At 39.5% G+C, this 72,089-nt stretch overlaps 2 long non-coding RNA genes and 1 other non-coding gene across 3 annotated transcripts; 1 reads left to right on the forward strand and 2 right to left on the reverse strand.

The window, feature by feature from the left end:
* The first annotated feature begins 12,766 nt into the window (after window positions 1-12,766).
* On the forward strand, window positions 12,767-12,847 carry TRNAL-CAA. Its single transcript has one exon. It is a non-coding gene; the product is annotated as a tRNA-Leu (tRNA).
* A 10,030-nt stretch (window positions 12,848-22,877) lies between these two features.
* LOC122053839 lies at window positions 22,878-23,807 on the reverse strand. The gene is made up of 3 exons (XR_006132392.1): window positions 23,312-23,807; window positions 23,128-23,218; window positions 22,878-22,934 (listed from the first exon to the last, which is right to left on the reverse strand). It is a non-coding gene; the product is annotated as an uncharacterized LOC122053839 (long non-coding RNA).
* A 7,494-nt stretch (window positions 23,808-31,301) lies between these two features.
* Window positions 31,302-32,226, reverse strand: LOC122053840. The gene is made up of 3 exons (XR_006132393.1): window positions 31,731-32,226; window positions 31,547-31,637; window positions 31,302-31,353 (listed from the first exon to the last, which is right to left on the reverse strand). It is a non-coding gene; the product is annotated as an uncharacterized LOC122053840 (long non-coding RNA).
* Between the last annotated feature and the right edge of the window lie 39,863 nt (window positions 32,227-72,089).

Here is a 72,089-nt window from a genome sequence, read left to right on the forward strand (position 1 = left end):
CATTGCCCACACAACGTCCGGGATAAGAAGAGGAATACGGTAGAAGATCAAGAGGTTATTTGCTTACAAAGAAAGGTATAACTAGTAATTGTTTTCCGCATCATACTAGTTTTCTTTGTATAGTTATTTTTGGAAATACCAAACATAAGAGGCATATGATTCTAGAGTTTTCGAATTTGTTTCGAATTTGTGTTTCTTTTGTTTTATATTTTGAATTTGTGATTCGATTGTTCTTTTTGGTTAAACCTAGAGTTATTTATGTAAATTAAATATTAGCTTTCCTTAAAAGGCTTTGACTAGGCGGTGGTGGTTGCTCCCATATCCAAGAAGGTCATGTGCCTCGCCATGCAATCCTGGAAGCCAATTTTGGAAATTAATATTTAATGGAATTAATAACATAGGTGGATTTGAATCAATAGTGTTAAATTCCGCTTGTGATTCAAATCTAAACCATTAAGAACATATAAGTTAAATTTGGAATCAATGATGTTAAGTTCCGTTTGCGATTCCTAATATAACTTCTAAAGAACACAATAGGTTATTTAAGGAAAGATTCCACACTTGTATAAAATTTTTGTACAATGGAACCGGTATGATTTTCCTAAGACTAACCAACAATTTGTATCAGAGCTAGGGGTTGCCTCTGTGTGTTTGGTTTTCAAATTAAGTTATGCACATGTCATACATAATTTAGGCAGGATAATAGTAAGATGTGCTAACTTTATGGTTGCAGGCTCCAACTATTATGGCTTATAGATGTTGTGTGTGATTGGACCCTTGGACATGTCAAGGGCATTATTTTGTGTGTGCATGATTGTATGTAACTAATACAGCAGGAGTTGTATTATCCCTAGGATTTTAGAATTTTATTTTCAATCTAGATTACATGTACATTCTCTCGTGGAATATAGGATCGATATATGTAAAATTTTATTTTTGTCGCGGATCGGATTCTTCCGAGGCGTGGTACTTTTGGAGCACCAGAGGCGCAGCGGAATAAGAAGCAAGATGGATGCGACAACTCGACCCGATGGCGGTGGCTAAAGATGGCAGCAGCTAGGGTTGGACCACATGGAGGACAGTAACAAGAAAAGGCCATAATAGTTGGAAAATAATTTCCATATTTATTGCTTTTATTTACTGTGATGTGTGTGTATGCATGTGATGTATGCTAGGATAACTTAAAATTCCTCACTTTAAATAACTAAGTGGGAGAGGAATTTATTTTAATAAATTCCACGGTCTCCATTACTGGTTTGTAAGTGATGTAAACAAACTTGCGCGTTGGCTCTGAGTGCCTTCCTCCATATCGGATGAGTTTGTTTGCGGATCACTAGATCAAACTTCCATTTAGGATGACTATAGGAAATTAATTAAGAGCGTGTGATCTTCCCCATCGGAAAGGGCATAATCTTATTAATGGACTTAGTATCAAGTAATGGTATACACTTAGGCACGTCTAATAGTATCCTCCCCATCGGAGTCACTGCTATTATTTGTGTGACCAAAGGAAAACCAACTATTAATTTGTCAAAAAGATAAGTTGACAAGATAATAAAATTAAAACCCCTCTTACAAATGTCGAGTTCTTGTATACGTCCACACTATCGTGGCATATAAAATTCATGGTGTATGAGGTAATTTTATTTGTCAAGATGACAAGAAAATAAAATTAATGGGAAAAACTCCTCTTACAAATGTTTGATTTTGTATACGTCCACACTATCGTGGCATACAAAATTCACGGTATTTGAGGTAATTTTATTTGTCATAAAGACTTATTGACAAGATAATTAATGGGTAAAACCCTTCTATTACAAATGTTTGAATTTGTATACGTCCACACTATCGTGGCATGCAAAATTCACGGTGTTTGCGGTGTTGGTGAATTTAAATGATATTGTTTTGAGGAATCAATATTATTTCAAATTCAAAGTTTTTAACCAAATATTTGATAGACCAACTATTAATTTTATTTATCATAAAGTTAGGATGACGAGATAATAAAATTAATGAATAAAATCTCCTCTTTGATTTTGTATACGTCCACACTATCATGACATACAAAATTCACGGGGATTTTAAGGTGTTGGTCTTGGCCAAATATTTTTGTGATTCTTAGGATTTAAAATATTTGTCAATCCCCTAGTTGTTATACTATAGAATAGACTTAGTAGTCCCAATTGTAATGATTGGAAATAGGACTTGGACATTTAGGCAGACTGTCATCTTAGAACTAAGAACAAAATAGGTGTATTTCATTCATTAGTTAATACATGATTAGTGGTGTTATCTGCCGGTACCTGATGTATAGATACGGGAGCCACTAATCATGTTTGCAATTCATTGCAGAGGTTCTAGGAAATCCGATAACTATATGAAGGGGAATTCACCGTCTACATGGGCACTGCTGCAAAAGTGGTAGCTGTTGCAGTGGGAGATGCTTATCCTCTGATAGGAATAAAATATGGATTTTAAGAAATTATCTTTACGTACCAAGTTTAGAAAGAATTTGATTTCGGTTTCTAAACTATCGAAGAATAGATATTCTATCTATTTTGATAACAAACTTGTTATCAAGAAAATAGGAAAGATATCTGTTCTGGTCCGTTGGTTGACAATTTATAAATCCAATAACTCCCACAATGCAATAAATGGAAATTAGTAACACATCTTCTAACTTTAATAAGAGAAAGGAACCTTCGGAAATGAACCAATCACATCCTTGACAGTCTAAGGCTAGGTTATATTAACTTGAGTAGGATTCAAAGGATAAAAAACCAATGAACTCTTAGGTTCATTGGTAGTGGAAATCTTTCCAATCCTGCGGCTCTTACTTGGAAGAAAAAATAACCAAGAAGCTTTTAAAGTCTAAGGGGTATAGAGCCGAGGATGTGTTGGAATTGGTTCATTCTGATTTGTGTGGTCCTATGACTATCCAGACAAGAGGTAGGTGCGAATATTTTGTCTATTTTATAGACAACTATTTGAAATATAGATACATTTACTTGATGCACCACAAGACTAAGTGCTTTGATTAGTTCAAAGAATACAAGGCTGATGCGGAGAAACGTCAAAGTAAAAGTATCAAGTCACTATGGTAATATCGTAGTGGCGAGTACCTCTTGGGAGAATTTAGGAGTCGCTTATCAGAAGAAGGGATTCAATCCCAACTAACTGCACCTGGTACACCCCAACAGAATGGTGTAGTGGAAAGAAGGTATAAGGCTCTTATGGAATAATTAGATTGATGATGAGTTATTTAGAAAATTACCAAATTCGTTTTAAGGATATACACTGGAAACGGAAGTGAACATAGTATCTTCTAAGTCAGAACTCTCTACTCCCATAGAATTGCAGAATGGGCGTAAGCCTAGTCTGAAACATATTCAGATTTGGGTGGTCTAGCACATGAGAGACACTGATAAGTTGGGCAGGAGTTCACTTGTTTGTGAGTTATCCTAGAGGAACGAAAAGAGATTTATAGTCCTTAAAATCGAAAGGTCATTGTTGGCACCAATGCCTGATTTTAGAAAATGACTATGAACCACAAGCCTATGAGTAAAAATTGTTCTTAAGAAAATTAAAGGACACGTCTAATCTAGTACCAACTGTACAAGATGAAATATCACAAGAAACTGCAACACATATCACAAATGATATACAATTGCAGAAAGTGCCTCGTCGTAGTGGGAGGGTTGTTAGGCAATCTAAAAGAATCATGTTTTGAGAGAGTCTTTGGACTTGACCCCTGGTGGACATGAATCTTATCCCTGGACATATGACGAAGCACTCCAAGATAAAGATGTAGCATCTTTGCATAGAGCAATAAATACATAATTAGAATATATGTATTCTAATAGAGTCTGGGAGCTTATAAAACTACCAGATGGTGTAAAAGCCATTAGGTGTAAAGAGGTCCACAATAGAAAAAGAGGGATAGACGGGAAGGTAGAAACTATCAAAGCAAGACTTGTTGAAAAAGGAAATTTTTTCACCGGTAGTCATGCTTAAGTCTATCCAGATTCTTTAATCTATTTAACAAGTGGATGTCAAGACAACTTTCCTTAATGGAAATCTTGAAGAAAACATCCATATATAGCAACCAGAAGGGTTCATTGCAAAGAGCAAAGAGCATCTTGTGTGTAAGCTCAATCAGTCTATGGACTGAAGTAAAGCTTCAAGGTCTTGGTACATCCGGTTTAATAAAGTAATCCAAATCTATGGATTTATTTTATAACCGAATGAGTTTGTGTATACAAGAAGTGTGATGGAAACGTGGTGGTATTTCTTGTACTATACGTAGATAACATTTTTGGTAGTTGGAAATAATATCAAAGTGTTGTCAGAAGTAAGGGAATGGTTGTCCAAACAATTCAATATGAAGGACTTAGGAGATTGCATATATTCTTGGGATCAAAGGGATCGCAAGAAAAGAATATATTTTACTTATCCCAATCTTCATATATCGAAAAATCCTTACTCGTTTTAAGCATGCAAAACTCCAAGAAAGGTTTCTTACCTTTTTAGCATGGAGTAACTTTATCTAAAGAGATGTCTCCGTAGACATCAAAGGAGATAGAGAACATGAAGGCAGTTCCTTATGCTTCGGCTGTCGGAAGCCTAATGTATGTTATGCACGAGATCAGAAATCTGTTTTGCCAAGGGCATAGTCAGCAGATATCAAAGTAACCCTGGACAAGGACATTGGACTGCATAAAGCATATATTGAAGTACCTTAGAGGCACTAGAGATTATATGCTAGCTTACAAGGCGGATAATTTGGTCCCTGTGGGTTGCACGGATTTTGATTTCCAATCGGATAGGGACAATAGTAAGTCAACCTCGGGGTTTTGTGTTTACTTTAAGAGGTGAAGTTATAACTATGGAAGAGTGATAAACATGGGTGCTTTTTCAGACTCCACCATAAAAGCTGAGTATATGGCAGCCTCTGAGGTAGCCATAAAAGCGGTATGGCTCAGATACTTCAAGATAGACTTAGATATGATTTCTGGTTTGCCCAAAATAATTTGGTGCAGTAGCAAACTCGAAGAAACTATAAGTCCATAAGCTAAGTAAACACAATAGAGTGCAAGTACTACCCAATACGAGAAATCGTATAACGAGGAGAAGTTATTGCCGCTTAGATTGCATCAAGTGATAACTTGGAAGATCTTTTCACTAAGGCCCTTAAGGCAAGAGCTTTTGATGAGTATGAGAATCAGATGTATGGCAGCAGATATGGCAGCTTAGTCTTTTAGTATAAGTGGGAGATTGTTAGAGTGTATACTAAAAGCCTAGATTTTGTATAAACATTTAGAAATAAAAGAATCACATTGGTCAAATGTCTACATTTATGATAAATGTAGTTGCTCAATTAATTTATATTGTAGATAATATGGTGTGTGGTGTCACACACAGAGGATCTTGTTATCAATACCTTATAAATTATAAATAGTAGCTCACGACCAAGATGGAAAGGAACAAACCATTGGAAGGTCGTAGTGTAATTAGGTATTAGTTTATCTTAACTATATAATTACACTAGTACACTTAGAGTGTATTGAGTAGGACCATTAGAGGTCGTTCCTTTTATACTGACTTTATAAAGGAACAAAGACCTCAGTTATTATGGAAGTGTATGCTCTTAATCCTAATATAATAACAAGCACATATATTTGATATTTATTTCTTTAATTTATCAATGGGTGAGATTTAGTTCGATAAATCAATAAGCCCGATAAATTGGGAAATGATATCACTTATAGTGTGTGTTGTTGATTATAGAAGGAAACTGTGTCCTAGTGATCTAGGTTGATAATGTCCTCAAGAGGAGCTCATAAGGATTGCCATGTTAAACCCTGCAGGTGGACTTAGTCCGACATGACGATACGGTTGAGTGGTACTACTCTTGGACTAAGATATTAATTAAATGAGTTGTCAGTAACTCACCTAATTAATGGACATCCGACATCTTAAACACAGGGAGACTAACACACTCATAATAAGAAGGAGCCCAAAATTTAATTTATGATTGGTGCGGTAGTTCAATAATAATTCTTTAGTAGTATGAATTATTATTGATGAAGTTAAGTTGTGTGTTCGGGGCGAACACGGGAAGCTTAATTTCATCGAGAGACCAAAACCAATTCCTCCTCTCGGTCCCTATCGTAGCCTCTTGTATATAGAGATTTATACCCACCTATACTCACCTTTCTACCCACTTTAACGTGGCCGGCCAAGCTAGCTTGAAGCCCAAGCTAGGGCCGACCAAAGCTATTGGTGGAGCCAATTATAGGTGGCCGGCCAAAGCTTGGGTCCCAAGCTTAGGTGGCCGGCCACTAGAAAATAAAAAGGAATTTTTATTAAAATTATTTCTTATGTGGATATCATGGTTTTAAAAGAGAGTTTGAAATTTAAATATTTCCTTTTATAGCTTTCTACAAAAGATAAAGAAAAGATTTGAAATCTTTCCTTATTTGTAGATTGAAAGGTGAATTTTAATTTTAAGAAAACTTTCCTTTTTTAACCATGTTCATGATTTAAAAGAGAGTTTAAAAATTAAATATCTCTTTTATAAGTTTCTACAAAAGATTAAGAAAAGATTTGATATCTTTCCTTATTTGTAGATTGAAAGGAGATTTTAATTTTTAGAGATAACTTTCCTTTTTGAAAATTATCCACATGTTTAAAAGAATGATTTTAATTTATAAAATTCCCTTTTTATAATCCACCATGAAGGGAAAAATTATTGAAGAAATTTTTATAAATTTCCGGAAACAAATTAGGAAGTTTAATTCTTGTGTTAATTAAAACTCTCCTTGTTTTGGGGATTAAAGTGGCCGGCCATAACAATTGTGAAAAGAATTTTAATTTTAATTAATTAAAAATTTCTTTTCATGGCAAAGTAATAAGGAAGTTTTTATTTAAATTTTCCTTATTTGTCATGACCAAAGATTATAAAAGATGGGTAGAGGTGCCTTCATGGGAGCTAACTCTATTCTTTTCTTCCTCTCTTTTCTCCTTGGTGTGGTCGGCCCTAGAGGTTCTCCTTCTCCTCTTCTCTTCTTCTTTAGTGGCCGGTTTCATCTTCTCTTGGAGCTCTTGTTGATGGTCGGTTCTAGTTAGGAGAAGAAGGAGAGAAAGGAGGTTTTGTTTCTAGCATCCCTTGGAGCTTGGTGGTGGTGGTCGGACCTCTATTTCTCTTGGAGAATTATGGTGGCCGAATCTTGCTTAGAGAAGAAGGTGGCTTAGGTGGATTCTCATATCGGTAGATCGTTGCCCACACAACGTCCGGGATAAGAAGAGGAATACGGTAGAAGATCAAGAGCTTATTTGCTTACAAAGAAAGGTATAACTAGTAATTATTTTCCGCATCATACTAGTTTTCTTTGTATAGTTATTTTTGGAAATACCAAACACAATAGGCATATGATTCTAGAGTTTTCGGATTTGTTTCGAATTTGTGTTTCTTTTGTTTTATTTTTCGAATTTGTGATTCGATTGTTGTTTTTGGTTAAACCTAGAGTTATTTATGGAAATTAAATATTAGCTTTCCTTAAAAGGCTTTGTCTAGGCGGTGGTGGTTGCTCCCATATCCAAGAAAGTCATGTGCCTCGCCATGCAGTCCTGGAAGCCAATTTTAGAAATTAATATTTAATGGAATTAATAACATAGGTGGATTTGAATCAATAGTGTTAAGTTCCGCTTGCGATTCAAATCTAAACCATTAAGAACAGTTAAGTTAAATTTGGAATCAATCATGTTAAGTTCCTTTTGCGATTCCTAATTTAACTTCTAAAAAACACAATATGTTATTTAAGGAAAGGTTCGACACTTGTACAAAATTTTTGTACAGTGGAACCGGTACGATTTTCCTAGGACTAACCAACATGAGTTCGGGTTTAGGGGTTCAGGTTGAATTCGGCTTCGGGTCGGGTTCAGGTTGGATTAAAAAAAATTTTCAACCCGACCTGACCCACCCAAATTAACACCCTTAATCCATATTTTAAGTTGTGGATGCTATATTTATTGTCTCTTGATTGTACCTCTCTTATAATAGAGTAGATCTCTAGATTTAGGATGTAGGAAGTAGTTATGTTGTGATGTTGATGAACTTGCATTTAGACATTTTCCTATGTAATGATGTGTTTACTACTTATTGTATGTGTTATGCCTTTTATCTGTATGACAAAATGTGTGAATGGTGTAAACATGTAGATATGAGAGGTTTGTCTCTATGTTAAGGTTGCTACTAGACTGGATAACTGGGGAATCCTTAGTGATAGAGGATACACATTCAACCAGACATATTATGCCCTCAGTGACAGAGGGTATCGATACTTACCCACTTTCTAGAATCAAAAGATCTTAACATAGAAACTAATTTTTATTAGAGCATTCTAATTGAAGTAGATACTCCAATACTACCGTTAGGAAGTGACTGTGTAATTTAGGAACGTATCACTGGGGGGGTCCTAGTAACAGGGATTCTCTATTAACCAGACTTTCTATGTTACCTCTCTACTTAATGCCATTAGAACTTAGGTATACTCTCTGGTACAACCTACGTCAGGGTTGTCCTAGTCTTTAGTTAAAATCCCTACACGAATGCAAACATGGAGTTAGGTAGATGAACAATGTATAGGGACATTAACTAGCATTGTATCAAAATCGAATTCTTAACATCTACTATCCATCCTCTTCCAAGATCACCTCTTATTCATTCTCTCTCTCCTTCTCCTTAATCTTTCTCTCACTCTCTATTTTCCAACCAACCTTTCATTTCTCTAAGGAATTCGCTGTGCGAAGTTAACTAGTGCTTAAGCAACAGTCCCTATAGAATCGATATTTTTATTACTGATAACGTAGTCATGCACTTGTGACTTTGTAACAAGTTTTTGGTGTCGTTGCCAGGAACTGTTTCCAATTAATATTAGTTGATTAGCATATGAGTTACTCTAGATGTTTTTCTTTTTTTTTCTTTTTTTTTTCTTTCTTGTTTTCATTATGCACTTTCCTTCTTGTTTTTAAATTTTGCATTTATTTTTTTAAAAAAAAATCAATACAAAAATTGGTTGAGTGCCTTGATATTTTATATCTCTTATATCCATTTGCTATGTGATGATTACTCACCGTGTCTTGTGATTCAGTGTTATTGTTTGAAGTGAGACAAAAAAAAAAAATCTTTAGCCACGGATAAGTACCTTTCTTGGCAACCAGGAGGCTTTAATATAAGAGATAATTTGGATAACAAGCAAATTCTGAACATCTGCAAAGTATGTGATAGTCTAACCCATTCGAGTGTCATACGCCACCTTTTCTAAAATAAAGTTGGCCCTTCCACGAAACCAATTGATGATATTTGCACGGTTTGTGGTAGTTCATCTCATTCTGCTATTATGTGACTTTTTTCAAATGACTGCTACCTCTTTCTTGAAACTTCATAATTATATATATATATATATATATATAAATGATTATGCACTAAAATCAAAGAAACTTTAGAGATCAAAGAAGGAACTATCCACCTCTATTGTAAATTGTTCTAACAATCTTCCAGTCAAGGTTTACCTCAAAATCGAATCCTACAAATATAGGATATGAAATAATACTAAGAACTAGTTTAATCGAACAATAAAGTCAAATCGACTTATCAACCTATCGATTTATTCAATTATTATTTCTTTAAATCCCTCTTAGTAAATCACTGATCCCATTAGCCATTAGTTAATCACCTAATTAACTAATAAATTAAATCAACCAATTAACACTACAATTAATTAGTTAGTAAAATAACTACCTAATCAATCAGTTAATTAAATCAAACCATTTAAACAAAGTGTTAATTAGATCCATTAATTAATCTTTCTAATTCCTCAACTTATACCAATTCAAATTAAAATCATTGATTAACTATTAAGTGATCACTTAATTCATCAGTTAAATAATCAATCTATTAATCATTCGCATTAAACTCTAGTAAATCAATTAAACTTATTTGCACTCAGTTTGATTTAGTAATTGATTCATTAATCACAGGGTTGAATAGTCAGACCTTTTCTTCTTTTACTTTTTTCCCCTCGGCAACACAAGGGAAAGTAGTGGCGGTGGCAGCTCTCATCGGAGAACAAAGGATAGGCTACTGGCTGGCTTGGAGCACTTTTTGTGGCGACAACTGCTCACGACCGACAGTGAGGGTGCGAGTACGGGTAGATGGTGGCGTCGTGCACTGCTTGGACAGATGGTGGCGATCAGTCACAAGCAAGGCGGTGGTTGAGACGATAGCTCGGGTGCAGGCCCGGTTGAGGCCCTCCGACGATGAGGCATGTGACGACCGATGCGGCAACGGACGAAAAAGCTACGTGTGTCACACATGTGCTGGAGGAAGGAATCGGCAAATCTGGGGTTGCCAGAGTTTGGGTACGCTTTGAGCTGGCTGTGGCGACAAGGCACGCGATGAATGCGGGAAGAAACTACGGCTGCTGCTTGGACTAAACGATGAGCGGTGACCACAACGAAGTTGTCGAGGAAGGGAAGGGATGCGCGAGACCCAGGAATTGAACTTATGTTTCTAGAATTTAATCAATCAACTCCTATTTCAAGGTATTCATTCCAAATAGGGTTTTCCTTCTACCAATTTATCTCCTTAAAATACTTAAAAATTATGAAAAAATGCAGAAAAAAATCTAATATATACTTCTTTATATGAATTTATTTATTAATATTAATTATTTTTCCATATCTTTATATATAAATTTTATTAAATCAAATTTTAAATTATTTTAATCTTTCCCTCCAAGATATTAAATATATATTTTATTATATATATATATATATATATATATATATATATATATATATATATATATATATATATATATATCTATAAATTTTATTAAATCAAATTTTAAATTATTTTAATCTTTCCCTCCAAGATATTAAATATATATTTTATTATATATATATATATATATATCTTTATCTATAAATTTTATTAAATCAAATTTTAAATTATTTTAATCTTTCCCTCCAAGATATTAAATATATATTTTATTATATATATATATATATATATATATATTTTATTAAATCAAATTTTAAATTATTTTAATCTTTCCCTCAAAAATATTAAATATATATTTTATTATATATATATATATATATATATATATATATATATATATCTATAAATTTTATTAAATCAAATTTTAAATTATTTTAATCTTTCCCTCCAAGATATTAAATATATATTTTATTATATATATATATATATATATTATTTTTATTAAATCAAAATATAAATTTTTATAATCTTTCCCTCCAAGATATTAAATATATATTTTATTATATATATATATATATCTATAAATTTTATTAAATCAAAATTTAAATTATTTTAATCTTTCCCTCCAAGATATTAAATATATATTTTATTATATATATATATATATCTATAAATTTTATTAAATCAAATTTTAAATTATTTTAATCTTTCCCTCCAAGATATTAAATATATATTTTATTATATATATATATATATATCTATAAATTTTATTAAATCAAATTTAAAATTATTTTAATCTTTCCCTCCAAGATATTAAATATATATTTTATTATATTATATATATATATATATATATATATATATATATATATATATATATATATATAATATAATATAATAAAATATATATTTAATATTATGGAGAGAGAGATATATATATATATATATATATATATATATATATATATATATATATATATATATATATATATATATATTGGTTATATTACACCATCGATATGGTGCTATTTTTTAAAACTAGCACTACTTTAATATTGGTTTTTCGATCGTGTTAGTCTTTAACAATCAGTATCAACATCTGACTTTTAACTTGGTGCTATTTTTTAAAGACAAGCACCACATCAATGGCTAATGTATTAAAGTTGTGATATTAGTTTTTAAAAATGAGTATTAATGGTTGTTGCATACAATTAAAGGAGAGAGAATTTTAAGTTTTTAGAATTTATTACTTAAGTAAATTTAATCAATCAACTCCCATTTTAAATAAGTATTCATTCCCAAACAGACTTTCCTTCTACCAAAAATTATGAAAAAATTCAAAAAAATTCTAGTAAATCATATATACTCTTTTATATGAATTTATTTATTAATATTAATTATTTTATCCATATTTGTATTTATAAAATTTATTAGATCAAAATTTTCAAATCGTTTTAGTCTTTCCCTCCAAATTATTATATATATATAAATTTTTTAAAAACAAGCACCACTAGAGTATTGGTCTTTAGATTGTGTTAGTCTTTAAAAATCAGTACCAACATTTGATTTTTAACCTAGTACTAGTTTTTAAAGACAAGCATCATGTCAGTGGCTAGTGTATTTAAGTTGTGATATTGGTTTATAAAAATCAACACTACAGTGGTTGTTATATACAATTAAAGTAGAGAGAATTTTATTTAATTTAAGAGAAAAGAGAGGAAAGTTGTTGCATGCAGATAAGAGAAATTAAAAAAATTTACTCAAATTCACGGTAGGTGCTCACGTAAGATATCGCTCATATAAAAGTGTGTAGGATATATATATGTTACCCGGGCCTATATGAAGCAATTTGATGTCTGACCCGGGCCTATATGACATGACCGATCGATAGAAATACTCCAACACTCCACCTTTGTCATATATTCCATATATCACATTAGATAGTTATCATATTCATGGAATACGATTCATTTTCAAGATGCCTTGATGGTGAAATGGTAGACACGCGAGACTCAAAATCTCGTGCTAAAGAGCGTGGAGGTTCGAGTCCTCTTCAAGGCATAATATTGAGAATGCTCATTCAATGAGCAATTCAATAACAGATTTCGAATCTAATCAATATTGATATACCGATTTGTTGATACGAAGTATTCCGGCAATCCCCACGATCCGAGTGTACATACGTTATGTCACACACTTGGTGCACACCTCAATTTTTTTTTATTTTTAATATTATAATCCAATCTTTAAACCATAAAAGTAAAATCTTATTGGTATAATCAGAAACTTAAAAATAATATAAAAAAGAAAAAAACCTGCTCTTGTCATGTCACGGACGAGTCCGCAGTACAAATATATATATAATTTTAATATGCCACTCACCTTACGCCGCATATCCCGTGAGTATCTAAAATACTATTTTAATTTGAAAAGTATTTTATGTTTAATATTATAATACAATATCTAAACTCTAAAGGTGAAATCATAAATAACTTATCCGCATGTTAAAAAAATAAATAAAAAATAAAATAACATATGTACTCTGCATAGTTGTGCACTGTGACACACGGCGTGGTGCGCAGGTTAAGGGTGATGTGTTCGTGAATACTTCGTAAAGGATAAAAAAATGAATTAGTGTACACGGTAGAACATGACATTTGGGAAAATAACATATAAAAGAGAGGATAAAAAAATAGATTGTTTCTAATTAGGATAATTTTTTTTTTTTGAATTTGATGAATTATTAGATATCCTATTTAAATGAAGGAGGATATTAAACGACTACCTATACTTGATATTCGACTTGAATACCTGATTAGATATATATTAAAAAATTTTCTTAAAATCTATTAATTTTTTATTGATATTAGGAATAAGTTATATGGATGTTTAATATATCTTTTTAATTAAATATATATATTTTTTATATGTTTATTAAATGATGAATAGTTAAATTGAAAGAAAAAAATTATTAATATAGAAAATATTTTAATGAACATGAGTATGACAATCAATATTCTATATCAGAATATAAAATTCAATTTAAATCCGAGCTATTCCTATCCTTATTTTTATTGGATGATTCCATCCTTATAAATTCATCCAACGTGCTCTCGCCGTCTCTCTTGGCGTCCATGAATAACTGAATTCGTCTTTTATTGAGTACGTTATCGTACTCATCACACACCTCGTGCCACATTAATGCCCACCAGAATCAAGCCAGGGGCGCCTCATTCGATCAAGCAACAACTCATATCCTTTTATAATGCTGTCAAATTAAAAAGATTATTAATCTGTGACGGAACGGATCTACTTGTTAAAAATTCAGGGGAGAGCCAGTCTGCCATCTATGGATTAGAAAATTTTCAATTTAATACAATCCAAAGTAGATTATAAGTTAGATTGGCCAGTCCACGAATCATAAACAAATTTAAAATATATATATATAAAGTATTAAAAAAATAAATTTAGATTGTGGATTAGATGGCCAAGCACACAGCCTATTAAATTATTTTATTTTATTTTTATTTTTTAAAAAAATCTCAATCTATAAGTTAACCCAAGCTTATCACATGTCAGTCCGTTTGGGCTAGTGATTTGCATATGTTAATCTGTTTGAATCCGTATTAAAATAGATTCGATAATTAAAATTGAGGACTCTACATTTAAATCACTTCGCTATTTAGAAAATAAAAAAGATTAATCATTGTTCATGTCAAACTTAACAAAAAAATAATAATGTTTACAAATACAAACAATTTTTATAGACACTCATGTAGATAAAGGACATAGCATGATGTCCTGCTCTACATGGTATAAAAAATACAGATGCTCTACATGGTATAAAAAATAATTACAGTGATGAGATGCTCCTCATAGTCTCATAGTCTGTTTCTAATGCTTCGTTAAAGATGACGACGGAAAAAAAAATTATGGTGAAAAACAATCTTTGGAGAAAGAAAAGAGAAAGAGTGAAAATCTCTTCCTTTTACATGTTTATATATTTTGATAAAAGAAAGATAGGTTACAACATAATTTTATAAATAAAAAAGAATATATTCATCATTATTGGGTATATAGTATAATTTTATGAATTAAAAAGGATACATACATCAATTTTTTGGTATATGGTGATCCAATGATGAGGAGGGGCCCCGGTCAGCAGGATGGTCAATGACATGGTGGAGGTCAAAGTCAAGTTGGTCAATGCCCTGGTATTATCGTTCGATCGGGCAATCACCTTTTCCGACCGGGAGGAAGAATCGCCGAGCCTACATGAAGCAGATGCTAGCACAGCTCGACCATGTACCGAGCTTCCGGCGCTCAAACAAACAAGGTATGTGTCGAGCGACCAGCCCACTTGGACTCATATCGGCAAAACAATGACGACAGAGCAGACTACATTCAGACATAGTTTCTCCATTCTGCATAGCAGCGAAGCCTGGACAGTGGGATGTTGGTCGAGCGGCCATTCCGCTCGGCGCGAGAACAAGATCGCCCGGACAGCTAATAGCTGGTCGAGCGGCTCTTCCGCTCGGCCTGTAACAAACAAAAGGAGGATCAGAGGATATCTTTCTGGGAACCTGTGCCGTCGACAGACAGCATGCTTGGCGGCATGATTAGGCAGAAGATCGTACGGCGGAAGCTTCCGCTTTCTTGTCAGAGATATTCTCGGGTCGTTAAGGTATGGTGTCAGGGGCACTTTTCTGACACGTCTCTTCATGGTATGCTTCAAGAAGCATGATGCCTCGGGGAGCGTGCATGCACTCCCCATGAGTCCTATATAAAGACTCCTAAGCTTCGATAGATGTATGCATAATCTCTATTGTAGCTACAGTTACCCTGCCATTTTGGTTCCTCATTTCTTCTACATCGTCGATGGTTGACTTGAGCGTAGGAGGGCCATCGCCAAGGAACCCTAGGGTTGTAAACAAGCCGACCCGAGCCGAGCTTTGGGGTGTTCAAGCTTATTTGATAAGGTAATCAAGCCGAGCCGAGCTTAAAATTAACCAAGCTTTTGAAATGAGTGTTTAACCTTGGCTTGATTTATTTTTTATGAGCTTGAGCTTGTTTGAAGCTTGGCTTGAGTTTGGTTCATTTAGGTGTTATCAAGCTCTCAATTCAAGCTTGTCTTGAGCTTGGTTCGAGCTTGGCTTGAGCTTGGTTAGAGTTTGGTTAGTTTAGATGTTATCAAGCTCTCAATTTAAGCTTGTTTGATTGTTTGAAACTTTTAGTTGTTTGATTGATTATTGAGCTTGATAATTTAAATTTATTTATTTTATTTTATTTTAGTGTTTATTTAGCACATTGAAAAGAGTTTTATTAATGAATATGGTTCATGAATATTATTCACGAACGTTGTTTATGAACATTGTTTACGAACGTTGTTCACGATTAACAAGCTGAACACATATGTGTTCAAGCTTGTTTGTTTAGCTTAACGAGTTATTCAAACTTGTTTATTTAATTAATCTTATGTATATTGAACGAACATAAACAAGCTCTTACCAAGCCGAACACCAAGCTTGTTCATGAACGCTTGGTTCATTTACAACCCTAGGGAACCCTTCCCTGGCTCGGCACTGACGCTGTTGTGGTTGCAAGTTTCACTGACGAGGAGTCCACCAACGGTCAGTAGGAGCGTCACGCCCCCAGCATCCATAGCCTCGACTCTCGGACAGGATCAAATTTGACGTCATTTGTGGGAACACACTTGCATCCGAGCTGAGAAGATGGTGTTGGGACCTTGACGTCCGCTAGAGGGGGGTGAATAGCATCTCACCCAAATCGATCGCTTCCTATAATATTAGTGCACAGCGGAAATACAAAAACAAATACTAACAAGAGAAAGCAAACCTAACACGTTGATTTAAGGTGGTTCAAAGATAAAGATCCTACTCCACGGCTGTCCGTAAGGTGGACAATCCCGATCCGTCGGTGGATGACTCCCCGGAAAACCTCCGGTTAGCTCAAGCTCCTTGTCGATGGAGAAACCTTGCCACAAACACTTGAATACAGGCACACACGATCACACCAAGGCTTGGGAGACTCTAATAGGCTTTAACCAAGTCTATTTCGTCAACTATGTCCAAGCACCTCGAGCTCTATTAAATAGAGCTCGAGAGGAAAACACTAAGCTATTTTCCAGCTACCAGTCGACTGGTGTATGCACCAGTCGACTGGTCCTTGAAGCCGATCGTTACCCAACGTTCGACTACCAGTCGACTGCTACAGTATACCAGTTGACTATTACAGTGTACCAGTCGACTGCTACAATGTACCAGTCGACTGCTACAGTACTACTACAATGTCACAACAGTACTGCTACAGTGTCGCTGTAGTACTGCTACAGTAAATCCTAAAACACATAGAATTTTGCCCTGAGTATAATCACTCAACACTCGTCCTCGCTCGACCAACCTAGACCTAGCCTTCTAGCCTCCTCCATCAGCCTCGCATCCCTCGGATGTCTCCCCATCCTTCACGTCTTGCCTTCTGGAGCTTCCTTCGACCTTGTCCATATTGTCGGGTCTTCCTTTGCCAAGAGGCTCCTCACCTCTGGGGCTTCATCCATTGCCAAGTCACACTTAGACTTACGTTGCCAAGACTACATGCTTGGACTTACATCACCAAGACTCATCCTTGGACTTTCCTCCTTTGCCAAGATCACACTTGGACTTTCCTTGTTGTACCTGTATCCTGCACACTCACAATGCATATCAAATACAACAATAAACCTAACTTAAACTTTTGCCCAAACATCAAAACTTAGGGCACCTAGATTGCTCCAACAATCTCTCCCTTTTTGATGTTTGACAACCTGTTTAAGTTAGGGAAACATAAATACAATACATATGCAAATAAATATACAAATCAACTCATGCATAAATAATGGAACCTAAATCCCTAGGCTCCCCTTTCACCTAAGCTCCCCCTTGAGCTATGATTTCCCGCAAAGGTAAACTTCTCCCCCTTTGCCTAAACAATCGCTCCTCCTTCACCTAAGCTCCCCCTCGAGTTAGGATTTCTTGTAAAGGTGTATAGGTTTCCCACTTAAACCTAGACTTCTCCCCCTTTGCCATACATCAAAAAGAGCTCCAATAATATCCCAATTGTTGAAAACATGTCATCCAAATTGACCCTAAACTCATGTATTTATCCCCCATGGATCTCATGCATTTAAATGAGTTGACACGGTCAAGAAAAATGTTGAAAAACACTGTTAGGCTGTATCAGTCGACTGAACTAGGTACCAGTCGACTGCCCCCTTCGACAGAACCTTACAGAAGCATTATGTGGTCAAAATCTACTGTTACCAGTCGACTGGTATCGGCACCAGTCGACTGGTATCGACAAAATGACCTTACAGAAACATTTTGTGCTCAAAAACACTGTTACCAGTCGACTGACACCATATTTCTACAAAAATCAGCCTTTTCAGGCCAACTTCATAAATGCACCAGAAATTCCCTAGACCTCCAAAAATCTCCAAATTTTGTGGAGAGGTCTATTGTACCCTTGTCTACTTGGAAAAAATATATATATATAAATATATTTATCACAGATCCCAAGATTGACACAAAATTCAAAACTAGCTAAATAGTTCAATTGAATATTGACCTAAAGTCCTAGTTTTGGCTTCCTCTTGATGTATCTGCCCATACTAAATCACAATACTTCCCTAGCATGGGTTTATATGACATCTATACATCAAAAACTAATTTTTATGCAATATGACTCCCAATGTCATATTTTCATGCATGAAACATATCCCAATTGTGCCAACCCACTAGGTTAGAGACTTAAGTCTGTCTCTTAACCACTTGGCACATTTGATAACCCATCTATCATGGGTCCCAAAAGCTCTTCCTATCCTTAGGAATCTTAACCTTAGTCACCTCCCTTGGTGACTCATCCACTATAGCTAGGTCACTTCGATGCACCTCGGGTGACACTTGGCCTACTAAACTCACCTTCTTAACCTTAGACACCTTGTCTTTGATTAATTTCTTCTTGTCCTTAATCTTGGACACCTCATTCTTGCTATAATTATATGCTACCCTAGCATATTCATTCTTATTGGCCTTGGATGACTCTCCCTTGTCCTTAGTAACACCTCTCATACCAATGTCATGTGCTACCTTAACCCTTGACCTCCTTTTGGTCTTGGAAAAGATTTTTATATTTTCAAAGAGTAACTCCCCCTAAAAATATGGTCAAACTTCTATCATTGCACCAACAATGACTTGGGGTTCCTAAATAATTAGGAAAACCAAAACTCAAAGTTTTGAGGTTCAAAATTCAATAATGAAACTAAACCTCAACTGAAACTTCACTTTGGTTTTTCTTAACCAATCCATACTTGTTTTCATCATGAAAACTCATGTAAACATTATTTAGGATATACTTTATCAGGGAAAAATAGTTTTCTATGAAGATATTTCCTATTTTCAAAGATTGACACAAATTTGAAAACTCTTGAAAACTTCAATGTTTTCTCCTAATTTGTGTCTAACTTTTTAATGATAATTACTATCAAAAGATAGTCTTCACCAAGGTTTTTCAAAAACATTTTGAAATCATTTTCAAAACCAATATCCAACCACATTCTTTGAGCTCAATGCACATGACTTGTACATTAGCTTTCCCAATGATTGGAAGACACATAACTATGTGTTTTGATGAACCTAAAACTCAACAAGATGCACTATATCAACATCTTGAGTTTTGTTCACCATCTTAACATCTCACTTGTATCTAACGTGTATTAAAACACATACAAGTCACCTTATAGTTCTTTGTGAGATGTATATTTGGTCTTGCCCCTAAACTAGGGGATCATGCATCTCTATCTAGGCATTGTAAAAATCATGATCATCCATCTAGGATGTCACTTGATATGATCCCTCTTGTTAGGACACTTCCATACATAGTAAATGCCTTTTGTCCTTAATTACAAGGAAATTGACATATTGCATGATGATTAATGGCATACATCAAAATAAGCAATTTTCAAAAGCAAAGCATGCTATAGCTACATGATGTATGTATGACATAACATGATATTTTTATATTTTTCATAATAAAATATGAATGCTAAATATGATGTCATGGCATATGATGGGCAAACAATCATGGCAAGTTAGCATAAATAAAATTTACCTAGATTACCTATCTAAGTATTCTTAGCCCTAGCTAACTCAAAATTTAACCCTAGATTGCCCAATTTCATCAAGAAAATGCCAAACCCCAACTTGACATTTCTTTAATTTCTTTCTAAATTTGTGCCATTTTAAATTAAACAAATTCCTCAAAGTATGAGACATTTTACTCTTTCCAAGAGTAAATGAAATAAAATTAAGACTTAGATTTGCCTTTAATCTTTTAAGAAAATGTCAAAACCCCAACTTGACATTTCTTATCCTTTTCTAAATGTGTCAATTTAAATTAAGTTCAAAACCTCAATGTTTTACTCTTCCAAAGAGTAAACATCTTACATTAGGACCTAGATTTTCCTTTAATTACCCTAAGAAGATACCAAAACCCCAATTTGGTATTTCTTATGTTTTTCACATTGTGCCAATTTAATTCAAACATAATTCCTTAAGATTTGGCACATGTTACTCTTTGCAAGAGTGAAAATTTGGATTAAGGTTTACATCTCCCTTAATTCCATAAGAAAATATCGAATTTTAAATTTGGCATTACTTTTGGTTCTCTCAAGTGTGTCAATTTAAATTAAATTCAACTCCTCATATTTTGACACGTATTACTCCTCTTAAGGATTAAACGTTTAGATTGAGACTTAAGTTTGCTCTTAATTCTTCAAGATCATACTAATATCTCAACTCGACATTTCTTATCCTTTTTCCAAGTGTACCAACTTACATTAAATATGATTCCTCAAGATTTGGCACAACTTACTCTATCAAGGAGTAATTACATTTAATTAAAGCATGGATTTTCTCTTAATTCATTAAGAAAGTATCAAAGTTCTAACTTGATTTTTCTTATACTTTTCTTAAGTGTGCCAATTTAGATTAAGTTCAACTCTTCAAATTTTGGCGCATGTATTACTCTTTCAAAGAGTAACCCCATAATCCTTTTCATTTTCAAAAGTTAATAATAACCTTGAAAATGCTCTCAAGTGTCAACTTTAATAAGGTTGGGTTAACTACCCTTCCAATTTGAGTTGACACTCTCTAAACCTATCTAGGGTATAGAGAATATGCTCCTAGGAACCCAAAACCTATTGGTGCTTCTTGGATGCTCTAGGTACTCACTAGGGATGACTTCCATAGATACCTTCCTAAGGACCTTTCTAGGCTTCTTAGAAGCCTTGGTCACTTCTACTAGGTCATTTCTATGAATAACTTCCCTTGTAACCTTCTTTGTGACTTTGTTAGACTTCTTAGAATTCTTAGTCACATTGGTCTTGCCAAAAGTACTTTTAGGGATTCCTTCCCTAATATCTTTGACTTGACCTCTAAACCTAGGGTTGGTCCCATAACTATATGGAACCCAATGAAAGGAAGTCACATCCTTCTTGGCTTTAGGTTTGTATCCCAAACCTCTATTGTCACGCCCCCAGAAGAGTCCCTGTCCGAGAAAATTTCGGCAGCATCTCCCCTGTACGGCGGACAATCAAAATTTTCTACAAGCACTAAATACTCAGCCACAGGCGGCTGGAATAATAACAGTAATAAAAATCAATCACCACGCAGTTTATATATATATATTCAGCCTCTGGCTGACACAACCACGCAGTAATAATACTCTGACTCGAAATCAACCCTACACAACTACACTCGTAAAGCCCAAATCCGATTTTTCTTACCTCTTCTGCCGTCCAGGCAGGCATGTAGTAGAGTAAATCCAAATCATATGAAAAGTCCATCCAACGGAAAGATTCCATACAATATCCATATGTAAGTCCAAAACAAAACTAAAATAAAGTCTGATAGCGAAAAGCTAAAATGAAACAACTCAAAAAAACCAGCAGCGGAGTAGCACTACGTGCAGTGGGGACTAGCGACTGGAACTCCCTCCTGACAGCATCAACCTGAAAATAACAACAATGGAAGCGGGGTGAGTCCAACACTCAGCAGGTACAGTTGATATGCAAAGTAAAGAAACAACACCTAGCACTAATCATGCGTACAGTCTCCTGATAAGAAAGATAAGAATGCATATGAAATAAACAGGAGAATACTGTACTAACCAGATCCTGAGTATAAGGTCAAACAGTCCGAGGGATAAGGAATCCTGTATGCATGTCAAACATAGGTATCCAAACAATATGCAGCATATAAATGCAGTAAACACAAACACAAGCAATAAATGCATCATGCATATGATGCCAATGATGCGTCCTGGTCACCCCTGACGCCAGTCGATCATCTTATACAAAAGTGAGGCCGAGTGGGTAGGGCTGTGACAACCGTGCACTCTGTCGTCACTACTCCTGATGAGTGACCGAGTGGACGGGATGCTGTCGGAGTACACCTATCCTCCTACCCAAAATCATAGATGGGGGAGCGCAATGCTCTCAACTCCCGGTACTCAAAGACGGGGAGGAATCCCTGCCGGATAACACGTTGTGTCACACTACCCATGAGCGGACCAACGGTGCCTAACAGAGTCCCTGCTGCAACACACTCATCCTGAATCGACCACTAACCCATGAGTGGTGGTGTGTGCAGATCCATGTAACTGGCGATGTGCTCAACAATAATGGAGCGGACTATCGCACAGCATGCAATCATGCAAATGATGCATGGCAATAACCATATAAACATCCTGACCTAATCCATATATATAGAAAAGTGCACCCTAGGTCAACGAATCATATCGAATCAAAGGTACACAGAAGGTATAAAAACCTAGGTCCTGAACATGGTCAAGCATGGCATATCACTACCCCTATAAGCATGTACAAACAGGTAAAATATACCTGAGATGCAAAACCAATCAATCAATCAAGCATGTAAGATTTGGGTAGTGATTAACCGAAACAGATAAGAAACACAATTAATGCAACATGTTAATTTAATTACTAAGCATATCAAATGACATAAGTCAAAAGTACCCGCCTCCGAAAATAGAAAGGTCCGATCTGACTCCGAGATACTCGTCTCGCGTCAAAGTCCTGTGTTAAATCGCACAGTTTAGCTAATTCAATTTTAAACAAATAGCTAAACTAATTCCTAATCCACTGACCAGTTAGGGTTAGTTACATTAACCCCAATTACACCGTTATACAACTTATAAACCTAAATCAATAATTATTGCTAACACAACTAGCAATAATCTAACACAAAGATCGAAACCATAAACCTTACCTCAAATCAACCGCTGCTAGACCAAGCTGCTGCCGGAAAACAAAACTCTACTGCTAGCAAAGATTAATTGCTGCTGTAAATCAAAGGGTCGCTGCCAACAAACCTAATGATCAAATAATTATCAATTAATTATGTGTCAATTTATCCTTCACTCACATAAATATTAAATCACCAAATTCCTTACCCTAATACTGCTGGATCAAGGTTTGTGGCTAAAGTTACTGCCGGATCCAGTGATTGCAGCAAGGTGGGGGTCAAAATCTCCACTCAAATACTCCTAACCACATTGGCAGGTTACTCTCTGGTGAAGAGTGTCACTGATTGGAAACCGTAGCCTACTCCAGTGAGTGGGGAAATCGGCCGGAAACTACGGCAGAAGATGCCGCGGCAGTGGCACTGTGCAAAGGCTAGGGCACAGCTCTCCGGGAAGATGGCGCCTCCAAGGTCAGCAGAAACACAGTGGAGGAGAGGAAGAAAGAAGCTCGGTGCGTCGCCGGCGGCTAGGGCTTCGGCAGCAGAGGAATTAAGGCCTCGGCGGCGGATGTTGCGGCGCCGATTAGAGCAGGGAGAGGAGAAGAGAAGAAGTCCTCGGCGTCGACTGTGGTGGCGGCACCGGCGCTAGGGCATGGAAGAGGAAGGCGTCGGGCGGCAGTGAGGAGAGGCGCCGGCGAGTAGGGCAAGATGCGGCGGCGGCGGCCGACGCTAGGGCACAGAGAGCCCTTGTGGCCGACGCTCGGCGTCGGCTGGGGCGGCAGAGGAGAGGAGGAGAAGGAGAAGAAGTGGCCGGCGTTTTTGTGCTCTCGGAGAGGAGGAACCGCCGGCCGGCGGTTAGGGCAGGGAGGAAGAAGGAATGCGGCGTCGGGATGGGCTCGGTTGCACGAGGGAGAGAAACGGAGGGATTAAGGAAAATAAAGAAAAATATAAAGAAAAAGAAAAGTAAAAAGGAAAAGAAAAATAAAACTTTTCCTTACTAAAACTGGGTAGCCTAAACAGGCTTTTCCGGGCCCCATCTTGATCCCCGTTAACTCATCCGTACGAACTCCGAAAAATTCCCGAAAAATTTCTAAAAATTCCGAAAAATTCCCTTATTAATATTTGCCTATTTTTCCGGTATTTTACATTCTCCCCCACTTATAAAAATTTGGTCCCCAAATTTCGTTATCTACCATCAGCAAATACTAACAACAGATATAGAGTATAAATACTGAACGGTAAACTAAATCACATACCTCAAGTGAAAAGATGGGGATATCGAGCTCGGATAGTGTCCTCGAGCTCCCAAGTAGCCTCCTCGTCCGAATGATGCTGCCATCCGACTTTAACCAGCCGGATAGTCTTGTTCCGCAACTGACGCTCTTTCCGGTCGAGAATCCGTACCGGAACCTCCTCATACGTAATGTCAGGCTGAACTGGAACTGGGATATCTGCCAGCACATGCGTCGGATCGGGTACATATCTCCTCAGCATGGATACATGAAATACATCGTGCACGCCTGACAGGGACGGTGGTAGTGCCAGTCGGTAAGCTACTGCTCCGATCCTCTCCAAGATCTCGAAGGGACCAATGTACCGCGGAGCTAGCTTACCTCTGAGGCCAAATCTCTTCACCCCTTTCGTGGGTGAAACTCGCAGAAATACATGGTCGCCAACAGAGAACTCTAGTGGTCTGCGTCTCCGATCAGCATAACTCTTCTGGCGGTCCTGCGCCTCTGACATCCTCCGTCTGATAGTACGGACCAACTCTGCATCCTGCTGAACTCTATGAGGTCCCAACAACTGAGCCTCTCCAACCTCATCCCAAAGGACGGGTGTCCGACAAGGTCTACCATACAACGCCTCAAACGGTGCCATCTGGATAGCCGAATGGAAGCTGTTGTTGTAGGCAAACTCTACCAACGGCAGATGGTCCTCCCAACTGCCTCCGAAATCCATAACACATGACCTCAGCAGGTCCTCTAAAGTCTGAATGGTCCGCTCTGACTGTCCATCTGTCTGTGGATGGAAAGCTGTACTGAAACGGAGCTGTGTGCCCAAGGCCTGCTGCAGACTCTGCCAGAAACGAGACGTAAACCGTGGATCTCTATCCGAAATGATACTCAATGGAACACCATGTAGCCTGATAATCTCTCGACAATACAAATCTGCTAATCGATCCAGGGAATCAGTCCTCTGAATCGCTAAGAAATGCGCAGATTTGGTTAATCGATCAACGATTACCCAAATCGCGTCATGGCCTCGTCGTGTCCTCGACAAACCTACCACAAAGTCCATGGTAATGTGATCCCACTTCCACTCAGGAATAGGAATCCGCTGAAGTAACCCTGCAGGTCTCAGGTGCTCAGCCTTCACCTGCTGACAAACAAGACACCTAGCTACGAAATCCGCGATGTCTTTCTTCATGCCGTTCCACCAATAGGAACGCCTCAAGTCTCGATACATACGGGTTCCGCCTGGATGGATCACAAATCGAGAACGATGTGCCTCCTGTAGTAGCTCCTGTAAGACCGGATGAGACTGAGGTACGCATAATCTGCCTCGGAAGTATATAACACCCTCCTCGTCTCGTGTGAACTCGGTCTGCTGCCCAGAAGCTATCTGACTGCTAATGAACTGCAAATGCTGATCACCAGCCTGTGCCTCTCGGATCCTCGTCCTGATCGACGACTGAGCAACCATGGTAACAAGAATACCCTGCTCTGTCGGTCCCTGCTCCTCAAGATCTAACTCCGAGAAACTCTGAATCAAGTCCGTGACTGAAGTCCGGTGGCAAGCCAAAGTCCCTCTGGACTTCCTGCTGAGCGCATCTGCAACCACATTAGCTTTCCCAGGGTGGTAGCTAATGGTACAATCGTAGTCCTTCAGGAACTCCATCCATCTCCTCTGTCGAAGATTAAGCTCCTTCTGAGTAAAAATATATTTGAGACTCTTATGATCAGTGAGAATCTCAAATGTGATACCATATAAATGATGACGCCAAAGCTTCAGAGCAAAGATGATGGCAGCTAACTCCAAGTCATGAACTGGGTAGTTCTTCTCATGCTCCTTCAGCTGTCGAGAAGCATAAGAGACTACTCTGCCGTGCTGCATCAGAACAGCACCCAAACCCTGTAGAGACGCGTCGGTGTAAAGTACAAATCCATCCTCTCCAGAAGGTAAAACCAAAACTGGAGCCGACACTAATCTCCGCTTCAGCTCCTGGAAGCTGGTCTCGCAATCCTCGGACCATATGAACTTCACGCCTTTCCGGGTAAGACGTGTCAGTGGCATAGCAATACGCGAGAAGCCCTCGACAAAACGTCGGTAATATCCGGCCAATCCCAGAAAACTGCGGATCTCCTGAACTGACTTCGGCTGCTCCCAACCGGTGACAGCCTCGATCTTCTGAGGATCAACTGAAATACCTCTGCTAGAAACCACGTGTCCCAGAAAACCAACTGAGGATAACCAGAATGCACACTTGCTGAACTTCGCGTACAGCTGATGTCGTCGAAGAATCTCTAAGACTGTGCGAAGATGCTGTGCATGCTCCTCCTCGGAACAAGAGTAGACCAATATGTCATCAATGAAAACGATAACAAACTGATCCAGATACTCCAGAAAGATGCGGTTCATCAAGTCCATAAACACCACTGGAGCATTGGTAAGCCCAAATGGCATTATCAAAAACTCATAATGACCGTATCTGGTACGGAAAGCTGTCTTCTGAATATCTGAGTCTCTAACTCTCAGCTGATGATATCCGGATCGCAGATCAATCTTAGAATACACTGATGTACCTCTGAGCTGATCAAACAAATCCTCGATCCGTGGTAATGGATATTTATTTCTGATGGTAACTGCATTCAGCTGCCTGTAGTCAATACACAACCTCATAGTACCATCCTTTTTCTTGACAAATAGAACTGGAGAACCCCATGGTGAAACACTAGGGCGAATGAATCCCCTGTCTAAAAGCTCCTGGAGTTGAACCTTCAGCTCGTTCAACTCTTTTGGTGCCATACGATACGGAGCTTTCGATGTCGGTGCGATTCCCAGAATCAGCTCAATAGCGAACTCCACTGGCCTTCTGGGAGGCAAACCTGGCAGCTCATCTACAGAAACGTCGGAGAGCTGCAAACTACTACTGTCGTCTGTATCGATCAACGACAACAGAAAACCATGACAGCCGTGAGACAGCAGCTTCTGCGCCTGAATCGCCGAAATAATCGAGATGCCGTCGTCTCTAATGCCAGTGAAACTCCACGAGGGTTGGTTCGGAGGCCGGAAGGTGACCACCCTCGTCTGGCAATCAACGGTAGCATGATAAACTGATAGCCAATCCATGCCAAGAATAATATCGAACTCGACCATCTCCAATACTAGAAGATCTACCGTAAGAATCATGTTGCCAAAGTCTAACGGGCAACCTCTGATCTCCTGGGTGATGTCTAAAGTATCACCAGACGGTAGGGAGACAGTCAATCGTCGCAACCTAACAGTAGGTAATCTACCAATCTCCCGCATAAAGGTACGGGATATAAAAGAATGCGAACTACCAGTATCAATCAAAATATCAGCAGTAAATGCATAAATAGAAATCGTACCGAGGAAAACGGATCCGTCAGCCCGCTGAGCATCCTCTCTGGTAATCGCATGAACACGACCAGTCTCTGGCGGAGGAGGAGGTGGTAATGCTGCCGGTGAGGGCGCCCGGGACTATGTGCGATAAGGCGAGAGGATGGTGACGTCATCGGTACCGGGTCAGAATCGAGTCGACATCGCCCGAGTCGGATAATAAGGTCCTGGAGCAAAACTGGGTGCTGAAGCCGAGTACTCTGCCCAAGCATGCCAGCCGCGAGGGCGCTCCTGCAGTGAAGATTGGGCTTCGCCTCCTCGATATGCCTGTCGACTAGACTGCCCTCGACGACCCTCCGGCCGTGCTTGAGCCTTCACCGACAATCTCGGCTCTGGTGCCCCGGCAGCTTGCAATAAAAGCAAATGGCGTCCCGAGAGCAAGTGGGTGAGGTGATCTCTGGATCCACATCTGAAACAATGAGTATCACGGAAGGTGGTTGCGGTTCTCACGAGAAAATCGGGAGCCTCAAGAAGACCGATTTACGAGGCTCACGAGGCGCCCGGAAGAACTCGACTGGTATGCGCGACTACTTTGAGGCATCTGCCGCTGAGTCTGCTGGACTGCCTCGATGTCGACCAGTATGCTTTCTTTTCTGTCCGGATATGCCGCTCGAGCTAACTCTATCATCAAAGCTCGATTCAATGCATCGAGTAGGATGTAATCCCTAATCCAAGAAGTCAGTACATGCAGATAACCGTCCCAATCTATAAAGCGCATCATGCGAGTTCTCCTCCGCAACTAACTCGGACAAAACCGAGGAATTCAGTATTATACTCGGTCATCGAGCGATTATTCTGCCTCAGACTCATAAAATCCTGTCGGCGAGACATCCGATAGGACAGTGGAAAAAAACGGCTCTCAAAAGCCTCTCTGAACCTGGTCCATGTGACGTTGCGCTCACCAATAATAGAACGTTGAGTAACCCACCAGGCATTAGCTTCATCCCGTAAATGGTAAGCAGCCAGCTCTGCTTTCTCCCACTCGGAGCAAGCCATATAGAAGAAAGTCTGCTCCATAGTCTCTATCCATGACAGAGCCATACTCGGATCGAGATCTCCGCGGAAAAGAGTGAAACGAGTCTTCATCGACTCGGCCAGTGCTGGAATCCTAGCTCGTGCAGCGACAACTGCAGGAACTGGCGGAAACACTGGAGCTGATACTACAGGTGGTACCGCGGAATAAACCGGAGGAGGAACTCCCGGTGCTGCTGTATATACCGGAGCATAAGCCGTCGGTGGTACTGTCTGGGGAACAAAAGTGGTGGCAACTGGAGGTACGGTAGGAAAAGGTACCGGATGTGGAGCAGCTGCTGCTACTGTAGGCACTGGGGGTACATGTGTCACTGGTGTCGGGTACACTGTAGGTCCATGTGGCGGTGGTACTGAATACGCCGTAGGCTGCGCTGGAGCAGATGTCGGGTACACCAATGGTACCCCTGATGGTACTGTAAACAGGGTAGGCGTGGATACCGTCGGTGTGGCCAAAGTAGGTATCTCTACAGGAGCTATCGGGATTTGAGAGCCCGATGCTCCCGCTGCATCCTGAGTCTGTCCCTGACTGACAGGCTCACTAACAGTGGGCATCTCTGGCATATCCAGAGATCCCGTGGTCCTCGCACGTGGTCGTCCAGCACCACGTCTCGCAGCAATACGAGTAGATCGTCTCATATCTGTTAAATTAAATTACAGATATCAATACCAATATAACCAACATAAAATAACAACATACCTATTTGCTGTCTGGAGATGTTCCGTCGCTGTCCAGTCCCCAATTTGACCTCAAAATTCCGAAACATAACCATATCGAAAATCCAAATAAATCCGAAACATAACCATATCGAAAATCCGATAATGCCCAGTTTGACTCGCAAACCTGGCTAACCCAAATATCCTGAATACCAACAACCGGTATCCGATAAATCTCCAGAACACCAAAAGCAGGTATCATAACCCGCTCTGATACCAAATAAATTGGTATCAGATAAATTCCGAAAATCCAAAAATACGAAACAAAAGATCGTAAAACTGTGCTCTGATACCACTAAATTGTCACGCCCCCAGAAGAGTCCCTGTCCGAGAAAATTTCGGCAGCATCTCCCCTGTACGGCGGACAATCAAAAATTTCTACAAGCACTAAATACTCAGCCACAGGCGGCTGGAATCATAACAATAAATAAAATCAATCACCACGCAGTTTATATATATATATTCAGCCTCTGGCTGACACAACCACGCAGTAATAATACTCTGACTCGAAATCAACCCTACTCAACTACACTCGTAAAGCCCAAATCCGATTTTTCTTACCTCTTCTGCCGTCCAGGCAGGCATGTAGTAGAGTAAATCCAAATCATACGAAAAGTCCATCCAACGGAAAGATTCCATACAATATCCATATGTAAGTCCAAAACAAAACTAAAATAAAGTCTGATAGCGAAAAGCTAAAATGAAACAACTCAAAAACCAGCAGCGGAGTAGCACTACGTGCAGTGGGGACTAGCGACTGGAACTCCCTCCTGACAGCATCAACCTGAAAATAACAACAATGGAGGCGGGGTGAGTCCAACACTCAGCAGGTACAGTTGATATGCAAAGTAAAGAAACAACACCTAGTACTAATCATGCGTACAGTCTCGATAAGAAAGATAAAAATGCATCTGAAGTAACAGGAGAGAAACTGTACTAACCAGGACCTGGGTATAAGGACAAACAGTCCGAGTGATATGGAAATCCTGTATGCATGTCAAACATAGGTATCCAAACAATATGCAGCATATAAATGCAGCAAACACAAACACAAGCAATAAATGCATCATGCATATGATGCCAATGATGCGTCCTGGTCACCCCTGACGCCAGTCGATCATCTCATACAAAAGTGAGGCCGAGTGGGTAGGGCTGTGACAACCATGCACTCTGTCGTCACTACTCCTGATGAGTGACCGAGTGGACGGGATGCTGTCGGAGTACACCTATCCTCCTACCCCAAATCATAGATGGGGGAGCGCAATGCTCTCAACTCCCGGTACTCAAAGACGGGGAGGAATCCCTGCCGGATAACACGTTGTGTCACACTACCCATGAGCGGACCAACGGTGCCTAACAGAGTCTCTGCAACACACTCAGCCTGAATCGACCACTAACCCATGAGTGGTGGTGTGTGCAGATCCATGTAACTGGCGATGTGCTCAGCAATAATGGAGCGGACTATCGCACAGCATGCAATCATGCAAATGATGCATGGCAATAACCATATAAACATCCTGACCTAATCCATATATATAGAAAAGTGCACCCTAGGTCAACGAATCATATCGAATCAAAGGTACACAGAAGGTATAAAAACCTAGGTCCTGAACATGGTCAAGCATGGCATATCACTACCCCTATAAGCATGTACAAACAGGTAAAATATACCTGAGATGCAAAACCAATCAATCAATCAAGCATGTAAGATTTGGGTAGTGATTAATCGAAACAGATAAGAAACACAATTAATGCAACATGTTAATTTAATTACTAAGCATATCAAATGACATAAGTCAAAAGTACCCGCCTTCGAAAATAGAAAGGTCCGATCTGACTCCGAGATACTCGTCTCGCGTCAAAGTCCTGTGTTAAATCGCACAGTTTAGCTAATTCAATTTTAAACAAATAGCTAAACTAATTCCTAATCCACTGACCAGTTAGGGTTAGTTACATTAACCCCAATTACACCGTTATACAACTTATAAACCTAAATCAATAATTATTGCTAACACAACTAGCAATAATCTAACACAAAGATCGAAACCATAAACCTTACCTCAAATCAACCGCTGCTAGACCAAGCTGCTGCCGGAAAACAAAACTCTACTGCTAGCAAAGATTAATTGCTGCTGTAAATCAAAGGGTCGCTGCCAACAAACCTAATGATCAAATAATTATCAATTAATTATGTGTCAATTTATCCTTCACTCACATAAATATTAAATCACCAAATTCCTTACCCTAATACTGCTGGATCAAGGTTTGTGGCTAAAGTTACTGCCGGATCCAGTGATTGCAGCAAGGTGGGGGTCAAAATCTCCACTCAAATACTCCTAACCACATTGGCAGGTTACTCTCTGGTGAAGAGTGTCACTGATTGGAAACCGTAGCCTACTCCAGTGAGTGGGGAAATCGGCCGGAAACTACGGCAGAAGATGCCGCGGCAGTGGCACTGTGCAAAGGCTAGGGCACAGCTCTCCGGGAAGATGGCGCCTCCAAGGTCAGCAGAAACACAGTGGAGGAGAGGAAGAAAGAAGCTCGGTGCGTCGCCGGCGGCTAGGGCTTCGGCAGCAGAGGAATTAAGGCCTCGGCGGCGGATGTTGCGGCGCCGATTAGAGCAGGGAGAGGAGAAGAGAAGAAGTCCTCGGCGTCGACTGTGGTGGCGGCACCGGCGCTAGGGCATGGAAGAGGAAGGCGTCGGGCGGCAGTGAGGAGAGGCGCCGGCGAGTAGGGCAAGATGCGGCGGCGGCGGCCGACGCTAGGGCACAGAGAGCCCTTGTGGCCGACGCTCGGCGTCGGCTGGGGCGGCAGAGGAGAGGAGGAGAAGGAGAAGAAGTGGCCGGCGTTTTTGTGCTCTCGGAGAGGAGGAACCGCCGGCCGGCGTTTAAGGCAGGGAGGAAGAAGGAATGCGGCGTCGGGATGGGCTCGGTTGCACGAGGGAGAGAAACGGAGGGATTAAGGAAAATAAAGAAAAATATAAAGAAAAAGAAAAGTAAAAAGGAAAAGAAAAATAAAACTTTTCCTTACTAAAACTGGGTAGCCTAAACAGGCTTTTCCGGGCCCCATCTTGATCCCCGTTAACTCATCCGTACGAACTCCGAAAAACTCCCGAAAAATTTCTAAAAATTCCAAAAAATTCCCTTATTAATATTTGCCTATTTTTCCGGTATTTTACATCTATAGCCATTGGATGACTCTTATCTAGCTTTTCCTAGGTTATGCTCATTTTGACCCCTAAAAATATTTTCCATTCTTGCTAGGGTTCTTTCTAAATTATCAAGTCTTGACCTCAAGACTTGATTTTCCGTCATTAAATCCATAGACTTGGTTTTTCTTGACCCCTATGAGCATCTCTATATCTAGGCATATATCTATAATCCTTAGAGTTATTGCCTAAATTTGTTATCTACCTTCCTAGCCTTAGGTGTGATAAATCTAGCATGAGGAGGAATATATTTACCCTTAGTGCCATCATGCTTCCTACTTTCATGATAATTAGCATTAAAATGATAAGAATTATTTCTATCATGCTTTTTATCATATGTCAAAGGAATAGGTTCATTAAATGATACCTTGGTTTTTACCTTGGAAGCTATCCCTAGACTTGTGTTTCCTCCTTTGACTTTAGTTGGCTTCTTCCCTTTAGGACATTGACTTCTATAATGTCCTCTTTGATTACATGAGAAGTACACAATATGCTTCTTGCTCTTATGTTCCATGGGACCAACCACTTTAGGCTTCTCCTTAGCCTTTAGTGTCATTTGACTCTTCTTCTTAGCCAATTTGGGACACTTTGTGTGGTAGTGACCCCACTCACCACATGTAAAGCACCTAATGTGTTTCTTCTCCTTATTCTTCTTCCTACAACTCACATTAGTTTCTAAATTAACATTAGTGAGTTTAGGGTTTACCTCCTTTATCTTTTTGAGTGAAGGACACCTACTCTTGTAGTTGTTAGTTAGAGCCCTAGAGCCAATCATTTGATGATTGTATGGACTCATGTATATCATATTCTTGTATATTAATAAAGGCATTTGTTTGGTTATTATACTTATTTATATTAGTGCCAAATAGACTAAGTATAATAGCGTCCTTGAGTAGAAGGTTCATACCTATATCAATCGATTAGTTGAATTGATAGTGAGATGATATAGGGAACACTACTCTAAATCATTCCTAGTCGAGTATTAGCATTCAGGGACAATGTTAATACAATAAGACTAGCATGTAGGTCAGCTCGATGACTTGATCTCACAAGTCATGGATATAGAGATATCAAGCTGACACATGGGTATGCATTAGAGAATGTATACTGAATGACCCGCCATGAGAAAGTATCATGGATCGTTATATGAGTGTCATATACTTTCTCATGTGGCTATTAGTATGACTATTAGTCCTTAGACCTGAAGTCACCATGGATCCCTACATAAGGAGTTATGTACTTTAGTTTCGTCAAACGTCACCTGTAACTGGGTGGACTATAAAGGCGATTACTGGGTATGTAACAAATTATGTGGAGGGATGTGAGTGACGTAGATGGAATCTATCCCTCCCATATGACGGGAGCGACATCGGTATTCTTGATAGAGTGAGACCACTAAGTGCATGACCATGCCCAAATGAGTCAACATTAGATGTTGAGCTCATTTGATCGAGTGAGTCTACTTGGAGTTCAAGATTTAGATTGATTAGAGGATGACACGGTCTATGCCTCACATTGATCAATCTAGATGTTTAGGATAGAAGGACAATGTCATATATTTTGTGAGGAGTCACAATTGGTAGTCACAAGGTGATGTCGGATCTCGACATTCTTGTAACTTGGGTAGTAATGATGTGTTTCTAGATACCGCTCATTACTTATGCTCCTAAATGGGTTTAGGGCATTGCCAACGTTACAAGAACCTATAGGGTCACACACTAAGGACAATTAGATGGAGATTTGGTTCATATGATGAACCAAGAGGATTAGATTCATTTGATGAATCATATTGGATTAAGAGTAATCCAAATTGGGCTAATTGAGTTGGACTCAAGTTGATTCATGTATTTAATGAGTCTAATTTAGATTATGACTCATTAAATCAACTTAATTTAATGAATTAGATTCATTATATTAAGTTGGCTTGAATTATATGGTTGGATTAGATCAACCATGAGAAGATTTGATCAAGTTTGACTTGATTTGAGAGGAAGAGAAAAAGTCATGTTTGACTTGACTTTTTGCCACATCACTAGTGAGTTGGCAAGATGTGGACCAATAGGATTGCTCCACATCATCAATGTGTGCCACCTCATGGAGGTTACAAGCCTCCATAGCATTTAATGTGGCCGGCCCACATTAAATGAGGAGGTTACACTTATTGCCATGTCATTGAGTGAGGTGGCAAGATTTGGACCAATAGTGTTGATCCACATCATCTTAGAGTGCCACCTCATGGGGGTTACAACTCTTAATGGTCTCCACATTAATTGGAATTAATGTGGGGAGTTACACCTCCAAGATGTGGCCGGCCACTCTAGTGGGGAATGAAAATATTCATTTTTCATTCAAGTGTGATTAAGTCATCTTCTTCCTCTAGAGCTCTCTCTTCTCCCTCTCCTCCTCTCTTGGCCGAACAAGACAAGGTGCTAGCACACCTTTGTTTGGTCTTCTCCATCAAGGATTGTTCGTGTGGATACTTCTAGAGGACCGTACACTTGACGGTCTAGAGATCCGGCACCTTGGACGAGCGGGAACGCGAAAGGCACGCTTCGAAGGTATAACCCTTATCTAGTGTAGATCTAAAGGTTTTACAAACTCGTACAAGAAAAGGTTTTTCGAAAAGTTTTTGTTTACGAATCTTTGCACGGATCTACGGCTTTGGGTGACTCGGGGTTTCCGCGACGCGAAAAAGCGGTTTTCGCGGCCCGAAGAACCCAACAGTGGTATCAGAGCCACGTGCAAAGACTTGTACGAGTTCGTTTGTATTTTTATGAAAAATATACCTTCTGTGATTTTCTGTAAAAATTGAGTTTTTAGAGTTTTTATGATTAATTTTTCCGTAGAAGCGAAGCACAAGTGTCTCGGCACTTGTAGGCTTCGGCTACCGGAAAGTTTTCTTTTAAACGGCTTCGTTTTGCCCCAAATCCGTTTGGGACAGCGGGGTCGGGTGCCATTAGATCGCAAAGGAGCAACTCACTATGGTTAGATCGTGGGTAGGGGCATTGCCCCTAACCCCGCAACGGAATTTGCTCCGCGATTGCACCCGAAATCGCTAAAAATGAACCCGCCGGGAAGATTTTTCCGAAACGGCAATGTCTCGACCCAAATCGTTTTGGGACAGTGGGTTTAGGCGCTGTTGGATCGCAAAGGAACCCTCGCGATGGTTAGATCGCGGGTAGGGGCGCTGCCCCTGGGCCCCGCAAGGGGATCCGTTCCGCGATTGCGCCCGAAACCGCTAAACGGGACCGCCGGGAAATTTTACTCATAAAAATTTTAAAAATTAATTTTAAAATTATAGAAAATTATGAAAATATATAATTTTGAATTATATATAAATTTTGTGATAGTCATGGCCCAAAAACCCAATATGATTGGTTGTGTTGTAATTCATAATACGGCCTGCGTGCCGTTACGTGTTTGCGCGTGTTGTATGTTTTTATTTATTCGCGACCTGCGCGTCGTGCCTTCTCTTATATTCTTGTTGTAAATTAGATTTAGACTCGAATGTAACTCGAGTTTCAAATTGTAATGTACAAATTGGAGCGGTGGAGGGTCCACACGAGACGGAGTTCCGAGGCGGGCACGAGCAACACAAGGTGGTCAAAGGGAGGAGCTTGGAGAAGCTGTTGACCCTAGGTTGACCATTCGATCTTCTCATTGGCTTGAGAATATCGTAGTAGGGCCATGACTAAATCACAAATAGATTAATTAATTAATTGTTATGTATTTGATGCATGTTTAATAATTAATTAATTAATTAGTGCCTTAATGATTAGATTAGATCTAAGTCGTGCACATGATGCACCCTTGCGATTAGATTAGATCTAAGTCGTGCACAAGATGCATCCTTCTCGATTAGATTAGATCTAGATCGAACCAACTCTAAATGCCTAACCGTGCCGTGATACCTATCACTACCTCGATCATATGTATTGTTGAATCTGCCAAAGCAGAGCAATACATATTATCTTGGTAGGGTACGGAGGGACAATCTTGGTCCCGCCTATCAACGCATGGGTGAATACAAACTCAATTAGATTGAGTATTCCTAGTTACTCGGTTGGATCGAGTCAACTATATGCATTATCCCAAAGGTTGGAAAAGATAGGTCAAAATCACATCTATATTAACACTCGGGCGTATTAGCCAAAGCTAACTCGAGTTTTAATTTAAATGCGGATATTGATTATATAAACAAGAGTTGCATAGAGATGTAATTGGTAATCGTTACCTACCGATCATACTAAGCCTTGGGCGTATTAGCCAAAGCTAACTCAAGGGGTAGTATGATGTGGATCTTGTCCCACATGAATTATAGTATTCAGTGGAAGCATCTTTTAATTAAAGGCCTAATTAAATGATTTTTAAAGGGAATATGATATTTATTTCTGCAAATTTTCTGTTGTAGATAACCATGACGTCAAACACGAATTCCTTCTCCCTGCGATCTGTCCTTGAGAAGGACAAGCTCAACGGAGCGAATTTCTGGAGTACAAGAATTTGAGAATAGTTCTCACCGAGGAACGTATACGTTCTGGAGCCGCCCATTCCGGAGGCTCCTCCCGCCAATGCCCCGTGACAAAGATGCTTATAAGAAGCATCAAGACGACGCATTAGATGTGTTCTGTCTAATGCTCGCGACCATGAACTCGAGCTGGAGCAACATGAGTTGATGGGCGCTTCGATATGGTTGAGCATCTTCGCCAACTATATCGTGACAAGCGAGGCATGAGAGATTTTCTGTTTCAGTGCAAGATGTCAGACGGGGCTCCTGTAGGTCCTTATGTACTCAAGATGATTGGGTACATAGAGAACCTACAAAGACTAGGGTTCCCACTTGGCCAAGAGCTGGCCACTGACTTGATCTTGCAGTCCTTGCCGGATAGCTATAGTCAATTCGTTCTCAACTATAACATGAACGAGATTGACAAGCCACTGCCCGAGCTACTTAGTATGTTACGAACTGCTGAGATTAACCTTAAGAAGGTTAAGCCCATTCTGATGGTCCAGAAGCACAAGGGCAAGGGCAAGCCCAAAGGTAAGGGAAAGTCCCAAACCAAGGGCAAAGGCAAGGCACTAAAGCCTAAAGGAGGGGTCGCCAAGGATGCTACCTGCTTCCACTGCGGTCAGACCGGGCACTGGAAGAGGAACTGCAAGGTATACTTGGAGGATCTTAAGAAGAAGCGAAGTGAGACTTCCACTTCAGGTATATATGTTATAGAAGTCAATCTATCTATTTCTACATCATGGGTATTAGATACTGGATGTGCTTCTCACATTTGTACTGATGTGCAGGCGCTGAGAAATAGTAGAGCATTGGCAAAGGGCGAGGTGGACCTACGAGTAGGCAATGGAGCACGGGTTGCTGCTGTTGCTGTAGGAACTTATCAGCTGTCTATGCCCTCTGGGCTTGTACTAGATTTAGATGATTGTTGTTATGTGCCTGCTCTTACTAAGAACATAGTTTCAGTTTCTTGTTTAGACAAGAAAGGATACTCTTTTATAATAAAAGACAAATGTTGTTCTATTTATTTAAAAGATATGTTCTATTGTAGTGCACCACTAATAAACGGACTCTATATTCTAGACCTTGAGAGCCCTATCTATAACATTAGTACCAAGAGGTTCAAGTCAAATGACATGAACCAAACCTACCTCTGGCACTGTCGCTTAGGTCATATAAATGACAAGCGCTTATCCCAGCTCCATAAGGATGGTTTGCTGGACTCATTTGATTTAGAATCATATGAGATATGCGAGTCATGCCTACGAGGCAAGATGACCAAGACCCCCTTTAGTGGGCATAGCGAGAGAGCAACTGATTTGTTAGGACTCATACATAGTGATGTATGTGGCCCTTTCAATGTCGCTGCTAGAGGCGGTTATAGATACTTCATCACATTTACTGATGACTTCAGTAGATATGGTTATGTGTACTTGATGACACATAAGTCTGAATCCTTTGAAAAGTTCAAAGAATTCAAGAATGAAGTACAGAACCAGCTTGGCAAGAGTATTAAGATACTTCGATCAGATCGAGGTGGAGAATACTTTAGCCATGAATTTCGTGACTACTTAGCTGAGTGTTGGATTTTATCTCAACTCACTCCTCCTGGAACACCACAGTGGAATGGTGTATCCGAAAGGAGGAATCGTACCTTATTAGATATGGTACGATCTATGATGAGTCACACAGATCTTCCGACATATCTATGGGGATATGCTCTAGACACGGCAACTTTCATACTCAACCGAGTTCCATCAAAGGCCGTGATAAAGACACCATATAGGATATGGACTGGGAGAGATGCCCAGGTGTCTTTCATGAGGATTTGGGGTTGTGAGGCTTACGTACGACGTCAAGTCTCAGACAAATTAGGACCCAAATCCGACAAGTGCTATTTCATTGGATATCCCAAGGAAACTAAGGGATATTACTTCTACATTCCCAGTCAGCACAAGATAGTTGTGGCAAAGACTGGGGTCTTTCTAGAAAGGGACTTTGTTTCTAGAAAGACTAGTGGGAGCGCGTTCGATCTTGAAGAAGTTCAAGATGCGAACAATAGCACTGATGCCTCGATGGAAATTGAACTGGAACCACAAAGTGTTGTGGATGATGTTGTTCTACAAGGAGTTGAGGAACAACAACCAGTTCAAGTAGACATACCTCTTCGCAGGTCTGATAGGGTACGTCGTCAGCCTGAGAGATACTCATTTCTCTTGTCTGACCATGATGACATTGTGTTCATAGAGGATGAGCCTACCACCTATCAGGAAGCTGTGATGAGACCAGATTCCGAGAAATGGCTAGAAGCCATGAGATCCGAAATGGAATCCATGTACACCAACCAAGTATGGACTTTGGTTGATCCACCTGAAGGGGTAAAACCCATTGGGTGTAAGTGGGTCTTTAAGAGAAAGACTGACATGGATGGACTTATTTATAAGGGTCGCTTGGTAGCTAAAGGTTTCAAGCAGATTCATGGTATTGACTATGATGAAACTTTTTCTCCAGTAGCGATGTTTAAGTCCATTCGGATCATGCTTGCTATTGCAGCCTACCATGACTATGAGATATGGTAGATGGATGTCAAAACCGCGTTTCTGAATGGAAACCTACTCGAGGATATGTACATGACACAACCTGAGGGTTTTGTAGATCCAGAGCATACTAGCAGAGTATGCAAGCTGCATAAGTCCATTTATGGATTAAAGCAAGCTTCTCGGAGATGGAATCTTCGTTTTGATGATGCAATCAAACAGTTTGGTTTCATCAAGAACGAAGATGAGCCTTGTGTCTACAAGAAGGTTGTAGGGGATATAGTTGTCTTCCTCATATTGTATGTGGAGGACATACTACTCATTGGGAATGACATCCCTATGCTTCAGTCTGTCAAGACCTGGCTAGGGAGTTGCTTCTCAATGAAGGACTTAGGTGAGGCATCCCGCATTCTTGGGATACAGATCTATAGAGATAGATCTAAGAGATTGCTTGGCCTAAGTCAGAGTACATATATTGACAAGGTACGCCTTCGGTTTGCCATGCAGAACTCCAAGAAGGGATTTCTGCCGATGTCACATGGCGTGAGTCTTTCGAAGACTCAAGGTCCCTCTTCTAGAGAGGAGAGAGACCGCATGGATCAGATCCCTTATACCTCAGCCATAGGATCGATCATGTACGCCATGCTGTGTACTCGACCTGATGTCTCGTATGCTTTGAGATACCAGTCAGATCCGGTGAAAGTCACTGGATAGTGGTCAAGAATATTCTTAAGTACTTACGAAGGACTAAAGAATATTTCTTGATATATGGAGGCAATGATGAGCTAACTATAAAGGGTTACAGTGATGCCAGCTTTCAGACCGATCAGGATGATTACCGATGGCAGTCAGGGTTCGTATTTTGCATTAATGGTGGTGCTGTCAGCTGGAAGAGTTCGAAACAGGATACAGTAGCTGATTCTACAACAGAAGCCGAGTATATTGCTACTTCAGAGGCAGCAAAGGAGGCGGTTTGGATCCACAAGTTCATTACTGAACTTGGGGTGGTTCCTAGCATCGTTGACCCAGTTGAGCTCTATTGTGACAACAATGGAGCTATAGCACAGGCGAAGGAACCTTGCTCACATCAGCGGACCAAGCATATACTACGGCGCTTCCATCTCATTCGAGAGATTATCGATAGAGGAGATGTGAAGATTTGCAGAGTACCTACAGAGGCTAACATCGCAGATCCCTTGACCAAGGCTTTGGCACAGAGGAAGCATGATGGTCACAGTAGGTCTTTAGGCCTTAGAGCCTATACTGATTGGCACTAGTGCTAGTGGGAGATTGTTAGTTAGAGCCCTAGAGCCAATCATTTGATGATTGTATGGACTCATGTATATCATATTCTTGTATATTAATAAAGGCATTTGTTTGGTTATTATACTTATTTATATTAGTGCCAAATAGACTAAGTATAATAGCGTCCTTGAGTAGAAGGTTCATACCTATATCAATCGATTAGTTGAATCGATAGTGAGATGATATAGGGAACACTACTCTAAATCAATCCTAGTCGAGTATTAGCATTCAGGGACAATGTTAATACAATAAGACTAGCATGTAGGTCAGCTCGATGACTTGATCTCACAAGTCATGGATATAGAGATATCAAGTTGACACATGGGTATGCATTAGAGAATGTATACTGAATGACCCGCCATGAGAAAGTATCATGGATCGTTATATGAGTGTCATATACTTTCTCATGTGGCTATTAGTATGACTATTAGTCCTTAGACCTGAAGTCACCATGGATCCCTACATAAGGAGTTATGTACTTTAGTTTTGTCAAACGTCACCCGTAACTGGGTGGACTATAAAGGCGATTACTGGGTATGTAACGAATTATGCAGAGGGATGTGAGTGATGTAGATGGGATCTATCCCTCCCATATGACGGGAGCGACATCGGTATTCTTGATAGAGTGAGACCACTAAGTGCATGGCCATGCCCAAATGAGTCAACATTAGATGTTGAGCTCATTTGATCGAGTGAGTCTACTTGGAGTTCAAGATTTAGATTGATTAGAGGATGACACGGTCTATGCCTCACATTGATCAATCTAGATGTTTAGGATAGAAGGACAATGTCATATATTTTGTGAGAAGTCACAATTGGTAGTCACAAGGTGATGTCGGATCTCGACATTCTTGTAACTTGGGTAGTAATGATGTGTTGCTAGATACCGCTCATTACTTATGCTCCTAAATGGGTTTAGGGCATTACCAACGTTACAAGAACCTATAGGGTCACACACTAAGGACAATTAGATGGAGATTTGGTTCATATGATGAACCAAGAGGATTAGATTCATTTGATGAATCATATTGGATTAAGAGTAATCCAAATTGGGCTAATTGAGTTGGACTCAAGTTGATTCATGTATTTAATGAGTCTAATTTAGATTATGACTCATTAAATCAACTTAATTTAATGAATTAGATTCATTATATTAAGTTGGCTTGAATTATATGGTTGGATTAGATCAACCATGAGAAGATTTGATCAAGTTTGACTTGATTTGAGAGGAAGAGAAAAAGTCATGTTTGACTTGACTTTTTGCCACATCACTAGTGAGTTGGCAAGATGTGGACCAATAGGATTGCTCCACATCATCAATGTGTGCCACCTCATGGAGGTTACAAGCCTCCATAGCATTTAATGTGGCCGGCCCACATTAAATGAGGAGGTTACACTTGTTGCCATGTCATTGAGTGAGGTGGCAAGATTTGGACCAATAGTGTTGATCCACATCATCTTAGAGTGCCACCTCATGGGGGTTACAACTCTTAATGGTCTCCACATTAATTGGAATTAATGTGGGGAGTTACACCTCCAAGATGTGGCCAGCCACTCTAGTGGGGAATGAAAATATTCATTTTTCATTCAAGTGTGATTAAGTCATCTTCTTCCTCTAGAGCTCTCTCTTCTCCCTCTCCTCCTCTCTTGGCCGAACAAGACAAGGTGCTAGCACACCTTTGTTTGGTCTTCTCCATCAAGGATTGTTCGTGTGGATACTTCTAGAGGACCGTACACTTGACGGTCTAGAGATCCGGCACCTTGGACGAGCGGGAATGCGAAAGGCACGCTTCGAAGGTATAACCCTTATCTAGTGTAGATCTAAAGGTTTTACAAACTCGTACAAGAAAAGGTTTTTTGAAAAGTTTTTGTTTACGAATCTTTGCACGGATCTACGGCTTTGGGTGACTCGGGGTTTCCGCGAAGCGAAAAAGCGGTTTTCGCGACGCGAAAAAGCGGTTTTCGCGTCCCGAAGAACCCAACAGTAGTGCCCCATCTTATCACACTCAAAACATTTGATGTGGTCCTTTGTGCTCTTCTTGGTAGTTGAGGTAGAGGGTTGAGCTTCCAAGATCTCCTCTTCCTCGGATTTCTCTTCTTCCTCTTCACTTGAAGATGTGGACTCTTCCACTTCTTCATCTCTTGAGGATGTGGAAGATCTCTCCTCTTCCACCTCTTCCTTCTCTTTCTCTTCCTCCTCTTCCTTTTCCTCCTCGAATGTTGACCTCTTGCCAACATCGGATTGGTCCTTCTCTTCTTGGACCAATGAGCCATTCTCCTTGGGCTCTTCCACTCCTTGGATTTTTATAGGGTCTTCATGATAGGCAATGATCTTTTTCCAAAGATCACTTGCATTTGTGGTTTCACCTACACTCAACAAAATATTCGAAGGTAGTAAATTATACAAAATTCTCGTTACCTCTTTGTCCGCCTCCGATTGCTCTCGTTGCTTTTCGGTCCAATGCCGAGGTCGGAGGCGTTTACCCTTCTTGTCCGTAGGAGCTTCAAATTGGTCACTCAAGACAACCCATTGGTTCCAATACATTTGGAACCATGTCTCCAACTGCTTCCTCCAATAATTGAAGTCTTCTTTGTCGTACGGAGGTGGAATTCGGATATCCCATCCGAGCGATCCTTCGGACTCCATCTTATTCTTCCTCTAGCTTCTTGCTCTCTTGGCGGTTAGTTCGCAGAAGAGCGACCTCGCTCTGATACCACTTGTTGGGACCTTGACGTCCGCTAGAGGGGGTGAATAGCGTTTCACCCAAATTGATCGCTTCCTATAATATTAGTGCACAGCGGAAATACAAAAACAAATACTAACAAGAGAAAGCAAACCTAACACGTTGATTTAACGTGGTTCGGAGATAAAGCTCCTACTCCACGGCTGTCCGTATGGTGGACGATCCCGATCCGTCGGTGGATGACTCCTCGGAAAACCTCCGGTTAGCTCAAGCTCCTTGTCGGTGGAGAAACCTCGCCACAAATACTTGAATACAAGCACACACGATCACACCAAGGCTTGGGAGACTCTAATAGGCTTTAACCAAGTCTATTTCGTCAATTATGCCCAAGCACCTCGAGCTCTATTAAATAGAGCTCGAGAGGAAAACACTAAGCTATTTTCCCACTACCAGTCGACTGGTGTATGCACCAGTCGACTGGTCCTTGAAGCCGACCGTTACCCAACGTTCGACTACCAGTCGACTGCTACAGTGTACCAGTCGACTGCTACAGTGTACCAGTCGACTGCTACAGTACTACTACAATGTCACAACAGTACTGCTACAGTGTCGCTGTAGTACTGCTACAGTAAATCCTAAAACACATAGAATTTTGCCCTGAGTACAATCACTCAGCACTCGTCCTCGCTCGACCAACCTAGACCTAGCCTTCTAGCCTCCTCCATCAGCCTCGCATCCCTCGGATGTCTCCCTATCCTTCACGTCTTGCTTTCTGGAGCTTCCTTCGGCCTTGTCCATATTGTCGGGTCTTCTCTTGCCAAGAGGCTCCTCACCTTCGGGGCTTCATCCATTGCCAAGTCACACTTGGACTTACGTTGCCAAGACAACATACTTGGACTTACACCGCCAAGACTCATCCTTGGACTTTCCTCCTTTGCCAAGTTCACACTTGGACTTTCCTTGTTGTACGTGTATCCTACACACTCACAATGCATATCAAATACAACAATAAACCTAACTTAAACCTTTGCCCAAACATCAAAACTTAGGGCACCTAGAATGCTCCAACAGATGGATCACGCTGGATGACTTTGTTGGGTTTTTCGGACCGCGAAAATCGCTTTTTCGCGTCGCAGAAACGTCGAAACCCCGCCACCGGATCCGTGCAAAGAATAAAAATTCGAAAACCTACGAGTACGAGTTTACCAACCTATAGATCTACACTAGAACTATATGTTAAAGAGTTTTACCCTCGTAGCGTGCCCTTCGCGAGTCCCGCTTATCCAAGGAGATGCCGGATCTCAAGTTGTCAAAGTAGACAACTCTCTATGCGTATCCACACGAACTAATTAGGTGGAGAAGACCAAACAATAGGTGTGCTAGCACCTAGGTGGTTCGGCCAAGGAGAAGAGGGAGAGGAGAAGGAGAGCTTGAGGAAGAAGATGAGAGTTACAAATTGCATGAATGAAATTCACCTCATCAAAACCCCATAAGTGGCCGGCCACAACATTGTAACTCCTCTCATTTAATGTGGCCATTAAAATGAGGAGGAGATTTGTAACCTCCATGAGGTGGCACACACATGTTCTAAACATGATGATGTGTAACACCATTAATGGCCACTTAATGCCAAGTCACAAATGATGTGGCATAAAGTCAAGTCAAACTTGACTCTTCCTCTTCCTTTTAAGTCAAGTCAAACTTGACTTAATCTCTCTCATGGTTGATCTAATCCAACAATTTAATTCAAGCCAATTTAATATAATGAATCTAATTCATTTAATTAAATTGATTCAATGAGTCATAATCTAAATTAGACTCATTGAACACATGAATCAACTTGAGTCCAACTCAATTAGCCCAATTAGGATTACTCTTAATCTAATTTGATTCATCACATGAATCTAATTCTCTTGGTTCATTATATGAACCTAATCTCCATCTAATTGTCCTTAGTGTGTGACCCTATAGGTTCTTGTAACATTGGCAATGCCCCTAAACCCATTTAGGAGCATAAGTAATGAGCGGTATCTAGCAACACATCATTACTACCCAAGTTACAAGAATGTTGAGATCCAACATCACCTTGTGACTACTAATCGTGACTCCTCACAATATATGACAAGTGTCCTTCTATCCTAAACATCTAGATTGATCAATGTGAGACATAGACCGTGTCATCCTCTGACCAATCTAAATCTTGAACTCAAAGTAGACTCACTCGATCAAATGAGCTCAATATCTCATATTGATTCATTTGGGCATGGCCATGCACTTAGTGGTCTCACTCTATCAAGAATATCGATGTCTCTCCCGTCATATAGGGGATATATCCCATCTACATCACTCACATCGCTCTGCATAATTCGTTACATACCCAGTAATCGCCTTTATAGTCCACCCAGTTACGGGTGACGTTTGACGAAACCAAAGTACATAACTCCTTATGTAGGGAACCATGGTGACTTCAGGTCTAAGGACTAGTAGTCATACTAATATTCACATGAGAAAGTATATGATACTCATATAACGATCCATGATACTTTCTCATGGCGGGTCATTCAGTATACATTCTCCAATGCATACCCATGTGTTAACTTGATATCTCTATTTCCATGACTTGTGAGATGAAGTCATCGAGTTGACCTACATGCTAGTCTTATTGCATTAACATTGTCCCTGAATGTTAATACTCGACTAGGAATGATTAAGAGTAGTGTTCCCTATATCATCTCACCATCGGTTCAACTAACCGATTGATATAGGTAAGAACCTTCTACTCAAGGACGCTATTATACTTAGTTTATTTGGCACTAATACAAGTAAATATAATAACCAAAAACAAATGCCTTTATTTATATAAGAATATGATACAACAAGCCCATAATACAATCATCAAATGATTGGCTCTAGGGCTCTAACTAACAATCTCCCACTAGCACTAGTGCCAATTAGTGTAGGCTCTAAGCCCCAATGACCTAGTGTGACCATCATGCTTTCTCTGTGCTAAAGCCTTGGTCAAGGTATCTGCGATGTTAGCCTCTGTAGGTACTCTGTAAATCTTCACATCTTCTCTCTCGATAATCTCTCGAATGAGATGGAAGTGTCGTAGTATGTGTTTGGTCCACTGGTGTGAGCGAGGTTCCTTTGCCTGTGCTATAGCTTCATTGTTGTCACATTAGAGCTCAATAGGGCCAGCGATACTGGGAACCACCCCAAGTTCAGTGATGAACTTGTGGATCCAAACTGCCTCCTTTGCTGCCTCTGATGCAGCAATGTACTCGGCCTCTGGCGTAGAATTAGCAACTGTGTCCTGCTTCGAACTCTTCCAGCTTACAGCACCACCATTTATGTAAAATACGAACCCTGACTGCGATCGATAATCATCCTGGTAGGTCTGGAAGCTAGCATCACTGTAACCCTTTACAGCTAGCTCGTCATTGCCTCCATATATGAAGAAATATTCTTTAGTCCTTCTTAAGTACTTAAGAATATTCTTGACCGCTATCCAGTGACTTTCACCTGGATCTGACTGGTATTTGCTCGTCATGCTCAAAGCATACGAGACATCAGGTCGAGTACATAGCATGATGTACATGATAGATCCTATGGCTGAGGCATAAGGGATCTGATCCATGCTGTCTCTCTCCTCTCTAGAAGAGGGACCTTGAGTCTTCGAAAGACTCACGCCATGTGACATCGGCAGAAATCTCTTCTTGGAGTTCTGCATGGCAAACCGAAGGAGTACCTTGTCAATATATGTACTCTGACTTAGGCTAAGCAATCTCTTAGATCTATCTCTATAGATCTGTATGCCAAGAATGCGAGATGCTTCACCTAAGTCCTTTATTAAGAAACAACTCCCTAGCCAGGTCTTGACAGACTGAAGCAAAGGGATGTCTTTCCCAATGAGTAGTATGTCATCCACATACAATATGAGGAAGACAACTATGTCCCCTACAACCTTCTTGTAGACACAAGGTTCATCTTCATTCTTGATGAAACCAAACTGTTTGATTGCATCATCGAATCGAGGATTCCAGCTCCGAGAAGCTTGCTTTAGTTCATAAATGGACCTATGCAGCTTGCATACTCTGCTAGTATGCTGTGGATATACAAAACCCTCAGGTTGTGTCATGTACACATCCTCGAGCAGATTTCCATTCAGAAACGTGGTTTTGACATCCATCTGCCATATCTTATAGTCATGGTATGCTGCAATAGCAAGCATGATCCGAATGGACTTAAACATCGCTACTGGAGAAAAGGTTTCATCATAGTCAATACCATGAATTTGCTTGAAACCTTTAGCTACCAAGCGACCCTTATAGATAAGTCCATCCATTTTAGTCTTTCTCTTAAAGACCCACTTACACCCAATGGGTTTTACCCCTTTAGGTGGATCAACCAAAGTCCATACTTGGTTGGTGTACATGGATTTCATTTTGGATCTCATGGCCTCTAGTCATTTCTCGGAATCTGGTCTCATCACAGCTTTCTGATAGGTGGTAGGCTCATCCTCTATGAGCACAACGTCATCATGGTTAGACAAGAGAAATGAGTATCTCTCAGGCTGACGACGTACCCTGTCAAACCTGCGAAGAGGTATGTTTACTCGAACTGGTTGTTATTTCTCAACTCCTTGTGGAACAACATCATCCACAACACTTTGTGGTTCCAGTTCAACTTCCATCGAAGCTTCAGTGCTATGGTCCGTATCTTGAACTTCTTCAAAATCCAACGTACTCCCACTACTCTTTCTAGAAACAAAGTCCCTTTCTAGAAAGACCCCAGTCTTTGCCACAACTACCTTGTGCTGACTAGGAATGTAGAAGTAATATCCCTTAGTTTCCTTGGGATATCCAATAAAGTAGCACTTGTCAGATTTGGGTCCTAATTTGTCTGAGACTTGACATCTAACGTAAGCCTCACAATCCCAAATCCTCATAAAAGACACCTGAGCATCTCTCCCAGTCCATATCCTATATGGTGTCTTTATCACGACCTTGGATGGAACTCGGTTGAGTATAAAAGCTACCGTGTCTAGAGCATAGCCCCAAAGAAATGTAGGAAGATCTGTGTGACTCATCATAGACCATACCATATCTAATAGAGTATGGTTCCTCCTTTCGGATACACCATTCCATTGTGGTGTTCCAGGAGGAGTGAGTTGTGATAGAATCCCACACTCAGCTAGATAGTCACGAAACTCATGGCTAAGGTATTCTCCACCTCGATCTGATCGAAGTATCTTAATACTCTTACCAAGCTGGTTTTGTACTTCATTCTTGAATTCTTTGAACTTTTCAAAGGATTCTGACTTATGTGTCATCAAGTACACATAACCATATCTACTGAAGTCATCAGTAAATGTGATGAAGTACCTATAACCGCCTCTAGCAGCGACATTGAAAGGGCCACATACATCACTATGTATAAGTCCTAACAAATCAGTCGCTCTTTCGCTGTGCCTACTAAAGGGAGTCTTGGTCATCTTGCTTAGTAGGCATGATTTGCACGTCTCATAAGATTCAAAATCAAATGAGTCCAGCAAACCATTCTTATGGAGCTGGGATAAGCGCTTGTCATTTATATGACCTAAGCGACAGTGCCAGATATAGGTTTGGTTCATGTCATTTGACTTGAACCTTTTGGTATTTATGTTATAGATAGGGCTTTCAAGGTCTAAAATGTAGAATCCGTTCATCAGAGGTGCACTACAATCGAACATATCTTTTAAATAAACTGAACAACATTTGTCCTTTATTATAAAAGAGAAACCTTTCTTGTCCAAACAAGAAACTAAAATTATGTTCTTTGTTAAAGCAGACACATAACAACAATCATCCAACTCTAGTACAAGCCCAGAGGACAGAGATAGAAAATAAGTCCCTACAGCAACAGCAGCAACCCGTGCTCCATTGCCTACGCGTAGGTACACCTCGCCCTTTGACAATGTCCTGCTATTTCTCAGCGCCTGCACATTAGTACAAATGTGAGAAACACATCCGGTATCTAATACCCATGATGAAGAAATAGATAAATTGACATCTATAGCATATATACTTGAAGTGGAAGTCTCACTTCGCTTTTTCTTAAGATCTTCTAGGTACACCTTGCAGTTCCTCTTCAAGTGCCCGGTCTGACCGCAGTGGAAGCAGGTAGCATCCTTGGCGACCCCTCCTTTAGGCTTCAGTGCCTTGCCTTTGCCCTTGGCTTGGGACTTTCCTTTGCCTTTGGGCTTACCCTTTCCCTTGTGTTTTTGAACCATTAGAACAGAGTGGGGCTTTGCCTTCTTAAGGTTCAGCTCAGCAGTTCTCAACATGCTAAGCAGCTCGGGCAGTGGTTTGTCAATTTCGTTCATATTGTAGTTTAGAACGAATTGACTATAGCTATCTGGCAAGGATTGCAAGATCAGGTCAGTGGCCAGATCTTGGCCAAGCGGGAATCCCAACCTCTGTAGGTTTTCTATGTACCCAATCATTTTGAGTACATATGGGCCTACGGGAGCCCCATCTGATATCTTGCACTGAAATAGTGCCCTTGAGATCTCAAATCTCTCATGCCTCTCTTTTCCTTGATACAGTTGACGAAGATGTTCAACCATATCGTAAGCGCCCATCAACTCGTGTTGCTTCTAAAGCTCAGAGTTCATGGTCGTGAGCATTAGACAGGACACATCTAATGCGCCATCTTGATGCTTCTTGTAAGCATCTTTGTCTGCTCGCGTGGCATTGGCAGGAGGAGCCTCCAGAATGGGCTGCTCCAGAATGTACAGTTTACATTCCTGGGTGAGAACTATTCTCAAGTTCCTGTACCAGTCCAGGAAATTTGCTCCGTTGAGCTTGTCCTTCTCAAGGACAGAACGCAGGGAGAAAGAGTTCGTATTCGACGTCATGGTTATCTACAACAGAAAAATGCAGAAAACAAATATCATATTCTTTTAAATCATTTAATTAGACCTTTAACTAAATGATGCTCCCACTGAATTCTATAATTCATGTGGGACAAGATCCACATCATACTATGCCTTGAGTTAGCTTTGGCTAAATCGCCCAAGACTTAGTATGATCGGTAGGTAACGATTTACCAATTACATCTCTATGCAACTCTTGTTTATAGGATCATTATCCACAGTTATATTAAAATTTGAGTTAGCTTTGGCTAATACGCCGAAGAATTAATATAAATGTGATTTATGTCCTATCTTTCCAACCATTGGAATAATGTCTATAGTTGTACTCGATCCAACCGAGTTAACTAGGAATACTCAATCTAATTGAGTTTGTACTCGCCCATGCGTTGATAAGCGGGACCAAGATTGCCCCTCCGTACCCTACCAAGATAATATGTGTTGCTCTGCTTTGGAAGATTCAACAACACATGTGATCGAGGTAGTGATAGGTATCACGGCATGGTAGACATTAGAGTTGATGCGATTGAGATCTAATCTAATCGAGAGGGTGCATCTTGTACATGATTTAGATCTAATCTAATCCTTAGGCATTAATTAATTACTAATCATGCATCACATACACACAAGCAATTAATTAAATTTATTTGTGATTAGTCATGACCCTACTACAATCTTCTCAAGCCAATGAGAAGATCGGATGGTCAACCTAAGGTCAACAGCTTCTCAAGCTCCTCCCTTTGATCACCTTGTGTTACTCGCGCCCTCCTCGTAACTCCGTCTCGAGTGGACCTTCCACCGCTCCAATTTTGTAGATTACAATTTTGAAACTTGAGTTACATTCGAGTCTAAACTAATTTACAACAAGAATAAATGGAGAAAGGCACGACGCGCAGGTCGCGTATCAAATATATAGCACACACAATACAAATGACGGCACGCAGGCCGTAATATGAATTACAACACAAATATACCAATCCAATTGGGTCTTTTTGGGCCATGACTATCACAAAAATAATATATAATTCTAAATTATATATTTTCATAATTTTCTGTAATTTTTCCATAATTTTTATAACTTTTATGAGTAAAATTTCTCGGCAGTCCCGTTTACGATTTTCGGGCGCAATCACGGAACGAATCCCCTTGCGGGGCCAGGGGCAGCGCCCCTACCCGCGATCTAACCATCGCAAGTGTTCCTTAGCGATCCTACAGCGCCTTAGCCCACTATCCCAAAAAGATTTGGGGCGAAACCTTGTCGTTTCGGAAAAATCTTCTCGGTAGTCGAAGCCTACAAGTGTTGAAACACTTGTGCTTCACTTCTGCGAGAAAATACCCATAAAAACTCTAAAAATCATAAAATTACAGAATATTATAGAATCTATATTTTTCATAAAAATACAAACTAAACTCGTACAAGTCTTTGCACGTGGCTCTGATACCACTATTGGGTTTTTCGGGCCACGAAAACCGCTTTTTCGCATCGCGGAAACCCCGAAACCCCGCCACCGGATCCGTGCGAAGAATAAAAATTCGAAAAACTACGAGAAGGAGTTTACCAACCTATAGATCTACACTAGAACTATATATTAAAGAGTTTTACCCTCGTAGTGTGCCCTTCGCGAGTCCCGCTTGTCCAAGGAGATGCCGGATCTCAAGTTGTCAAAGTAGACAACTCTCTATGCGTATCCACACGAACTAATTAGGTGGAGAAGACCAAACAATAGGTGTGCCAGCACCTAGGTGGTTCGGCCAAGGAGAAGAGGGAGAGGAGAAGGAGAGCTTGAGGAAGAAGATGAGAGTTACAAAATGCATGAATGAAATTCACCTCATCAAACCTCATAAGTGGCCGGCCACAACATTGTAACTCCTCTCATTTAATGTGGCCATTAAAATGAGGAGGAGATTTGTAACCTCCATGAGGTGGCACACACATGTTCTAAACATGATGATGTGTAACACCATTATTGGCCACTTAATGCCAAGTCACAAATGATGTGGCATAAAGTCAAGTCAAACTTGACTCTTCCTCTTCCTCTCAAGTCAAGTCAAACTTGACTTAATCTCTCTCATGGTTGATCTAATCCAACCATTTAATTCAAGCCAATTTAATATAATGAATCTAATTCATTTAATTAAATTGATTCAATGAGTCATAATCTAAATTAGACTCATTGAACACATGAATCAACTTGAGTCCAACTCAATTAGCCCAATTAGGAGTACTCTTAATCCAATTTGATTCATCACATGAATCTAATTCTCTTGGTTCATCATATGAACCTAATCTCCATCTAATTGTCCTTAGTGTGTGACCCTATAGGTTCTTGTAACGTTGGCAATGCCCCTAAAACCATTTAGGAGCATAAGTAATGAGCAGTATCTAGCAACACATCATTACTACTCAAGTTACAAGAATGTTGAGATCCAACATCTCCTTGTGACTACTAATTGTGACTCCTCACAATATATGACAAGAGTCCTTCTATCCTAGACATCTATATTGATCAATGTGAGGCATAGACCGTGTCATCCCTTGACCAATCTAAATCTTGAACTCCAAGTAGACTCACTCGATCAAATGAGCTCAATATCTCATATTGACTCATTTGGGCATGGCCATGCACTTAGTGGTCTCACTCTATCAAGAATATCGATGTCTCTCTCGTCATATAGGAGGGATAGATCCCATCTACATCACTCACATTCCTCTGCATAATTCGTTACATACCCAGTAATCGCCTTTATAGTCCACCCAGTTACGGGTGACGTTTGACGAAACCAAAGTACATAACTACTTATATAGGGAACCATGGTTACTTCAGGTCTAAGGACTAGTAGTCATACTAATAGCCAAATGAGAAAGTATATGACACTCATATAACGATCCATGATACTTTCTCATGGCAGGTCATTCAGTATACATTCTCCAATGCATACCCATGTGTCAACTTGATATCTTTATATCCATGACTTGTGAGATCAAGTCATCGAGTTGACCTACATGCTAGTCTTATTGCATTAACATTGTCCCTGAATGTTAATACTCGACTAGGAATGATTAAGAGTAGTGTTCCCTATATCATCTCACCATCGGTTCAACTAACCGATTGATATAGGTAAGAACCTTCTACTCAAGGACGCTATTATACTTAGTTTATTTGACACCAATACAAGTAAGTATAATAACCAAAACAAATGCCTTTATTTATATAAGAATATGATACAACAAGTCCATAATACAATCATCAAATGATTGGCTCTAGGGCTATAACTAACAGACTTCACACCGTGACGCTCACTCAAGAGGAGCTCGACGCACTAATACAAGAGCGAGTGGAAAAGATAGTCGAGCAACAGTAGCAAAAGGCACTAGCCGACTGACTAGCGCAAAAGCAACGTCGGCCTCTGGAGGCTGAGCGACTCACGACGACCGACCGGAACAGTATTCTATTTGGGGGCAAAATAGACTGCCGACCGACACGCATGGAGAAGCTCCACCCGCGCCTATTCCATTCCATCGGGCTCTGTTCCAAACTCCCTCAGAGGTTGCACAAGCAAATCAGGAGAGAGGATCTTCTTCGGACGAAGCGCCCGTTCGAGACGCAAGGAAAGGCAAGGCACCCCGAGCCAACGCATCTACCGAGCATATCAACTGCCAGTTCTCCTGAAGCAATACTTCAAGACCCTTTGCCGAGGCACCACACTCCCTTGGCAATCGGAGAATACAATGGATCGACTGATTCGGATGATCATTTGGGAAAAATTGCCTTGGGGAGGTAACCGTTCGCCTTGAGCTGAGACGATTCGACGGATGACCTTGTCGGTGAATTGGTCCGAGCGGAGGTACTCCTATATCATCACTGCAAATCAGCTCGGCTCATCCTTTTGATAGACCGTCAGGGCAGAACGGGAGGCCTCTAGGACATCTTCGGCATCCTTGAGCTTCTTATTCAAGGACTCCTCTCTAGCCGCTTGATAGGACCGCTCGGCGATTAGATAGTCCTCGGCTTCTTTGAGATTTTGGGCGAGCCCTCGAGCCTCCTGGTTCTTCAGTTCCAGGTCGGCGATGGCTAGTTGTTTCCTTATGGTGGCCAGCTTGAGCTTTTTATCATAGGTCTTCAACTGTGTCTCTATTTGGCCCAGCTTGATAGCTTGATCGACAGACTTCTTGTAACACCCCACCCTCCTCGCTACTAGTTCGTGAGGGCGGAGCGCTACTGGACTACTAACTTTACTTAACTATCCTTATTCACATGTTGATAGAAATTCCTAAAACTCTCGGAGAACTCAAAACATACAATTAACTAGCAACGGAAGACTAAATGACTCATCTAATACATTCTACTCAACTCTTTGTTAATAAATTCTTATGCTAAATCCCAAGGCTTCTATAGTCCAGGCATCACACATCCATCCGCACCTCCTTGTTGCCTTCCTTTACTATAGCTTTTCCTTTCCTTTATCTGCAGTAAGAGGAAATGCATCTATAAGCAAAATTACTTTGTAAGCACTATCTAACTCACAAAACTCGAGTATGCATGTAAGCTGAAAGAAATCTAGAAACTAAATGCTCATCTATTAGCAAACGAAACATAGCATACTGAAATACTAAATATGTAAGCAAATCTAAACAACATGTCAGTATATAAGAAAGCTAAACTTGCTGAATTTTAAACTTATGTGAAGCTTATTTCTTTTGTTTGAAAACTTATACTTTAATACTTCAAAATAATAATCAACTTTCTTCTTGGGCTCGACAACTGTACTTGCTATGCGCGCATCCCTAACTAGACCTGAGATAGCTGGTCCTGAATCTAGTAGGGTTTACTAGGTTATCTAAACCTAGGGACGACTATGGGAGCCCAGCCCAAGGACAACTGAGAGTCCTGCATACTAGGTTATCTAAACCTAGGGACGACTATAGGAGCCCAACCCAAGGACAACTGAGAGTCCAGTACAGTGCCACTGATAAAACTAAAATACTTGTTATCTTTTAATACTTCTAATATATAATGCCTCGGCATTTTAAAGAGTACCTTGTGTGTCAAAATCCCTAAAGTCTTGACATTGGGATCTACTTAAGGCCTTGGCCTTTTTCTTTCTTTTCTTTACCTTTCTTATACTTGTTAATACCTCTAATAAAAGAATGTTGTTTTAAAAAATGAAATGTTTTAAAAAATTCTAACTTTGAAATGCATAAACAAAAAATCTGCATACTATGCTAATCAAAATTCTGCATACTATTCTAATCAAGATTCTACATTCTATGCTACACTATTTCTGCATACTATGCAAATATAAAATCTGCACAATAAGCTTAATTAAAATCTGTACTATAAGCCTACATAAAAATCTGCACTATAAGCTTAATTAAAATCTGTACTATAGGCTTAATTAAAAATCTGCACTATAAGCGCTTAATTAAAATCTGCAATATAAGTTCTACATAAAAATCTGCATTATAAGCTTAATTAAAATCTGCACTATAGGCTTAATTAAAAATCCGCACTATAAGCGCTTCTTATGCTTTGAATTCAAGAAGAACAAAGGTCCGAAACTACTCCTACTGCAGGTGAGAAGCACTTATCTTGATTCTTGGACTCACAACCGAACAAAAAGGGCTTCTAGGACCTTGGCTGGCCACCGGAGATGATGCCCTAACCCCCTTTCGTTTTCTGCCCGGGCTCCGCCATCGTACGCAGAAGAGAAGGAGAGAATGGTTTAAGTCACGGGAAAACAGAGCATCAACTTATCCCTTTTTATAACTTAATATTTCTGTTAACTTCTTAAATAAATTCGCTACCTTTTCTAAACAGACAAATCCAACATCAACTTATCCCTTTTATAATATTCTGTTAACTATCTTAAATAAATTCGCTACCTTTTCTAAACAGACAAATCCAAGATCAACTTATCCCTTTTATAATCCAATATTCTGTTAACTATCTTAAATAAATTCGCTGCCTTTTGTAAACAGAAAAATCTGTTTGCCCACCTGGTTAGTCAGGTTTTGACCGAGTCAAAGGTCGTGGGTTCAATTCTCGGCTTGGACATTTTTTTGTCGAAACTTCCTTCGTTTAGTAAAAATACCAAATGACCTCCAAAAATTACATAAAAATACTCTAAAAATTTCTAAAAATCCCTAGAATATTTCTATAGCATTTTTAAATATTTTTAAATTACTTTTAGGACTCTAATTGAGGAAATTTGGGTCGTTACACTTCTGCTGTTCGGCCACAAGGAGCTGTTGGACCTTCTTCAGATCGGTGTTTAGCTCGACGTCCGATGACCCTTAGGAAGAGGGCGCTCCACCAAAGATCTTGAGCTTCTTGAGCTCATTCTCTACAAAGGCAAGGCACTGGCATATGACCACGCTCTCCACCCAGTACTGCTAGCACACAGAAAAAAAATAAAATTAGCCCCGATCAGAGGTAAGGCGTAAATTGATTATTGAAAAATGTACTCCCGTGGACATCTACAGATGGCTGTTGTCGAGCTGGCCGGGGCACATCATGGCCGCTCGGGCCCTCGCCCCCTCCCAAATACCGACAAGTGGCCCGCGGATCAGAATCTTATGTTCAGGGATGGTCGGATGGGCGCACTGCTCAAGGTAGTCCTCCGTCGGAATGTTGAGAGTCGCTGTCACTGATCACCAGTCACTCGGGTCTGACATGGAGGAGATCGCCGGACCCGAAGGAGCGGCGGCAGATGCCAGATCGATCCTGGACACCCGTGGCCTTCGTAGGGTTAAGGGCGGCGGCAAAAATGAGATCGGGAGAGCATCAATGGCCTCTGATGGTGGCTCGACCAGAGGTTTGGCCGATCAAATGAAGTGGCTTCCACCGTTGGGACAGTCGTAAGGGAAGAAGTGCCAACTTACTCGGTGGTACCCATGCCCGAGGTGGCGGATCAGGAGGTGTTTTCCGAGCGGCACCTCTTGCGCTTGACGATTGGCAACCCATCATCCGAAGAATCAGTACCTTTGGTCCGAGGGGTGGGGTTGTGCTTCAAGAGTTGGGAGTAGCTCAACAACTTCTTCAATGCTGGCTATTGGAACGGCGGTGGGGGTCTCCCCGCTCTCGGCTTGCATACCTTTGTGGGAGCCGATCGGTGTCAGGCCAAGGCTCACCATTTCCTTGGCAGCATCTGCTTCGATCTCAGCATCCTTTAGCTTTGTCAGGCTGGCTGTGTGTGCTCGCTGTTGGAACCCCAAGGTTGTTTTAGTGTGATCAAAAGTTAAGTTAGGTCATGTGTGTTTCTAACCTTGTGTCTAAGTATGAAGGATCTTAGGAGCATAGGTACTCGAGCGGAAGACGCAACTAACGAGAAGGACGACACGCGGTGTGTCTGAGGGACGAGGTGCTGCGGAAGAGTACACCGACGGACGAGAAGGAAGCGTGTGGTGGTTCCGAGGGACGAAAGCCGGAGCGGAAGATTGCTCGGGGAGCAAGAGACGTAGCTAGCGAGAAGGATGGCACGCGGTGCGTCTGAGGGACGAAGACTACGGATGAGTACGCCGGCGGACGAGAAGGAAACACGTGGCGATTCCGAGGGACGAGAAACCGGAGGGAAGCCCGCTCGAGAAGACCGGAAGTTGGGTTCGGGTGAGCACTATTCCGGATGGCAGGGATCACCCAAACGAGTAGATCCGGAGTAGAAGACCCGTACCAAAACCGAGCTGAACCGGAGCTGAGAGCCCGGACCAAAAAGTCAACAATGTTGACTTTAATTGTCCGGGCGCCCGCATGCATTCTGGGCGCCCGGACCATCCAGGTGCCCGGAGTTTGGTTTTTGACTAGATCAAGGTTTGACTCGATATGAACGTTGGGGATAAAATTTTATCCCCCCAGGGCACCCGGAACCCTTCCGGGCGCTCCAACTAAGGCTATAAATATAGCCTTGGTCTAAAAGTTTTTCAATCAGTTCAGAAATTGTAACAACGCTTGTGCGCTTCCACTGTTTAGATTAGCTTCTTTCTTTCTGTGCCTACATTGCTGTAAAAGAGGCTTCTCCGCCTGAAGGAGATAGTAGTACGATCATTTTCCTTGGATTAACAACCTCCCCAGTTGTAACCAAGTAAATCTCGTGTGCCTTTTACTTTTCTGATTTTGTTTATTGCTTTTCTATTTTATATGAAAGTGTTAGTTTGAAAAGTCGGGAAGGGTTGTGTTTTATTTTTACATGGCTATTCAACCCCCCCTCCTTTTCTAGCCGGCCATAATGGTCCTACAAGTGGTATCAGAGACGAGGCGCTTCAGGAGGACTAACCGTTGAACGAAGCAACGAGATGGTCGGACCAAGCATCCACCCGCCAAAATATGAAGGGGACTTCGCCACCTAGAAAAAATTAATGCAGGTATTTTTTACAATAGATTTCGAATTAGTTTTAATAATGGAATCTGGCTTTGTAGCTCCAGAAGGTAAGGAAAAATGTCAATGGACAAAAAGGAGCAAGCTGAATACGTGGCAAACGATAAAGCAGAATACCATCTGCTAAGTGTTCTTCCACCTCAAGAAGTCAATAGGATCGGGCACTACGACTCAGCAAAGGATCTTTGGGAGAAGTTCCTCGAGCTGCACGAAGGGACGTCCGAAGCCAAGCTCGCCAGAAGAGATATGCTTCGCAATCAGCTCACCAGCCTGCGACTTGGGGAAGACGAGACAGTCACGCATCTGCACTCGAGACTAAAAGAAATTATTACCGGACTTTCGAATCTCGGAGAAAAGGTAAGTAACCGAGATTTGCTAAGGTACGCTTTAAAATCCTTTCCTAGAAATACTAAATGGGCATCATTAGTAGATGCATTTTACATTTCTAAAGATTTAGAAAAGATTTCATTAAAAGAATTCTTTTCAACATTTGAAGTGCATGAGTCAAGATGTGCAGGAATGAAGGAGCCCAAGAACAACGTCTCCCTCAAAGCTTCGAGAGACGAACCAGAGTCGGAATCCTCTCTCGATGACGAGGAAATGGTAATGATGGTAAGAAGATTCAAGAAACTTTGTAATTCCAGATCTACTAACCATTCGCAGGGAAAGAAGAAAAGGACAACTACCCCAAGCTGAAGAACAAGGACAAGGAGAAGGGTAAGAAGCCTATCCAAAAGCGAAAGGCCCTAAAGGCGACGTGGGACGATACGTCGTCCGAATCGGAAGTCGAAGCATTCTCCAGACTCGCACTGAAGGCGAGTTATCAAGACGATGACTGCGAGTCAAGCTCTTCCGAAATGAGCATCGAGAGCATCGATGAAGGGGGAGCCACGTCGGAAGCAGACAGCAGTTCAGGGGGAGAAACAGACAACGAGTTCGACAAGGTAAGTCAGATACGTTCTTTTCCTCCTGACAAACTTTTTAAGTTTGTTAAGTTATTAACTAAACACTTCTATAAATTAGAAAAGGAAATCAAAAATTTAAAAATAATTTTAGCTAAATCCTGTCCTTTAGAAGAATTAGATAAATCAAAATTGGAAAATGAAAAATTACAATTAGAAAATCAAAATTTGAAAATTCAAATAGATAACTTGAAAAACTATGCATGTTCACCTAAAACCAATTTTAGAAGATTTAATAATTTAAATTGGTACTTTAAATATCACCAGGGATAAATTAGGAATTTCTCTAGAAAATATGTCCCTAAGAAATTTTTAATCAATCCAGTAGGCTGGAACCTTTATTGGGTTCCTAAATCTTGCTTAATCTAAATTTTAAAATTAAAATTAGCGCTTTCCAGTGAGAAAATTAAACAATGAATTTCTCTATGAGGTTTTGTCTAAGGAAGTGGTTGTTGCTCTAATAATCAAGAAGGCCTAGTGCCTTGCCATGACCTAGAAGCCAAAATATTGAAATAAATGTTTAATTAACTTTCTGTCAAAGTATTAAAATTAGAATTAATTAATGCTTTCAAAGTTTTTCAAATATTTGTTTTCAAAATATTTTTATACTTAGAAAAATACTTTTATGTGAAATTGACTTAGAAATTTAATTACTTAGAAAAATGTTCAAAGATTTAAGTTAGATTTTTTTTAAATATATATATATATATATATATATATATTTTACTTAGAATTTTTTTTACAAATACGTCTAAGTTAGAATTCTTTCTTATAATTCCACTTAGAAAATTTTACTTAAAATTTTTCAGAGACTGCTTATGTAAAAATTATTGCATGTTTTTAAGGATCTCAAAATTTTCTAAGTCTTTAACCTTAGATTTTTTTTTCTTGAAACCCCATTTTTTTGTGATCAAAGGGGGAGAAGGATTAGTATAAGTCTAGTGGGAGGTAGACCAAAAATTTAACTTGTTTTATTTTTGCACTTAAATTGTAAATTTAGTTAAGTTTATTTCATGTCTAGTTTTACCCTAGCTTAACTTGGGTTGCTCACACCAAAAAGGAGGAGATTGTTGGAACCCCAAGGTTGTTTTGGTGTGATCAAGAAGTTAAGTTAGGTCCTGTGTGTTTCTAACCTTGTGTCTAAGTGTGCAAGAGCTTAGGAGCACAGGTACTCGAGCGGAAGATGCAGCTAACGAGAAGGACATCACGTGGTGTGTCCGAGGGACGAGGTGCTGCCGAAGAGTACATCGGCGGACGAGAAGGAAGCGTGCGGTGGTTCCGAGGGACGAAAGCCGGAGCGGAAGATTGCTCGGGGAGCAAGAGACGTAGCTAGCGAGAAGGACGACACGCGGTGCATCCGAGGGACGAAGACTGCGGATGAGTATGCCGGCGGACGAGAAGGAAACACGCGGTAATTCCGAGGGACGAGAAGCCGAAGGGAAGCCCGCTCGAGAAGACCGGAAGTTGGGTTCAGGTGAGTCCTATTCCGGATGGCAGAGATCACCCAAAAGAGCATATCTGGAGTAGAAGACCTAGACCAAAGATGAGCTGAACCGGAGCCGAGAGCCCGGACCATCCGGGCGCTCGGAACCATTTCGGGCGCCCGGAGTCTGGTTTTTGACCAGATCGAGGTTTGACTCGATCTGAATGTTGGGGATAATGTTTTATCCCCACCAGGGCGCCCAGAACTCTTCCAGGCGCCCCGACCAAGGCTATAAATATAGCCTTGGTCCAGAAGCTTTTCAATCAGTTCAGAAATTGTAACAACGCTTGTGCGCTTCCACTGTTTAGATTAACTTCTTTCTTTCTGTGCCTACATTGCTGTAAAAGAGGATTCTCTGCCTGAAGGAGATAGTAGTGCGATCATTTTCCTTGGATTAACAACCTCCCCGGTTGTAACCAAGTAAATCTCGTGTGCCTTTTACTTTTCTGATTTTGTTTATTTCTTTTCTATTTTATATGCAAGTGTTAGTTTGAAAAGTTGGGAAGGGTTGTGTTTTATTTTTACAGGGCTATTCAACCCCCCCCCCCTTTTCTAGCCGACCATAACGGTCTTACACTCGCATCATGATTTTGGCTGCAAAAGAAAAAAAGCAAATAATTTAGACTCAAGAGAAAGGAGCCAAGACATTTCATACCTAAGCCGCTCGGGAGCCTCGTGCAAACACTACAAAAAAATTGGACATTAGAACCGCAATATTAGCAGGGGTTGATAAAGCGCTTGTAAAAGCAGACCCAATAGAATCGGTCAAGTTTAACCGCTCTTAAAACCGCTTCAATTGAGTTTTTTTGAAGCGGTTGATAAACCGTTGCTATTTGACACATATAGAATCGGTTATTAGAACCGTTCCTATAAGTTTCTTTTAGGAGCGGTTCGAAACCGCTTCTAAAGGTTACTTACGACCGCTTCTAAAGGGTACCTACGAGATTAATAAAAAAACATGCTCGCATCTCATATTATTTTCACAATTCCATCAAACCTTTCTATTTCGGCGACCCTCTTTGTTCCAGCGACCTTCTCTTTTCTATCGACCATCTATGTTCCAGCGATCCTCTCTATTCTAGCGACACATCACATTAATTGCACCCTATTATCATCCTTCGACATCAACATCATAAATCGTCTTTGATTTTTGTTTCTCGAGGTAATTTCTTGGTTTAGTTTCCGTATGCTGACAATGTTTTTATATGTTAATGGTGATAAAAATTATAATCGATTATGTTTTTATTTGTGTTGGCCGGTAGATTTGTAAATTTTTCCAATGAATCTCTTAATTTAATTTGTCTTTTTCTGCAAGTTATCCGTATTATCTTTCAATTTTATTATTGTAGTTTGCTTACAGCGTGTCTATGATGCTAAGCTTCATTTTTATATTTAGGAATTGTATATATATGTTTATTGAGCTCTTTGAAATTTTATCTACGAAGTTTCTTTAATTTTGATAAATCTTGCTTCAATGTTTTAACTTTTATAAATTATTGAACAGCATCAAATTATGCAGAAGCAATGGATGGCTGCGCCACGTGGCAGTCTTGAGTATCGGGTGGGAATCCTATATTTTTTACGTTATGCATTTGGTGATGCGGCTCCAGATGTCACGAGACCATGTCCTTGTTGCAAATGGATAAATTCATTGAGTCATGATCGTGAGACAGTACACGAACATCTGATGATAAATGGTATCTTACAAGATTATCGCATTTGGAATTTTCATGGAGAAAAACTAATTGTACAAGATCATGATAACAAAGAACTTCATTATTCAGTGCAACAAGTTTCTGAAGTAACTAGCCATGAACCGATGGTACAAGAAATGTTGCATGATGCATTTGGAATTCATGAAGGATCTACAAGTAATGAAAATTACATTGGAGCATCAACAAGTCATACACCGATGGAGTCTAATGTTAAAGATTTCTATCGACTAATTGAGGAAGGGAAACAACAGCTATATACCGGATGCACAGAGTTTTCTAAACTGTCATTCCTTGTTGAGTTATTTCAACTGAAAGTGAATGGAAAATGGAGTGATAAGTCATTTACAGCATTGTTGGACTTCCTTCGTCGAGTACTTCCATCTGAAGCTCAAGTGCCTAAGTCGTTTTATGAAGCAAAGAAATTAATTTCTAGTTTAGGACTTCATTATGAAAAAATACATGCTTGTCCAAATGATTGCATGATTTATTGGGGAGAAAATGAGAATGAACAGGCTTGCAAAGTGTGTAACCTTCCCAGATGGAAAAATTTGCAGAAATCATCAAGGAGATCGTATAAAGGTGGAAAAAAATGTCTTGAGGTTAAAATTCCAGCCAAAGTCTTTTGGTATTTTCCATTGAAACCAAGATTGCAACGGTTATTCATGTCATCTAAGATGTCTGAAAATATGCAGTGGCATTTCAAAAAACGTGTTTCAGATGGAAATCTAAGGCATCCAACTGATTCTCGAGCATGGAAGGAATTTGATGAACGTCATTATGAATTTGCGTCTGATCCTAGAAACGTACGCTTGGGACTCGCCGCTGATGGGTTTAATCTATTTAAAAATCAAAGCACTTCACATAGTACTTGGCCTATTATCCTGATGCCTTATAATTTGCCGCCTTGGGAATGCATGAAGCCTTATTCTATTATTTTATCCACCCATATTCCTGGTCCAAAAGCACTTGGCAATGATATTGATGTATATTTGCGCCCCCTATTGACTGAATTGAAAGATTTATGGGAAAATGGAATTGCCACATTTGATGCTTGTGATAAAAAAATGTTTCAACTGCGGGCTGCATTACTTTGGACAGTTAGTGATTTTCCTGGTTTGGGTTGTTTGTCTGGATGGAATACATATGCCAAGAATGCATGCCCAACTTGTGCTGATAATACAGATGCAGTGTACCTAAAACATGGCAAAAAGTGGTCATTCAGAGGGCATCGTCATTTTCTACCACCAGATTCAGAAATGCGAACAATGCCAAGTTATGGCAAACCAGAGCTACGTGAGTTAGATTTGGCACCATTGTTGGGATCTGATGTTCTACGAATGACCTTAAACAAGAATGTGATTTTTGGTAAGAGTAATGCATCAAAACCAAATGTGAGAATAAAAACAGGATCAATTGAACAAATGTGGAGAAAACAAAGCATATTTTTTAGCCTTCCATACTGGGAATTTAATTTGATCCGACATAATTTGGACCCTATGCATATTGAAAAAAATGTTTGCGACAACATTGTTGGAACACTTTTAGATGATGCCAACAAGAGCAAAGATAATTACGTAGCACGTAGAGATTTAAAGAATTTGGGTATTATGAAACAATTATGGCCTCGGGCACAATCAGATGGTAGAGAGTATTTGCCACCTGCATGTTACTCTATGTCTAAAGATGAAAAAAAGATATTTTATTCTGTATTAAAAGATATTCGTGTTCCTGATGGTATATCATCTGATATCTCAAAGTGTGTGGATGTTGGACGTTGTAGGATTATGGGCTTGAAAAGCCATGATTGTCATATTATGATGGAACAATTCCTTCCAATTGCTCTTCGTCGCGTGTTGTCAAAAAAGGTAACTGCTCCACTTATTATTTTGTGTGAATATTTTAGAACAGTGTGTGCAAAGACCCTACAAGAAGAAGAATTACAGAAGGCTGAAGAAGGAGTTATTTTGGTTTTATGTCAATTAGAGAGAATATTTCCACCATCTTTTTTCACAATAATGGTTCATTTGGTGGTACATTTAGCGTATGAAGCAAGAATTGCTGGGCCTGTACATTATCGATGGATGTACCCAATAGAAAGATATCTAGGGAAACTTAAAAATTTTGTTAGAAATAAAGCACGACCAGAGGCCAACATTGCAAAGGCATATTTAGCAGATGAATGCGTTGTGTTCTGTTCTCGTTATGTAGATGGTAACAGCTCATTAAACAATCCTAGAACACGACATAAAGAGACACCAAATGATGAGTTTCCCACACTACCGATGTTTCCACATATAGGGCGACCAACAAAAGGGCTTCAAGTAGTTACCTTGGATGACAAAACTCTGACTCAAGCTCATAGATATATTCTCTCTAATTGTGCAGTGTTGCAACCATATCGTGAGTAAGTATTACTATTTTTTATTTTTTTTTGCATAATGTTTTATTATTTTATGATCAATCATTTTTTCTAATTATATATTAATGTTGATATTGAACAGTGAAATAAAAAATGAACTGAAGAGAAGACATAGATATGGCCAACACCCAAGTAATTCTCAGTTGGATGACATGGTTAGAATGCAATTTCCAGAATGGTTTGCAAGACGAGTAAGTAATATATGTGATTTATTTGATATTATAAATTTTTAATAAATATACTTGTTAATTTTTTTACTGTAAAAAATTATATGTGTACCTTACAGGTTGATCGAGTAAATGAACGAATCGATGACTTAGATCTTAGGGTGCTTTCGCGTGGTCCAAATCCAGTAGCATTTAGTTATCATGGGTTCAACATAAATGGGTTTGCATTTCGCACTTTGGAATCTGAAAAAAACAAAAAGGTGCAGAATAGCGGAGTTATGGTGCAGGCGATGCATGATAATGATGATCATGAGTCAATCTATTATGGTCGACTAACTGATATCATCTCACTTGATTATGGTGGTCGTGGACGAATTGTTCTTTTTCAATGCGATTGGGTTAACATTGCTACAAGTTTCAAAATTGATCCATTTGGATTTTCAATGCTAAATTTTTCACACTTGATACATACAGGAGAACGTGAGGAACATGAACCTTTTATTTTGGCTACGCAAGCTCAAATGGTTTATTATGTTCGTGATCCAAAGGAGGAGGATTGGTATTGTGCCATTCGTCACACACCAAGAGATACATACAACATGGGCAATGAAGATGATATGGATATGATGCATTTTATTCATAATAATTTTTCTAATATGGAATCGATTTTAGGTGATGTAAATAGAGTAGATGTTGAATTAATTAGAACTGATGTAGAGGGCTCAATAGTTGATGTTCTTCCAGTTGTGAACAATGAAACAGATGATGAAAGCTTTAGTTGATTTTTGTATTGTCGTTCATTATGATGAAACTATCTTTAGAATTCTAAAGCTCTATCAACAGGAATTGTTACGTAAAAAACGAACAAGCTATAATCACCAAGAATTGTTACTTATCAGCAGCAACTAGACATTATTGTCCTGTTATTTCAGTGCTAAATGAGATTATTTGCTGAGCTCCACTCTCCATGAACTAAGCTATAATCACCTGGAAATCAAAATTCTGAAATTGAAGTGAAGGTATTCTGCTGGGTTTTATTTCAATAGTGACATTTTAGGAAGATGAATGCAGGAATTGGAACTTGAATTCTGATTTCTGAATGTGGTTTTTGAGAAATTGCAATTCAGGAATTGAGAAGCATGTTTACAAAATGTTGCTACTGTTGAGTTACCTTGTGCCAATTTGGAGGAATGTGTGCAAAAACTAAACTATGCAATTAATGAATTCCAAACATTATATGAAGCTCAATTCTAAATTCTGAATTATGATTTCTTTCACACCGTCTCTTGGAATCAGTAGCTTCAGCAACATAAAAATGCAGAATTTGAATTCCTTAGTTCAGCTTTTACAGTTTCAGAAAATGACAATGAGGATTTGACTACTACTTAGATTTTTTTTCTCAATCAGAAATATACTCTTCCTCCTTTTGCATTGCAGAATCAGCTTTGAGTTTCAGAAAATGACACTTAAAGGAATTTAAGTTTGGATCATGTAGTGTTGAGTTTAAGATCAGAAATTAGAATGTAGGATTCAAAGTGCAGTTTTGTTTCTGGAACTCAAGCTTGATTTCTGATCTTCAGTTTCAAAATTGATAATTCAAGGAAATATCAGTTTAAGTCATGAAGGGTTTCAACAACATCCTTGATCACATAATTCAGTAACAGATTCTATGATTCTTTTTCCTTCACTTTTTTTAACAGAACACCAGATGATAATAAGGAAATAAGGATTTCAGATAAGTTTACATCTACTAATTAAAAATCTGCAAACAGAATTCGTAGCGCAATCCAGCAGCTAGTTCTTGTGGATACATTCATTGACCATATCATTGACCAATTCATTTCTTCAAACAGAGTGCAGATTCAGACTCAAGCCTGAAAAATTCCTGCATATCTGAACTTAAGAAACAAATTCAGCAACAGAACATAATCTGACTCAAGCCTAAAAAATTCCTGCATATCTGCATTTGGCACATAATCTGATTCCTGTTGACAAATATTTGATTTTTGAAACTGCATTCCTTTTCTAAAACTGCATTTGGCACATAATTTTGCTAATAAATCCCACTAAACTTTTTTCATCCAACTAACTGCATTAAGACCCATTAGAAGAGATTAGTACATTCCCACTAATTCTGCACATGTAGGGACTTGATTCACGAAGGTTTCTAATGGCAGTTCAAGATACTATGAGTTTACAGCTAGCCAAGCTAGGAGTTAATATAACAAGAACTCTAATGAAGTGCTGATGAAGCCATGATTCAGTTTCAGAACATAGCACATTGTCTAATTAGTGACTTTATTAGATAATGCATTTCAGAAATTAGTGGGATGCCTTCCTAACAATTGGCATTTGGCAACGTGCAGTAGTGAGGTTATGTGCCAAATCTAAATTCTGAATCTGGTTTCTAATTTCTGAAATGAAACCAGATTTGTGATGTTTTAAAGTACTTTAATATTTTTACATTAGGTTTCTGATTTCTCAAATATTATGAAATACATCCCCATAGCATTTGCATATGCTCATTTGTTCATCTGCAATTGCATAGAGTTTTTTGATCTGCATTTGGTGAAACACGTTAGCCATAAAGAAGCAATTTTCTTTATACTTAATTTAATGTAAGAGTTTTTTTTATAATTTTTTATAAAATCCAAGTGTTTTTGATCAGCAACAACTAAAATTCAAAATCCAAGTGATTCTGAATCTGGTTTTTATAATTTTCTTTATAATTTCAGATTTTTTTTCCTTTTTGAAAAATTCAGAACTCTGCAAAATCCAGCTATTAAAGTTATAGATTTTGGACTGAACTATAATCTGTGCAGTTGGCTCACTTGCAGTTTGTTTAACAGTTGCCTTTGTGTGCCAATTTGGAGGAATGTGTGCAAGAACTAAACTATGCAATTAATGAATTCCAAACATTATATGAAGCTCAATTCTAAATTCTGATTTCTTTCACACCGTCTCCTGAAATAAGTAGCTTCAGCAACAGAAAATGCAGAAATTACATCCACTGAAATTGCATGCTTTAAACCATGAAAATCTCAACATCTCTACACAACACCAATTAGTTTACAGCATTTTGATACTGTTAAGATCAGATAGTTTTAATCTGATTTCTGAAATCAAGAGCAAACCAAACCTAATAGTAAGCAGATTGGCATATAATCCTGCTAACGCATCCCACTGAAACTACATAATCCTGCTAATCCTGCTAATGCATCGTGGCATAATCATTAATTTTCTGCCATGATGAGATCCACAAATCAGCACTTGAAGATGCTGCAATGAGCATTTTCTGCCATGCTGCATCGTGGCATAATCATTAATTTTCTGCAATGAACACTTTTTCATTGTCGGTTTTCATTCAAATGCAAATGTTGAAGCTGTTGAAGATGCTTTTGCTAAAAGAAAAATCTGGGAGTCAGAAGTTGCAAAATCTGAAATCTTGGAGCTTAGAAAACATCATTATCATGGGTGTATGCCTACTTAGGATCCTCAGGTCTGATTTTTAGATACTATTTCTTGAATTACTATATCATTGACCAAAGAAACCTAAGTGGTGAAAATATAATATTAAAGGCAGAGTATGTAGTCACGTGACAATGTGGATGGATAAAGCACTGAGTGTGTGTTGCATTATGCATTTCAACAGATATTACTTGATCTGGGCCAATTACAAGTTTGATAGAGGATCAATGTAGAAACCATTCAACTTTGATAAAATATACTTATCTCACTTTTTATGCATGAAATTACCCTTGACTTAGCTGTAGGGTGACATAGGTATCTCACCCAGACTACACTGTGCGTTGTTATCCCTATATCTAGTGATCATCAGAACAACTACTCATTTAGGGGTATTTTGGTAAAAAAAAAATTGGTTAACTCCGGAATCAAGGAAAATCTTACTTTTTTCAAGGTTTTCCAAATCCGAGTTGCATGTCCCTTTCGTTGATGTGTCGGACATGGATCATTACTTGGGACTTACGTGTAACGACCACCCTTCTTACTACTACTACTCTCTAAGAATGACCGTTACTTATCTACTAACTCTACTTAACCAGTATAATTAAAATCCTCGAAGAAACCCTACCGAAAAATTTCGGCAGAGTCTCCCCTGTACCGGTGACCATAATCATTGATACATAACATAATATTCACAGTCACAGGCGACTGGAACATTTATCAAACAACCACGCAGTTTATAAGACACAACAACTAAAGAAAATAAACTATTCTAGCAATAACAAATGAATAAAACTAAACTAACAATGTGGAATGAAAATACAATCTAAAAAGACATAAACCATAAGGTACAACTCAACTATTTCTATCCACTAAACATGAAAACTCAAAACTTCCCAGGTCTCTCCATAGTCCTGGCATCACACACCATCCGCGCCACCTTGTCGCTTTCCTTGCTAAATCTTTTCTTTTCCTTTATCTGCAGTAAGAGGAAGTGTAGTCTATAAGCAAAATTTGCTTAGTAAGCGCTATCTAACTCACAAAAACACGAATGTGCATGTATACGAAAAGAACTAAAAACTATATGCTCTAAGAGGAAATAAAGCATAAACAAAACTGCTCATGTCAAACTGATAGTAAAGAAAGCTAAGGAATCTACTTATGTAATTCTAATAGCTAATCATGCTGCTCATCTAATAGGTAAACATGAAAACTACTCATCTACTAGATAAACATGGTAGAATAAGGAACCAAACTTACTGAATTCTAAACACCTTCTGAATCTTATTTCACTTGTTTAAAGACTTATTCTTTAAATACTTTATACTTATGTAAAACTTGCTTTACTTGTTCAAAACTTATACTTATAATACTTCAAAATAATAATCAACTTCTTCTTGGGCCCGGCAACTGTACTTACTATGCGCGCATCCCTAACTAGACCCGAGATAGCTGGTCCCGAATCTAGTAGGATTTGCTAGGTTATCTAAACCTAGGGACCGACTATGGGAGCCCAGCCCAAGGACTACTGAGAGTCCTGCATACTAGGTTATCTAAACCTAGGGACCAACTATGGGAGCCCAGCCCAAGGACTACTGAGAGTCCTGCATACTAGGTTATCTAAACCTAGGGACCGACTATGGGAGCCCAGCCCAAGGACTACTGAAAGTCCAGTACAGTGCCACTGATAAAAGTAAAATACTTGTTATCTTTTAATACTTCTATATAATGCCTCGGCATTTTAATAAGCACCTTGTGTGCCAAAATCCCTAAAGTCTTGACTTTGGGATCTACTTAAGGCCTTGGCCTTTTTCTTTCTTTTCTTTATCTGTCTTATACTTGTTAATACTTCTAAAAGAATTTAATAGAACTCTTATTTTTCCACTAGAATACATGGCTGTTCATACTTGTTAAAAATAGCCAATGAAAACTAGAAAATCTGCATATCATATAAGCTTAAACTACATCTAAAACTTGTTGGAATTAAAATCTTAAATCTTGCTACAACAGAGATAAAAGAAAGAGAGCAAAGAATGCATGCTACCCAATAATCTCTAGCTATTCCACTGCTGTATAATGAAATCCAAAGCAAAGAAAACAAAATACACTAGCTGTACGGAAAATCCAAAGCATGGAAAACAAATCTGACTTCTTCAAGTATGCTACAACAAAATTAAATAAAGGAAACCACATCTGAATTCCTTAAGCTTGCTACGTCATAATTAGAACAAGGAAAGCAAATCTGAGATTTACACTTGAACATACTAAGAGTGAATACTTAAACGAATGATTTTGCATATTATAACTAACGAAAATCTGCATGCTACATAACAAAAATCTGCTCTACTACCCATTGAAAAATCTACACTACTACAAACTAATTTCTGCTATATGATTTAAACTTTAGCTTAAGCACAACTAACCATGCATAGTTCTTCTCTTAAATCCTTCACGTGATCTATTCGGACTCACTAACAGTGCATGCGCAATTTGACCATCCTAAGGAGACAATGGAAGGAAAAAGAGATTTCCTTAAATAGTCCAAATTCTAACTCTCACAATTCTTCTCAAGTTGATGTCAAATGAATGGTAGCACAGGGCCGTTGACACCCAAAAATCCTAGCAACACTTCACTAATCCAACTCCAGAACAAATACAAAGCCATCAAAACTTAAGCTAGCACACATCAAAAGCTTCAACTACAGATCATAGAATCAAATCCGGGTTTGCTACAAGCTCCAAGAGGGGTTGTTCTAAGCTTCGACTAGGCTGTTCCTATCTCATACATAGCACAAAACCAACCAAATTAAGCTTGCTGAAGACTTAAAACAAAACAAACAAAAAACCCTTTCCTAACTATTCTG

Source organism: Zingiber officinale, chromosome 3A (genome assembly GCF_018446385.1).
Source record: "Zingiber officinale cultivar Zhangliang chromosome 3A, Zo_v1.1, whole genome shotgun sequence".
Classification (NCBI taxonomy): Eukaryota; Viridiplantae; Streptophyta; class Magnoliopsida; order Zingiberales; family Zingiberaceae; genus Zingiber; species Zingiber officinale.